We start from the raw sequence: 66,255 nt of genomic DNA, 5'->3' as shown, positions 1-66,255 counted from the left end.
TGAAATGTTGATAGTTTGGGGCATTTTTCAAAAATATGATTCTTTTAAAATTTCATTTTATTCATGTAATCTCTTTAAAATTACATTTCAATAAATTTAAAATTTAAATCGAATATTTATAATTCTTTCACGATGCAATCTCCGTTGTATAAAAAAATATTTATGTTCTTGTGACAAAGCCCAGCAATTACTAGTTTTTAGTTTTTATTTACATGCTATGGTAGCAAAATCCAGCGACAAAATATCGGTCCTGAGGCCTGAGTCTATTGTTCATCACTTGGATCTTTGATAGAATTTTTTAAGGCACGTCCCAACTCAAGATTTTATTATATAAATAAAAATAATTTTAATCTAAAAATATATAATTAAAAACTCTCCAAAATCATCCTCCTAATCGTTTGATCTAATCCAGATACTTGATCTGTGAAAGTTTGTACTGTTTTGCTTTCAAAAATAATTTTTCAAGAGATTTATAGTTATTTCATTTAAAATCAAACAAATGGGAGGCTTTTTTTTTTTTTTTTTTGTAAATGGGGAAATTAAGGGGATTCCAATATAGTTTTTTAATCGAAGAAAACACGATAAATCATTAAATCAAATGTTAAAATGTAAATAAATAGTTTTTAAGTACAAATTAGGGTTGGGATGAAATGAAGGTAAAATAGGAGGTTGACTAAAGAAGGAATTTCATTATGGAGGAACAAAAGCGATGAACCAGAAACTTGTGTTTCCTTGGGGGCCATAAAGTGTTAGTCAGGTCTTCGATATTTTCAAACATAGTTGCATCGCTAATCCCCAGTGTTTCATGCAATGGTGCTTGCGGGAGTTGCGGCAACCTGCTAAAATAAAAGGCTGCTAACATGCCGTTTCCTTTTTTTTCCATTTGGTCAAATTTTTATATTTTTTGTATTGATAGAAATCTGACAGCCTTGAATCTGATTGTAGAAATATCACGAACTCCATGACCAAGAACTCTTTGGGCTAGAAATCAAATTCAAAATTTTAATTTTTAGTTTATTTTTAAATAAAATTTTAATTTTTTAAAAAAGTTTTGAAATTTTTATTTTTTTCAAATTTTTTTCAGATTTTTAAAAGTTTTAATTTCCAATTTTAAAAAATCATATTAATATTTTTTTGAAAATTTTTTAAACATTTGAATGTTTGTTTTTTTATTTTGATCTTTGATTTTTCTGTTTTTATTTTGAAAATTTTATAAAACATTTCAACATATATAATTTTTTTTATTTTTTGGAAAATTTCATTTTAAGATATTTTTATTTCATTCTAATGTGATAGTGTCACATCCCGTGTGAACATTATCAAGGCCAAGGCTTGAGCACTAGTGCAAAGAGACCAAACTCTCGCCTAAGCAGCAGGCCACAAGAATAAGTCCTTACTAGAGTTGCCTGATGAGCTTAAAGACCTTGTGGGAAAAGCTTCTAGAAAGCCCTAGAAGAATGGTGCGGGCATTGGGCATGAGAAGGCTTTAGATAAGCCTCACCCAGGCCACTATTTGGAAAAAAAAAAGGGCAAAAATACTGTAACGCCTAGCAAAGAAGCCTGGAGCCTTTTAGAACCAGTGCACCGCAGAGTGCTTGGAACTAGCCCCCTTCTAGACACTGCCCAATCGACTTTATATATGGCTAAGGGCTTTGAAACCCTCTAAAATGTATATAAGAGCTACACACTTGGCTCTCTAGTGATACATAGGCCATGGGGGTTCATGTATAAATAGGGGTGCCCCTTCTCTTTAGGAACACATATAAGAGTTAGTGATCTTGTAAGCCATTTAAGCTACTCAAGCACAATTGTATAAAGCAACAGTTTTTCATCAATAAAGGATCTTGTATTCTTTCACCAAGTGCCTTCTTAGTGTGTATACCTACTCAACTTTGTTAGAGGCTAACTTATGCATACTTAAACGACATTTTCCTATTGAAGGCCACACGATTGCTAGGCTTAAGAGTAAAGCTCGTGACAATAACAGATCCACTAATGATATAACAATGACAAGGCGACAACTAATATTTTATCATTAGTTAAATAAACCACGTCATAACAAAGTTAACCCTTGAAGTAATGCAAATTTAGGTATTGAATTGTGAATTTTTAATTTTTTTTTTAAGTATCAAACCAATAAAAAATGACATAATAAAAAGGTTAAATAAGTATTTAGCCATTAAAAAAAACCTAGAGGAGCATGATTATGAGAGCCACCTTAATGAGAGAAAAACTTTGTTTAGATTATTGTTATAATTTATTAGTCCGAAGACTTGATTGTTAGATGTAAAAATTTAAAATCATACAGATATAAAAAGTAACCATAAATCATTTTTAAAGTGTGATTGGCCATAAAAAAATTTTATCTTTTTAATAAAATAATAAAACAAGTTTAAAGTTTATTAAAAAAATAATTTTAATTTACGAAATAAGATTGGATTTGGGAGTTGGTTATACGTCGAGAAAGATTAGCACCCCACAATGCCCATAAAATTGGTATCAATTAATCATGCATTATCATTGGTTTTGGATAAAAATGATTTCATTTTAAGATTTAATAATAATTCTCTTTCTTTTTAAGAAATAAAATAAAAAAATTTATTTAGAAATGTTGAAAAAATCTATAAATTAAAGAAATAATTTAAAAATTTCCAACATAAAGATAGAATTTGAAGATAATCTTTTTCGTCTAAGATTTATCACAATATTTTCTTAAAAATAAAATAATATTCTATGACAATAATAATTATTGGCAACTCTCCTATATCTAGATAGAGTATAAAAAATTATATTTCTTAAAATATTATTTTAATTTTATTTATTTATTCATTTTTTAAACTAATTTTTTAGAGAACTTTTCATGTAGTAAAAAATGAAAAAATGATATAATTAATATTAATTATCAATAATTAAAATAAACATACATATATGCATGATAAATGTAAACATTAATCTAAAAATGAGATATACGCAAGTGACAATAAAATGCGAACTTTAGAAATTGGATTTTAAAATATAAATAGGCCACCTGAACTCTCTAACATTTAGCTAAAATTTGGATACGATTATTTATATTTAAAATCTTAATTTATTATTTATTATTCTTTATTTAATATTTTTTAAAAAATAAAATTATATGAAAATTTTTAATGAAATAAAATTTCTTAAATATCTTATCATTTAGGTAGTATTTAAAAATAAATTATTTCACAAAATGATTTCATATAAAACCTTGAATTTTGGGATGGTCTCAGGGTTTTAAGTGGATGAAGATTTCAAGGTTTTATTTAGAGTTTTAACTAAGGCTCAGAGTTTCAAGATTGTATTTTAGGGTCTTGGGTTTTATCTAGGGTTTAGGGTTTTACTTAAAGCTTTGTTTTAGGGTTTAAAAATCTGAGCTTAAACTTGTGTTTCCTTGGGGGCCATAAAGTGTTAGTCAGGTCTTTGATATTTTCAAACATAGTTGCATTGCTAATCCTCAGTGTTTTATGCAATGGTGCTTACGGGAGTTGCGGCAACCTGCTAAAATAAAAGGCTGCTAACATGCTGTTTCCTTTCTTTTCCATTTGGTCAAATTTATATGTTTTTTGTATTGATAGAAATCTGACAGCCTTGAATCTGATTGTAGAAATATCACGAACTCCATGACCAAGAACTCTTTGGGCTAGAAATCAAATTCAAAATTTTAATTTTTAGTTTATTTTTAAATAAAATTTTAATTTTTTAAAAAAGTTTTGAAATTTTTATTTTTTTCAAATTTTTAAAAGTTTTAATTTCCAATTTTAAAAAATCATATTAATATTTTTTTTGAAATTTTTTTAAATATTTGAACGTTTGTTTTTTTATTTTGATATTTGATTTTTTCTGTTTTTATTTTGAAAATTTTATAAAAAATTTCAACATATATAATTTTTTTATTTTTTGGAAAATTTCATTTTAAGACATTTTTATTTCATTCTAATGAGATAGTGTCACATCCCGCGTGAACATTATCAAGGCCAAGACTTGAGCACCAGTGTAAAGAGACCAAACCCTCGCCCAAGCACGAGGCCACAAGAACAAGTCCTTACTAGAGTTGCTTGATGAGCTTAAAGTCCTTGCGAGAGAAGCTTCTAGAAAGCCCTAGAAGAATGGTGTGGGCATTGGGCATGAGAAGGCTCTAGATAAGCCTCACCCAGGCCACTCTCTAGAAAAAAAAAAGGCAGAAGTACTATAACGCCCAACAAAGAAACCCGAAGCCTTTTAGAACCAGTGCACCCTAGAGTGCTTGGAACTAGCCCCTTTCTAGAGACTGCCCAATCGACCTTATATGTGGCTAGGGGCTTTGAAACCCTCTAGAATGTATATAAGAGCTACACACGTGGCTCTCTAGTGATACATAGGCCATGGGGGTTCATGTATAAATAAGGGTGCCCCCTCCCTTTAGGAACACACATGAGAGTTAATGATCTTGTAAGCCATTCAAGCTACTTAAGCACAATTGTATAAAGCCACATTTTTTCATCAATAAAGGATTTTGTATTCTTTCACCAAGTGCTTTTTTAGTGTGTACACCTACTCAACTTTGTTAGAGGCTAACTTATGCATACTTAAACGACAGTTTCCTATTGAAGGCCGCACGATTGCTAGGCTTAAGAGTAAAGCTCGTGACAATAGCAGATCCATTAATGATATAACGATGACAAGGCGACAGCTAACATTTTATCATTAGTTAAATAAACCATGTTATAACAAAGTTAACCCTTGAAGTAATGCAAAATTAGGTATTGAATTGTGAATTTTAATTTTTTTTAAAGTATCAAACCAATAAAAAATGACATAATAAAGAGGTTAAATGAGTATTTAGCCCTTAAAAAAACCTAGAGGAGCATGATTATGAGAGCCACCTTAATGAGAGAAAAACTTTGTTTAGATTATTGTTATAATGTATCAGTCCAAAAATTTAATTGTTAGATGTAAAAATTTAAAATCATATAGATATAAAAAGTAACCATCAATCATTTTTAAAGTGTGATTGGTCATAAAAAAATTTATCTTTTTAATAAAATAATAAAACAGATTTAAAGTTTATTAAAAAAATAATTTTGGTTTATGAAATAGGATTGGATTTAGGAGTTGGTTACACGTTGAAAAAGATAAGCACCCCACAATACCCATAAAATTGGTATCAATTAATCATGCATTATCATTGGTTTTGGATAAAAATGATTTCATTTTAAGATTTAATAATAATTCTCTTTCTTTTTAAGAAATAAAATAAAATAAATTTATTTAGAAATGTTGTAAAAATCGATAAATTAAAGAAACAATTTGAAATTCTTCAACATAAAGATAGAATTTGAAGATAATCTTTTTCGTCTAAGATTTATCATAATATTTTCTTTAAAATAAAATAACATTCTATGACAATAATAATTATTGGTAACTCTCCTATATATAGATAGAGTATAAAAAATTATATTTCTTGAAATATTATTTTAATTTTATTTATTTATTTATTTTTTAAACTAATTTTTTAGAGAACTTTTCATGTAGTAAAAAATGAAAAAATGATATAATTAATATTAATTATCAATAATTAAAATAAACATGTATATATGCATAATAAATGTAAACATTAATCTAAAAATGAGATATACGCAAGTGACAATAAAATGCGAACTTTAGAAATTGAATTTTGAAATATAAATAAACCACATAAACTCTTTAACCTTTAGCTAAAATTTGGATATGACTATTTATATTTAAAATCTTAATTTATTATTTATTATTTTTTATTTTTTAAAAAATAAAGTTATATGAAAATTTTTAATGAAATAAAATTTCTGAAATATCTCATCATCTAGGCAGTATTTAGAAACAAATTATTTCACAAAAGGATTTCATATAAAACCTTGATTTTTGGGATGGTTTCAGGGTTTTAAATGGATGAATATTTCAAGGTTTTATTTAAAGTTTTAATTAAGGCTTAGAGTTTCAAGATTGTATTTTAGGGTCTTGGGTTTTATCTAGGGTTTAGGGTTCTACTTAAAGCTTTGTTTTAGGGTTTTATTTAGGCTTTTGAGGTTTTAAGAATTTACAAACTTCTTTAAAAATTTTTAACATCTAGATAAACTTTCAGAACAAACTCGTATTTTATAATTTTTTAAATAATGAATTTTTATATATTTTCCATTTTTATTAAAATTTTATTATTCTTATTATTTATTATTTTAGGTGGAAATAATAATAATAATAATAATATTATTATTATTATTATATTTTAAGTTTTATGAATTTATCTTGGAATTTTTTCACTACAATTTTTGTTGTGAATTTGGCATTCAAAGTGTAAAGGATTAAAGTTAACAAGTTGAAAGAAAAATAAAACCTACATGAAGATAGAATAAAATAGTAGCTAATTGTAATCACATCTACAAACTATTAAGTTTCAAACAGTAGCTAATTTGCTTAAGGGAAATTTTGCTGAGCTAAATAACTACTAAAACCAATTAAAGAAAGGTTTAAATGAAATTTAAAACAAAAAAATATATATACAAAGAGAAGTAAGCTAAACACCCAAGGATCTAACAACTAAAGAAACTTAAACTAAAAAGTAAGGTTTTAAATTTTATGAGCAAAGGATCAAGATATCAAAACTAAGCACAGAAGATTTAAGCATGACATGCTCGAAAAGGTTCAAAGAGATTACCTTTCCTACGAGCTTCAACCCCCCCTTTTTTTTTGGTTGTTTTTCTGTTGAATATTTCCAGGTTTCCTTTTAGCTATTGCCTTTATACTTTTTCTTCTAATTTTACAATTTTTTTTTGCTACTCTTTTCAAGGTTTTCACTATAAGTTTCTTGATGCTATTATTGGTTCTTTCATTTTTTGTTTTGCTGAAAGTACCTCCTCTGTGTCCACAGTTTTGTTTTGTATTTTCCCACCATAGTTTTTCTTTTTGGCTGCTTCTCCTTTTCAAAAACTCTACCCTTTTTTCTTTTGTCTTCCATTTTTCATTCTGGTCTTTTTCGTGTTCTTCCTCATGCTACTATTGCATGATCACAAATTTTTATGGTTTTTGCATCTTGTCCTACAACTTCTCCTCTCCTATTCTTTTTGTATTTTTTTTAAATTTTCCTGTAATTTTTCCTTTTTGCCATTTTTCCCTTGTTCCCACTGTTGCCTCTATTTTTTTTTAGTTTCTAGCTCTTCGTCTAAGTCACTTACTGCTAGTACCTTCTGGCAACTTTACCATCCGCTTTCTTTTCAAATTTTTTTACCCATTCACCTTTATATTTTACTTTTCCTTTCGCCCCTTCCTTTAACTGCCTTTCATTTTTTGCTTCTTCTCAATTCCTGGTTCACTCGTTTTTGGTCACTCTCTTACTTCCTTTCACCACCCAACTTTTTTTTTTAATTTTTTTTCCATTGCTTTCATTCCCTATTTTCTCCTATATTTTGTGTTTTCTACTCCTTTTCTTTTCTGCATTCTATTTTTTGTTGTTTAGTTTTTGGTTCTTTTTCTCTTCTTTTTCCATTAAACCATGGGTCTTTTTTCTCATTTCTACTTGCCTTTTTGCTTCAACAATTAGCAAAACTACCTAATCCACGTTTCTCCATACCTCCTTGCCATCTTCCTTGCACGTGCTTATGCATTTTTCTTCAAGCATAATGGCTTTTCATGCATTTTTTTTTTTGGTTTGTTGTTTTTGTTTTTTTCACATGAAACTTGCTTCCATTAGTTTTTTTTTGTACTTTCATGTCCCATGCATGTATGTTTTTAAATTGAGTAGGTTAAACTTTTTTATTATATATATTTATTTTTATTTATATTATTTTTTATTATATATGTTTTAATATGTTTTAAATATTTCTTTATATCTATTACATACTTATTTTTTATTTTTAATATTTTACTTTTTATTATTATTATTTTTATATATGTAACGGCCAACAATGAGACATTGATGGGCTTTAAGAATAACTTTTTTATCATGCTTTTTATTGGAATGTTTCGGGTATTATTCAGGCCACTGTAATGGATCTCATTATGGTGCCCACACTGGGCTTCCTTCTCGAGCATCTAAACATGGACTATTAATGAACCCAAAAAATTGATGATCAAGGTACAATTACAAAAACAAACTCAATTTAAAAAATTAAAATATCCCGAATAAAATTAAGTATTTAAAGCTATCCTTTTTTGCATATTTTTGAGAATCATGAATAATGCAAAGACATAAACAACAATTTTATTTGGATATTATTTCCTAAGGTAATTTTCTTTTTTTGGTTTTGGTTGTTATTTTTTGGTTATTTTTTTTTGTTTTTTATTTTTTTCTTAAGATGACTAGAATTAAACTGTAGGTTGAAGGATAAGGATGATTGGGATTAAACCACATGTTGAATAAAGTGACTGGAACTAAACCAAAAGTCGAATCAAGTGACTGTTAATCTGGGCCTACATGCTAACTAATTTGGGCTTTTGTACAGCTAATTCTGAGTTTACGTGCTATTTAAACTAGGTTTAAATTTTATTGGTGTCAACTACACTAGACTTAAATTTTATTGGATATCAGCTAAGTTGAGCTTAAATTTTCATTGAGTGCCAACTAAGCTGGCTTAAATTAAATTGGGCTTAAATTTCATTAGGTGCTAGCTAAGCTAGGTTTATCATTTCATCAAGAGCTAACTAAATCAGGCTTAAATTTCATTGGGCGCTAGATAATTTAGGCCTAAAATTTCATTGAGTGCGAGGTAATATGGCTTTAAATTTTTCATTGAGTGCTAGCTAAACTAGGCTTAAATTTCATTAGAAGCCAGATAATCCAATTTTAAATTTCATTTGGTGCCAGATAATTTAGACTTAAAATTTCATTGAGTGCTAGGTAATCTGGGTTTAAATTTTTTCATCGAGTGCCAGTTAAATTGGGCTTAAATTTCATTGGGTGCCAGATAATCTAGGCTTAAACTTTCATTGAGTACCAAGTAATCTGAGCTTAAAATTTTAATTTTTTAGGGGAATTGACAATCTCTATTAGAAATGAAAAAGATAAAAATTTTCTTTCTTAATGATTGGATAAGTCTGCAGCCAGAGATTTTTGTTGATTCAAAAAGATTTCACCATTTAAAGGGAATAAAGGGGTGTACACTTTTTCAACTAATCTAGCTTACATGTCAGCTAAATTGGGCTTATATGTAATTTAAACTGGGCTGATGTATTAACTAATTTGGGCTTATGATTTCTCAATGCCAACTAACATTGAGCTTATATGTCAGCTAGACTGAGCTTAAATTTCGATTGATGCTAGCTAAACTAACCTTACAACTTCATTGGTGCTAGCTAATATTGGCTTACATACCAACTAAACTAGGCTTAAATTTTGATTGATGCCAATGAAACTGGTTTAAAACTTCATTGGTGCCAACTAATATGGGCTTACATGCTAGTTAAATTGGGTTTAAAACTTAAATGCTAGCTAAACTGAGCTTAAAATTTCACTAATGCTAGAAAAATTAGACATAATTTTTTTAAAAAAAAATTGGCAATCCCTACTAGAAATAAAGGAGGTGAAAAATTTCTTTCCAAATGGATTGAATAGCTTAGTGCATTGAGGTTTTTGTTCATTCAAAAGGGTTTCTCCATATGAAAGGAATAAAATAGGCTTATACTTTTCCATGTAAGCTCATAAATGGAATATAAGTTCTTCTAAAAATATGAATCCCTTGAATACCAAACATGTTCAACACTTTCTTTGACCTTCAAATGTAATATTTTGATATATGTCAAGCTTTAATATTTTCAGATCTTTCAAAAAAGCTTGGCTTATCTCTGTTCAGCATCTACAACATTTACCATTAGGAGTGGCCTTAAAGATTTGCCATAGACTGCCTTTTTTAGGGTTTTCACCCTAGAGTCACATTTTATTTTTTTATGTTTTTTTTTTTTAATTTTTTATTGATTATCACATCATGCACTTAAAAAATCAAAGCTAATCAAAAGGGATTAATGATCCAAAAAGAAAATTAAGTGATAAATAGAGACCAAAAGGTTTATTGATTTCAGAGCCATTTTCTTAAGAGAAGCTTTTCAATTTTTAAGCGTCCATACTTGATCCAATGTGAATTTTTCACAGGACGTAATGTAAGCTAACATTCAGGTTTTCGAAAGGAAATGGTAAATAGGCTTAAAGCAAGTATTTAAGGGTAATTAAAACCAAGAAACATTATTTTTTTTGAAGGATTCATTCTAAAGTATATGTCTTTTCATTTTCTTGTGCTTTTCACCCATTTATTTCATTTCTATTTTACTTTATTTTTTTTTCATTTTTCCTCTTTTTTCTCACATTTTTCTTTTGTATTTTTTCATTGAGTGGATTCAAAAACTTTTAACAATTTTTATATTAGGCTTTTGCCCTAACATACATGATTTCATTTGGATATCACCATTTTTTTAACACCTACATGCATTTTTTTTCCTTAGTGTGAATGGTGATATTTATAGTTAGGATTTATTTTGAAAGAATTCTATCAAGCTCAATGGTGTAGCAAAGGATAAATTTCTACATTAGTTAAAGGATGATGAAATACAACCATTTGTCATTTTAAGCATAGTCACTTAAATTGAAAAGAAAATCCTATTGGAAAAATGAATTTGAAGAAATGTTTTTCACTTCAAAAGTTTTTTTTTTTTTTGAAATTATTGGTTTTCTTGACTTTTTTTTTTTGGCTTTTTGCATTTTAACTTTTAGCTTTTTCCTTGTTTTTTCTCCAAAAATTTTAGATTTGTCAGGACTCTATTTGGATTTATTTGAATTCCTTAAGTGCATGATATCATAACCATTTTTCTTTTTCTTTTCTTCTTTTCTTTTTTTGTGACATGCCTTCTATAAACTCATACCTAAATTCACTTTGCCACTAATGCATTTAATGAAAGATGCTCGAGAGAAAGAGTCATGTGAAATGAATAAGAAAAAATTCAAATGGTCTATGTCACTCCACAAAAATAGAACAAATGGGTTAATCATGACTAAAGTAATCTTAAGAGGCAATGAGGACTTTTTTTTTTCTAATCAATGTGCTCCCAAGAGATTGGACTAGATCAATTTTAAGATAGCAAGTTGATAAGTTGGTAAGTCTGAGGTCATTTTAAAAGATTTGGAATGGCTTTGATTTTGAAATTCTTTTAAGCTACAGCGTAACATTGAAATATCACATTACCACATATGAATTCTTAAAAAAAAAAAATTTGTATGCCTAATCTTATAGGAATCCCAATTTTTCTTTTTCAATTAGCTGTTTCATTGTTCATTGCCTTGAAAAAAAATATCACCTTTTGATATCATACATTATCAGGTGAGAACAAGATTCATGAATTCAAATTCATGGCTTTTATAGGGTCACAGTTGATGAAATGGACTCAACTAAATAATTTAAGGTGCTAAGGTATTTGAGAAATTTCTAATAGTGATCGCCAACTTATTCGAGACTCAAAACTTTCCTTTTTTTCCCTTTTTTCTTCTTTTTTCTTTTTTTTTTTCACTTTTTCCATTTTCCCGTTTTTAAATGCATTTCTCTTTCTATAATCTTAGGATTTAACTATGTGAGATTTTATTCAAATATAATAATTTTCCCTTTTTACTAATTTTCTTTCAAAGTAAACCTATAAATCCAAAACTTAAAAGAAGTAAACAAACCTCAAATGATAATATAAATCTGTGAAACATTATGATGCACAATGTCCATTCATTCAATGCAAACATTCAGACTTGACCGAAAAATTCATATTCCCGATAGTGCTATTGAGATGACATTCAAAGTTATAGAAACAAAAGTTCCCCACTTGGCATTTCAACTTTAGCATCATTATTTTGCAACTCCATCACTATCAATCATTAAAACTACTAACAAGTTCTTTAAACTTCACGGGATCTATGTCAATCAAAGCCTAAATTGTATTTTTTAAGGTAGTACAATTTCTATGAAATGCCTTTCGATCCCATCATGGAATTCACACTTAACATTGGGATTATACCACTCGGGTAAAGAGACCTTTTAGGTTTTGCAAGGATAACTGAAATCCTATGATTTTTATAAGGTAAAGAGCTCAGCATAAGACATTGGGAATGAATGATACATTTTGACTCTATTTCTTTTACGACTTTTTGAATGGTTTAGGTTGATCTTTTGTTCTGTGAATCTTTTTTTTTTTTTTTACCTTTTTTTGCTTTTTTTTCCCCTAACTTTATTTGCATTATTATTACCCTTAAACATAAACTATATCAAAGTGCCTCACATATCCTAATTTGGGTAATTTTTATGAAAGAAATTAGCTTGGCTTTTAGCTTTAAAATAATTTTTACAAAAGGTTAACACCACTGATGGCTCCATGATAACTTCTTTTTATGTATTTTTGCTGATGACTGACTTAAAACAAATGCCTTTTTCTAAAATATGATGCTTATATAATATATACAATAGAATTAAAGAATATAAAAATAAAATGAATCAATAATTCAAAACAAACAAATACTAGAAATAACATAGCAACCATATAATACAAGAAAATAACAGAATATAACAGCATCCTAACTTTTGGTTATTTTCTAAAAAAGCAATCATGGCTCTAACCTAGGCAGGCTTTCTATGGCTGATGCTGGTTAAGATTTATTCATCAAAAGGTTCTTAAATCAACCTTACTTCATCTTTCATTGCAGACTAATAAGGTAAACCAATCCTCACTTATTACAAGCTATAAATGAAAACGGTTCGATCTACGTGAAAATGTTTTGCTAGTAAATACAAATGTTATCACCTCATGAGAGTGTAGTTACTTCACTTCCTCTTAATAAGAACAGAGGTCAGGACAATAACTCATGTATGTAAATGAATATGCAAAAAATGTGCAAAGTGATATATTAATCAAATTAACATAAATAAATCACAAATACAAAATCAAAACAAGATAATAACTAACATGCGATTTATTTTATTTGTTTTTTTATTGCTTTTGAAAAACTTAAAATAAATGGAATTAAATTAAATATTAAATAAAACCAATTAAATCCAAAACTTTCAATAGTGCATGATTAAAAATTTTTGGCATGGCTCTTAAATATCCCAGTTGAGTCGCCAAGCTGTCATAACCTATTAATCCGAAAACTCGATTGTTAGACATAAAAATTCAAAATCGTTCAAACATGGAGAGTCGTCACCAATAAAAGTAAAATAATATTATGAGAAATATAATTTTTGTTACTTTATCTTTTTAATAAAACAATAAAATGAGTTTAAAATTTATTAAAAAGATAATTTTTATGTGCATGATTAAAAATTTTTACTTGACTCTTAAAATATCTGTAGTAGAGTCGTCAAGTTATCATAACGTATTAATTCGAAGACTCAATTGCTAGACGTAAAAATTTAAAATCATTTAAACACGAAGAGTCACCACTAATATTTTTTAGGGTGTGATTGGCTACCTAAAAATTTTATCTTTTTAATAAAACAATAAAATGAGTTTAAAATTTATTAAAAAGATAATTTTTGTCTACAAAACAAAATTGGGTTCAAAAGTCAATTACATATAGGAAAAGATTAGCACCCCCATAGTACCTATAAAATTGGTATTAATTAATCATGCACTATCATTGGTTTTGGATAAAAAAGGCTTCATTTTAAGATTTAATAATAAATCCCTTTCTTTTTAAGAAATAAAATCAATAAAAAAAGTCTTTATTTAGAAATGCTATGAAAATCTATAAATTAAACAATATCTTAAAATTCTCCGACACAAAGCTAGAATTCAAGGATAATCCTTTCTGTCTAAGATCTATCATAACATTTCCTTAAAAATAAAAATAATATTCTTTGACAATGATAATTATTGATGATGCTCCAACATCTAAGCAAAGTACCAAAAATTATATTTCTCGTAATATTATTTTACTTTTATTTATTTATTCATTTTTTAAACTAATTTTTTAGAGAACTTTTCATGAAGTAAAAAAACAAAAAAAAATTAATATTAATATCAATAATTAGAATGAGCATATATATGCATAATGAATGTAAACATTAATCTAAAAATGAGAAATACACAAGCAACAATAAAATGTGAACTTTAGGAATCGAATTTTGAAATATAAAAAGACTACCCAGACTTTTTAACCTCTAGACAGAGTTTGGATGTGATTATTTATATTTAAAATCTCATTTTATTATTTTTTAAAAAATGAAATTATATGAAAATTCTTAATGAAATAAAATTTCTTAAATACCCCATCATTTAGGTAGTATTCAGAAATAGATTATTTTACAAAAGCATTTCATATAAAACCTTGAATTTTGGGATGGTCTTAGGGTTTTAAGTGAATGAAGACTTCAAGGTCTTATTTAGGGTTTTAACTAGGGCTTAGAGTTTCAAGGTTGTATTTTAGGGTCTCGAGTTTTACCTTGGGTTTAAAGTTCCACCTAGGGTTTTATTTTAGAGTTTTATTTAGGCTTTCTTTTTCAAGGTTTTGAGGTTTTAAAAATTTATGAACCTCTCTAAAAATTTTTAATATTTAGGCAAACTTTCGGAGTAAGCTTGTAATTTGTAATTTTCTAAATAATGAATTTTTATATTTTTTATATATTTTTTATTTTTATTAAAATTTTATTATTCTTATTCTTTATTATTTTATTATTTAATAATTCTTTAACTTTTAGGTGAAATTATTATTATTATTATTATTATTATTATTATTATTATTATATTTTGAGTTGCATGAATTTATCTTAAAATTTTTTCACTCTAATTTTTGTAGTGAATTTGGCTTTCAAATTGTAAGGGATTAAAGTTAACAAGATGAAAGAAAAATAAAAACTGTAGGAAGATTGAATAAAATAATAGCTAATTGTAATCACATCTACAAACTATCAAGTTTTAAACAATATCTGATTTGCCTAAAGAAAATTTTGCTATACTAAATAACTACTACAACCAATTAAAGAAAGGTTTAAATGAAATGTAAAACAAAAAAAAAAAAATACAAAGAGATGTGAGCTAAATAGCCAAAGATCTAACAACTAGAGAAACTAAAACTAAAAAGTAGGGTTTTAAATTTTATGAGCAAAGGATCAAGATATCAAAGCTAAGCATGGAAGATTTATGCATGACATGCTCGAAAAGGTCTAAAGAGATTACCTTTCCTGCGAACTTCAATCCTCACTTCTTTTTTGGTTTTTTTTTTTTGTTGAATATCTCTAGTTTTCCTTTCAGCTACTGCCTTTTTACTCTTTCTTTTAATTTTTTTTTGCTACTATTTTCAAGTTTTTCGCTACAGGTTTTCTATTGTTATTATTAGCTTTTTCACTTTTTGTTTTGCTTAAAGAACCTCCTCTACATCCCTAATTTTTTTTTATCTTTTTACGTTGTAGTTTTGTTTTCTTTTCTTCGGCTAGTTCTCCTTCTCCCTGAGAGCTTTGCCTTTTTTTTTTATCTTTTATTTTTCGTTCTGGTCTTTTTCGCATTCTTCCCTATGCTACTGTTATATGATCAATAGTTTTTCTTGTTTCTGCATCTTGTCCTCTAACTTCTCTTTGGCCATTCTTTTGCATTTTTCTTTTATTTTATTTTTTTTTGTAATTTGTTTTACTATATCTCCCTTGTTTCCACTGCTACCTCTATTTTTTTCTAGTTTCTAGCTCTTCGTTTATGTTGTCTGCTGTTAGTAGCTTTTGGCAGCTTCATCATCCCCTCTTTTTTTAAAATTTTTTTACCTAGTATCTATTCTGTTTTCCTTTTCCTTTTACCTTCTCTTTCAACTGCCTTTCATTTTTTGCTTTTTCCCCTTTCCTAGTTCACTCGTTTTTGGTCGCTATTCTGCTTCATTTCGCCAACCAACTTTTTTTTTGTTGCTTCATTCTCTATTTTCTTCTGTATTTTGCATTTTGCATTTTTTGTTCCTTTTCTTTTTTACATTTTGCTTTTTTTTTTTGGTTTGGATTTTTTCTTCATTTATTGGCACCTTTTTTTTTTGTCTCTTTTTTTTTTTTGTTTTTGGTTCTTTTTCTCCCTTTTTTTCATTGAATCGTGCCTCTTTTTTTCTCATTTCTAGTTTTTTTTTTCTTTGGTAGTTAGCAAAATTGCTCATCCCACGTTGCACCATACCTTCTTGCCATTTACCATGTACGCCCTTATGCATTTTTCTTCATGCATAATGGCTTTTCATGCAGTTTTGTTTTTCTTCTATTTTGTTGTTTTTGTTTTTCCATGTGAAGCTTACTTCCATCAGCTTTTTTTTTTTTTATATACTTTTATGTCCCATGCATGCATGTTTTTAAACCCAATAGGCCAAGCTTTTTTATTATATATATTTATTTATTATCATTTTTATTTATATTATTTTTTATTATATATATTTTAATATTTCTTTATATCTATTATATACATATTCTTTATTTTTAATATTTTAGTTTTTATTTTTTTATATTTAATGACCAACAATAAGCCATTGATGGGTTTTAAGAATAACTCTTTTATCAAACTTTTTATATGGTTATTTCGAGCATTATTTGAGCTAATGTAACGGACCTCATTATGGGATCAACATTGGGCTTCATCCTTGATCATCTAAAAATGAATCGTTAATGAATCTAAAAAATTGATGATAAAAACCTAATTATAAAAGCAAACCTGATTTAAAAAATATATATCTTGGACAAAATTAAGTATTTACAACTACCTTAATGTGAATGAGAGGTATATAAATTCCAATTTTTTTCTTTGTTTCACATCTTGTTGCTCCCAGGGGGCATGATCCTCAGAGCTAACTCAATATGAGAAAAATTTTGTTTACTTATTTCTTTTTTCAGGAATTTATTCAATTTTTCTTCCTTCATTAAGGCCCATTCGCATTAATAAACTATAAAATTGTCAACATCTAACAACTAAACAATTTGGCAAGAAATAATAACAAAAATAAAAAGAAAATGACTTTTATATGGTCTCTGATTCAATATACATGTTTATTATTATTGTTATTATTGTTATTGTTGTTATTATTATTAATGTAATACATTTATTTATTAATATGAATAAAATTATTTGATTGTGAGTTGTGACCTTATATGATCGGTTTTTAATTGTGAAGAATAAATTTAAAGAAATGGAATTTTTTCTTTATTTTTTTTAAATGAAAATATTACGAAATTTTGTTTGTCAAAGTCCTAGTCATTGGACCTTCCTATATGGTCTTCGAAGATCAAGCCATTTTTCTTTTCATTTTTAGCCAAAGAAAAAAAAATCAATCCACATGAATGCTTTATGAGGGAAAGGAAAAAAAAATTAATATGGGTTTATATCCTTCTACATTATTGTTGCTTGTGTTATTAAATATATTATTAAATATTTTTATTGTATATAGGGAAAAAAATTACCATTATTTTAAAATTTGATTTTCCTGCATTATTGATATGATTGTAAGAAAATTGGATAAGTTATTATTTGATTATCTTTTTACATTTAATCAAATGTATTTTTTTTTTTTGGCTTTTTTCTCTCCAGAACCATTTCCTTTTAACTCAGAAATTTTGTTTTGTTGTAACTAAGGTAGTCAGATATTAAATTTTGAATATTAAAATTCCAAAAGACAACATGACTGTTAATTAACTATAAGCTTACCGATAAGTGACATTATTGCTTGGAGCATATTTCGCATTGCAAGCTTTTATTCATTTTGATTTGAAATTCGTTTGACAATATCAATGAACCGTGCTTAAATGTAATTGTCATATATTTAATAAAATTCCGATTAAAAGATCTCATTTAATAGCAAAAACATCATCAAACATTATACAAAATTCCAATTAAAAATAACAATTATGGCGGACTTGTTTTCAATCATAGAAGCAAGTAGCCACCTGCAGTTGCTTTCAATGTAATTTTTTAATAGAAATCGCAATGTCAGTTTGATTCTTAATAGATCTCATAGATTTGTTTATAAAATAAAAAAAGCGTCATCCAAGTGTAAATTCAAGTCTTTATAAACATAATACAACAAATTCTCATAAATTTAAGATATGAATTGAAATTGTCACATTAATGAAACACCCCAAAGATCGAACTGTTCCGTTATTGTTTACATTAGGAAGAAAACAGAGATGAGCTCGGAAACTGCAGTTAGGCTTTCCGGTGATAGATTTCTCAAAAAAAAAAAAAAAAAGACCTGAAGCCAGGCATCCCTGAGTGGAATTTGGTGAAAGCCCAAGTCCGGAGAGCACTCCAGGAGCACAGGTGTTTCGAGGCTTTGTTCGACAAAGTCCTGGACGTTCGGAAGGCAGTATTTGGAGACCTGGAAGAGCTATTTGACCTGCCTTTACAAACTAAAAAGCGCATTGTTTTCAAGAATCTGTTTATTGGCTATTATGGGTCTACGATACCACTGTATGAAAGCATGATCATTGATGATGCAAACATTGCTGAAAACTTTGAACAACGCCTGACTAGCATCTTGTGGCCTGAAGGAAACACACGATTCAGGTCCAGAAGAATAACTCTTTCATTTTACTTCCTGATTAAAATTCTTTTAACAAAATGTTATTTTTGGAAGACAACTTCCCAATTTTCTTGTTTTAGATTACTAGAAATTGAATTTTAATCACTGAAATTTTTTATTTTTATATTTAAAATTGTCAAAAATTAAATTTTAATCACTAAAATTAAAAATAAAATACTATATCAACTGACTATTGGGAAAACTTGCTAATTTTCACCCTTTCTTTTGACAGCAAAAGTATGCACTCATTCCATTTAAAATACTTAGTTTTTATGAATATAGTATATATAATTAACAGCTCTGCCTTTGGCAGCAAAAGTCTGCTATCTTTCTCAGAGCTAGCGTCAGGATTAGAGAAGACAATTAGAATCATGATTTTGGAGAGTTTTGGTGTGGAGAAATACATGGATGAGCACATGGATTCCGCCAATTATATTCTTTGGGTCATGAAATATGAAGGCCCCCAAACCAGCGAGGCAACTCTTGGGTCACGTGCTCACTCTGACCAGAACATGGTTACCCTATTGTATCAAAATGAGGTTAATGGATTGGAGATTCACACCCAAGATGGCGACTGGATTAGTGTAAAACCTTCATCGGACACTTCCATAGTCATGATTGGAGAGTCTTTCAGCGTTAGTCACTTTAATATGAACATATCGTTTTTAGAAAGCACAAATGGAGGAGAAAATTACTGTTTTTAATATAATGCGCTTATAGTTTAACTTTTGAACACACTTCAATCTCTAGTTAAACTATTGTGTTATATTAAGCCTTCTATTGGGATTGAAAGTTGTTTTAAACTAAAACTCCATTTGTTCCGCAATAAATAATTTTTGGAAAATAATTTTTGAAAAATATTAACATTTTTTGAATTGAAAATTTTTTTTGTTGTTTGGATTAGTTAATAAAAAATATTTTTTTTTGCTTAATTGTTTTCTAGAAAATCTATTTTTTTCAAATAATATTAATATAACTATTAAAATATTAAAATTTGTTTATTATTAAAATATATTGAAATTATTTATTATAAAAATTATTTGTATTAAAAAATAATTATATTTTAATAATAATATTTAATATTAAAATATTATGTTAATATAAAAATACTTAAAATAAAACTATTTATTATTTTGTATATTATTTATTAATATATTATAATATTATTTATTAATAATATTTATTAATATATTATATTAATAGTATATTATTTATTAATAATATATTATTTATTAATATAGTATAATATTATTTATTAATATAATATTATTTATTAATATTATATTATTTGTTAATATTGTAAAAAATTGATTCATAACTAGATTTGATTAAGTGTCATTCATTTAGTATTTTGGTTGTTTCCTAAATAAAAGGGATTTGATTCATTGATCAAATTCGTACTTGGTAGTTTTCATTTATTGTTAGGGCATTTTTAGGTGATTTGTTATTATTTTTTGGATATTATGGGATTTGTCAGATTTGATGCTTTAGATATATATATTCTTGTACTCTAGAAAGTTTCTTAAGAATTCATAAATAAAATTCTCCTGAATTTTTTCATGGTATCAAAGCATTCAGCATGAACTATCAAAACCTATATATATTTTTTTCTTTTTATCTTTCTAATTATGCCATGGCCAGTAGCACAAGTGTGTTCGAGCCCTCTATTTTGCCTATCATTGATCATAAACTCAATGACCAAAACTTCATCCAGTAGTCTCAATCAATGATGTTGTTTGTCTATTGAAAAGGTAAGAAAGATTATTTAATGGAAATGGCTATTTCACCCAGCAAGAATCACTCGAAGTATCGAACCTGAAAGTTGGAAAATAGCATGGTAGCTGGTTGATCAATTCTATGACCAACGAGATTGGTGAAAATTTCATGTACTACAAAACTACCAAGAAAATTTAGGATGCTATGAAAGAAACCTACTCCAACGTAGACAATACGTCTACAATATTCGAGATAAAAGCACTCTACATGACTTATAGCAAAGAGACTCCTCTATCATGAAATATTTTAATTCTATAACTCATTATTAGTAGTAATTAGATATCTTTGAAGAAATAGCATGGAAGTGCCCTGATGATAGCCAACAATATAAGAAAATAGTAGAGAAGGATTGAGTTTTTAAGTTTCTACTTGGTCTAAACAAGAGCTTTGATGATATTCGTGGGAGAATTCTTAGCATCAAGCCATTACCCAGCATCTAAGAAGTTTTCTCTGAGGTCCGTCGAGAAGAAAGTAGAAAGAAAGTGATGTTAAGGACATCATACAATCCACAAGAGACAAAAAATTCAGCCTCTACTATATGAGGACCAAAATCCTACCAAGATGGTAAAAATCGATAAAAGAAAAGTAATAGACCTTGGTGTGACCACTATTAAAAAGCAAAACACACAAGAAAAAATTGTTGGCAAATCTATAGGAAACTTATTGACTACAAACCACATTTTACTCGAAATCGAGAGAGTTATGAAAATTTTGCTACCACTAAGACAACTCCAACACCTTCGAAATCAAGCATGTTCAGTAAAAAGCAGTTGGAACTCTTTCAAAAAATTGTTCAATAATCTCTTAAAAAAACTGGGTTAGTTGTAAGCATAATATTTATTGCCTAAAAAGATAACTCTCTCAATGTTATACTTGTGCAAAGTGAAAAATTAAGATCTTGACTTTGTTTTTCATATCCCTAATTTAAATTGCAACCTTCTCTCTATTGGTAAAATTACAAGATCTTAATTGTGTTATTAAATTTCTTTTTAACATGTGTGAATTTCAAGGCTTGGATTCAACGAAAAAGATTGGCAATGCTATGATATGTGTTAGACCTATGTCTTTAGAGATGAAGAGTCTAAGAGACAATCATTGAAGTGTGCTTGTTCGGTTTCATCTTCTAGTAAGAGTAAAATAAAATACAATTATGTTATGTCACTATCGTTTAGGACATCTAAATTTTTTGTACCTTAAAAAATTATTCTCTGGTTTATTCAATAAAGATTTCAAGTCTTATCAATGTGAAATTTGTCAAATTTTCAAACACACTCGCAATTCTTATCCAAGTCAACCATACTAATCAACTCATCTTTTTTCTATGATCTATAATGATGTTTGGGGATCATCGAGGTTAGCAATATTACAGGCTTTAAATGGTTTGTTACCTTCATTGATGATCACACAAGAGTTACATGGTTGTTCCTCATATGGCTGTTCCTTATGAAAGAAAAGTTAAAGGTTAGTTCAATATTTCAAAATTTTAATAAGATGGTTCAAACTTAATTTTAAATAAAAATTTAGGTACTTGAAATAGATAATGGGCGAGAATACTATCACTCAGTTCTTGGATCTTACTTGTTAGATCAAGAAATTATTCATAAGAGCTCATATACTGAAACTCTTCAACAAAATGAAGCTGTCAAGTAGAAAAATAGACATATGATAAATTATGCTAGCCTTTCATGTCCCGCAACATTTCTAAGGAGAGGCAATCCTAACAACGGCCTTTCTTATCAATAAGATGCTTTCTAGAGTGCTAAAATTTCAAATCCCTTGTCAAACACTTCTCAAAACCTACCCTTATGTCTAACTTATTTCCTTCATACCAGTCAAAATGTTTGGATGTACTACCTTTGTTTATATACACCAACAACAATGTAATAAACTAGACACCAGATCATTCGGGTGTATATTTCTTGACTATTCACCTAACTAAAAGGCTACAGATATTATTCACCAACTACCAAAGAGTTTTACACTTTTATGGATGTCACCTTTTTTTAGAATCAACTATTCTATCCTAAAGCCAATATTCAGGGGGAGAGTTTTAGGGAATATTAACTTTGGGAGAATGAATCATCATCTGATCCTTTCTTTACTTGTCTGTCAATTTAAATTCCAATTTAAAATAATTATTATTCTTCTTCTGACTCAACTAGTCATCTTGAGTCTCTAAAATCTCTTGAAACCATGTAAGAGACAAAAGCTAAGGAAATGATTGTATACTTAAAGAGACTGAAATCTTAAAAGGAGATAGGGACTTGTACATCTCCAACACAGAACCAAGATTCTGAACCAAATTTAGAGACTTTTAAAATTCATACAAGTAACACAATTACTAAACCTATCTCTAATGATTTTCCTAGTGATCTTGATAAGTCCATTGCTGTAAGAAAATGAGTAAGATCATGTACTTAGCACCCTATTAGTAACTTTGTTTCTTATAAAGGGTTGTTTTCTACTTATCGAGTACTGGTTACATCATTAACTAATGTTCATATACCGAATACCATTCATGAAATGCTTGAACAACCAAAGTGAAAGGCTATGGTATTGGAAGAAATGTAAGCACTAGAAATGGCATATAAAAAATTATTGATCTTTTAAAAAAAAAGAGTCCAGTAGGATGTAAGTAGATTTTTACTATCAAACACAATAGAGATGGAAGTGTGAACAAATTCAAAGCTTGTCTTATGGCTAAAAGGTTCTCTTAGTCCTATGGAATTGATTATAAGGATATGTTTGCTATTGTAACAAAACTAAATTCTGTCCGTGTGTTACTATCACTTGCTGTAAACCTAGATTGGCCTCTTCACCAACTCGATATCAAAATGCATTTATGAATGGTGATCTAGTGGAAAAGGTTTACCTGATGATTTTTCCAAAGTTTGACAATCAGGACAACATTGACAAGGTGTGTAAGCTTCAAAAATTCTTATATGGTCTCAAATAATCTCCTTACGCCTGGTTTGATCATTTGACTAAGGTTGTTAAAAAAATGGGTTCTTACAATGCCAATCTGAGCACACTATGTTTGTCAAACATTCACCAAATAGCAAGATTGCTATTTTGATTGTTTATGTTAACGGTATTGTCCTCACAGGAGATTATGAAGAGGAAATAGTTGGATTGAAGACTCTTCTAACTAAAAAGCTTGAAATAAAGGACTTGAGATAGCTTTGATATTTTCTTAGCATGAAAGTAGCTCGATCAAGAAATGGTATTTTTGTTTCACAACAAAAATATGTATTTGATCTTTTCAAAGAGATAGGGATGCTCGAGTGTAAACAATGGATACTCCAATGGACCAAAATGTCAAGATAGGAATCGAAAATGGAAATCCTCTTGTAGACCAAAATAGATACCAGAGACTTGTGGGAAAAATAATTTATTTGGTGCATAATAGACCTGACATTGGCTTCTTTATAAGTATGGTGAGTAGATTTATGAACAATCCTATAAAGACACACATGGAGGCAATATATTGGATCTTTCAATACTTGAAAAAGAAATCCAGGCAAAGGGTTGCACTTAATAAAAATACTAAATAGAGATGTGAAGATTTTCTCATATGTAGAATGGGCTAGTTTTGTGACAAACCAAACGTCAACTACAAGGTATTATACATATGTGTGGGGCAACTTGGTCACCTAAAAGAGCAAGAAACAAGTAGTGGTAACTTGAATTAGTGCTAAAGCTGAATTTAGGGCTATGTCTCATGGAATTTGTGAAGAAATTTGGCTTAAGAGAATGCCATAAGAATTAAAGAAGTTAGTTGAGAATTTAATGAAACTATTTTGTGATAATAAAGTAGCTATTAACATTGCGAATAACCCTATTCATCATGGTTGAATGAAACATGTAGAGATTGATAGCCACTTCATCACAGAGAAGATTGAAAAATGTGCAGTCAAATTGGTCTACACTTCAATAGAACATCAGATAGTTGACATCTTCACCAAAGCTCTTTATCATGGCAATTTCGAGAATTTGAAGTCCAAGTTGGATATAATTGATATCTACCACCCAACTTGAGGGAGAGTATAGAAAACCGATTCCTAACTGGATTTGATTAGGTGTCGTTCATTTGGTATTTTGGTTGTTTCATAAATAAAAGGGATTTGGTTCATTGATTAAATTTCTACCTGATAGTTTTCATTTATTGTTAAAGGATTTTTAGGTAATTTGTTGTTATCTTTAGGATATCATGGGATTTGCCAAATTTGATATTTTAGCCATATATATACTTTTGTACTCTAAAAAGTTTATTAAGAATTCATAAATAAAATTCTCATGAATTTCTTCAAATATAATATTATTTATTTATTAATATAATATTATTTATAAGTAAATTATGCATAAAAGTATTAATAAATAGTTATACTCAAACATTTATTTTTTGAAAAATATATTTTTTTTCAAATTCATAAGATAATTTCCAAAAAAATGATCTCATTTTCCATTGACTAGTAAGTTATTTTTTGTTGACCAGTTAGTTTTCTACCAAACAAACACTTGAAAATGCAAAAATTATTTTTCGAAAGTCATTTTTCATGAAACAAATGGAGTCACTACAAAAATTTTTTCATATACTGATGCTTGATTATACTGACTGTCAAATTGCATTAGTACAAGAGATTTTTACTAGTGGATTTTTAATATCGTCAGAATATACTACCATCACTTTATACAACCATCGGTATAAATAAACTTTTTTTGATAGTATATAACTATTCGTCAGTATAAGTATGCTAGATGCTGACACTTATCTATACTAAAGGTCAAATTATGTAACTAAAAAGTATCTATACTAAAGAATTTTTGTTACTGTCAGTATAGACAGAGTGCCTATATCAACACTTTGTAAATTCGTAAATATAGGTAAACTTTTTTTGACAGCATATAAATATCTATTAGTATAAATATATTATATATTGACGGTTATAATAACCGTTAGTATAAGCTAAAAAAATATTTATTCCTAATTTTAAAAAAATATTAATTCATAATATTTTCCTCTAATAAAAATTTTCAAAAGCTATAATTATTAATAAATAAATTTTGTAACTTAATAATTTTAAATGATAATAAGTTTTAAAGAAAATTTGTAAGTATTATATTAATTAATAAATTTATAATTAAAAATTAGACTAAAAATTTTTTTAATTTAAATATTATATTAATTTGGTTTCAATTAATATTTCAGTTTTAATATGGTTTCATAAAATTTTAAAATCATTCTAGATCGAAAGTCAAATTATAAATAATCTACATATATAGTGGTATTTATATTCACATAAATATTTTTCTATATTATTTGTAAAAGTTTTTTTATAAAATAGTATTTATTATTTACTGTATTAGCAGTTTGGGACTCCAAAAATTAAGAAAGGGGAATGAATTTTAAAAATAATCACAAGGCGTTTGACAAAAAAAAAAGCCTTTAATTTTTTGTAAGGAAATATTCAAGGTGTTTTTTAGGCAAAAATGCTTTGAATATTCCAAAAAAAAAAACGTAAGAATTATTGAATGCATTTTTAATAGAAAACACCTTGAATAATCCCCTCTAAATGAATAATTCATGGATTATTGAAGGCATTTTTGGCAAAAAAATGCCTTGAATAGTCTATGAATTATTGAATGTGTTTTTAGCCAAAAACACCTTCAATTATCCTATTTAATATTTTGTAAGGGATTATTCAAGGTATTTTTGGTCATAAACGCCTTGGCTAACCTCATTCAATTGTTTCTATGGGATTATTCGAGGCATTTTCTCACAAAAAAAACACCATCAATAATGCAAAAAAAATGGAAGGGGATTATTGAAGGCATTTTTGGCTAGAAATGCCTTCAATTTAAGCCATTTGACTTGACTAAAAAATAGGGAAATAGCCATTACCATTTTGAAAAGCAAGTTTGGAAATGAATGCAAGTTAGATGTAGGTTTATGCCCAGAAAACATTCGCTTTATATATATGATACTACGAATTACATTTTGTAATTTACATTATGAACATTGTAGTATTTCAATAAATTGATCACACATCTGAATTTATAATTGATAATGTTGCCATATAAATATACCTTTTTCAAATAATCATACTCAATATATATGTATTCATATAAGCTGCCAATTGATATAAAATAAATATATACCAATAATATTAAACCAACACACCAATCTAGAAACTTAAATTATCCATTCAACATGGCATGTTAAAAACATCCCATATAAAATGAAATGCAAATATTTACACCCAACCAACAATCTCCAACCTTAAAGTGCAATGAATGATAATACATATTTAGCCCACTCTTTACGAACTTCTTCAAGTTCTTTTATTGTGAAGCTTCCTTTACTCTTCCACTATATAAAAAAAATCAGAAGTAAATGTAAATAAACGAGAACATAATTTAGCTTTTTTTTTTAAAGATATTACGATTGTATGAAATTAATACTAACCTTAAATGGTGTAGTCATAAAATCATATAAAACCATCTCCCTCATAAAACGAAGGACATAATATTCACATTCAGTATATCCTGGTTAATGAGGTACCTAAAAAATAAATTTAATGGGTTTAAGAAACATTTATCTAAACAAACTCAGCATAAAAGAATAAATCTCACATTGACCGGTAGTGACACCCGATTTATCTTCGCTTTTTTATCAACTGCAGATATTCTCTTAAATTGAACAAAAAAAAGTACTTAATACAAAAATAAAAGTAATTAGGAAGAAACACAAGATAATATAATAACATGCAATACCTTTTTATAAAATTCTGAATATCAAGGTTAGACTTCGTCATTGGTTAAGCAAAATTAAATAAGTATGACGTTAAGAAATTGATATCAATCACAATAAGCTATCAATGATGACTGCAAAATAATAAGAATGATATACTTATATTAGGCATCATCTTAGATTCGGGTAAGGTTGAAATAATTATTTGCATGAATATAACTTACCCAGCATTATATGGGATCAAAAAATAATCAACCTATTTTTGCAAGCATTGACCCATATAACGACCACGAAAAATGACAGTGCCATTCTGATCACTAATGAAATTCGGGTCAATGAATCTGAATCTATAGATCATTTGCTTCGCCTTGATCTCTTTATATAGGAAGCTACACGATAACAATCAATAATACTAGTTAGTAACACACCATAATATAGATTAATACATATTGACTTTGTATATTTAAATTTATAAGCTAACCTCATACAGACAACAATATCAGTAGTTGATATTTCATCTAGGGTACAAAATGCCTTAATCTTAAGCTCCTCAATGTAAGAAACTGATGTATGATCAAATAAACCATCCTCGGACTCAACAGTAATGCAGTTTCCTTCAAATAAATGATCAAGTGCATAATTAGATAACACATCAATGGTAGCTTGAACAAATGTCATCTTCTGAGTCCCAACATCTTGCTACAATATATAATGAAATATAAATGTTAAAACCAAATCAATAAATATAATAAACAAATAAAAATTAAATGAATAAACAAAAGCATACTTAATGGCTAGTACCAGAGGTCGGGTTTCTTGCCTGACTTGCAGTGGAAGCTTATCCTAGATAGATGATGCTATCTGACTAGCCTAGGCTACATTGCTACCAACATTGCCTCCAAAGTTACAAGTTGTTACTGTTGATCATTCAGGCATTACTCTTGGTTATCAAGTCTTTGCTGTTATTGTGTAATGATTGCTTCATATGGTTCATTCATCATTTGAGGGGTTTTGAGTTGATTACCAAAAAACTTTGATGATAACAAAAATCTACCAACCTCACGAACTCAACCATGTATTTCTTTCACTCCTAATGATAAAGACAAGGGATCTTTGTTATAGTGGGTTGCCAGTTCACGAGATTTAATTTTAGTAGCAAAATCATCCTAAAAGACAATAATACGATGGGCCATAATAACAAATCTATACAAGTATAAAGTCATGCATACAAGCACAAAGTCAATCATACGTGATATAATGAATAGTTATACATACAATCTTTTTAGCTATTTTTTTGGTTGCTTCATCTACAAATGATCCATCTTTTCGCATATGTCTTTCTTTCCACACATCCCATTTAGAAACTTTACTACCAAAGCTAAATGATTCCTAATAAATTAATGCTATATAAGAATTAGAATTTATTAAACAAATGTTTAGAAATATTCATTTATGAGTATAAAACAAATGTGCTCATACTTGACATTTGCATAACCGTTTTTGATGTCCAATGGTGATATACTTGTTTGGCACAAATGTTCTTTTATTGTTCTTTGATTTTCTAGAAAAAAAAATTACATAAATCACATATTAAGATATCAAATATATTCCATAAAATCTTATAAATAATTTTTTGTAATGGGTATGTGTACCGAGAATTCTTCTGATAGTCGATCTTGAACAAAATTCATCCAATCTTAATAACTTATAACATCTACATATGACGAAGGTGGAACAGCCAAGACATCACAATGATCAGCGAATGGTAAAATATATTAAGTGTTCAATTTATTTTTAAAGTCTCTGAATGCTTTCCCAATCGATTGCAACATAAGCTTTTTACACTCAATTGGGATGTCGAATCGTTCATAATAAATTTAACACAATTTGTATGACAACATTGAATTTTAATTAAATGATCATTTAACAAATTTTATGAATAATTGAATAAACATACCATAACCGATTCCATATATGATCCTTTAGATCATTAGGGATACATCTCCAATTATGGTATGCAATATAAATGCTACTACGGATGATCGCTCCAATATGACTAGCCAACTTGGCAGCTTCATCAAACATAAACTGCCTATTTTGATTGACGTCAATATGAATTTTTGTGTCAGTCACTTGAATTTGTTTAGTTTGTTCCCTTGCATTTCTTTTTTCAACTATAGGTGTGTCATCTTCATGTTTAGTAGCATGAGAAGTATGTTGTTCGAATTTCATAATACTTACAATTTTAATCATAATTATATGAAATAAACCAAACTGTCTCTCTAAATTTCACATAATACGTAATAATCATACTATAGTTATTACACCAATATATGTAAAACATCCTCAAACCAATAATATTTTACGAATACAAGTCATACTCTGATTCTTACCTTAAATAAGAGTTCCACGCAAAATAAATGATGAGTAAAAAACATATACGCAATTTCCATAATACCATTCAACAAACCACAATATTTAAACCAAACTACAAAGAAATACTATACATGCAATGAAGGAAAATTAAAGGACTAAGGTGACGATGCAATCAATAAAAAATATATATAGTAAGGAATGAAAAAATACCTATATTGAAGAATATAAATAATACAAAAAATAAATAAACTAAAGATATATCGATAAAAAAAAGGTACGACAGTGTTCAGTTGTTGAAGATTGACGGTGACAAGAGAGATAAAGAAACCAAAAAGTAAACTAAATGGGTTTTGGGGTTTTAGTTTGGCTGCAATACAGCTTTTAATCATTTTCTATAATAGCAGTTTGGGATTCCAAAGTTTAAGATAGGGGAATGAATTTTAAAAATGATTAGTAAAGGTGCTTTACCAAAAAAATGCCTTCAATTTTTTGTAAAGGAATATTTAAGGCTTTTTCTGGGCAAAAATGCCTTGAATAATCCCAATAAAAAATCACAGATTATTTAAGGTATTTTTGGTAAAAAATGCCTCGAATAAGCCCCTCTAAAATTTGAAAAGGATTATTGAAGGCGCTTTTGGTCAAAAATGGTTTCAATAATTCAAGAATTATGAAAGGTGTTTATGGTCAGAAATACCTTCAATAACCCATTCAATATTTTGTTAACGATTATTCAAGGTGTTTTTTTGGCCAAAACGTCTTCAATAATCTCCTTATAAATGCCTAAAGGAAATTATTCAAGGTGTTTTATTTTAAAAATGCCTTGATGATCACAAAAAAAAATGAGAAAGGATTATTAAAGGTATTTTTGGTAGAAAACGCCTCAAATAATCAATTCCAAGAAATTAAGGGATTATTAAAGGTGTTTTTGGGAAAAAACGCTTTCAATAATCCAGGATTTATTCAAGGCATTTTTTGCCAGAAATGCCTTCAATAACCTAATTCAATATTTTGTTAGGGATTATTCAAGGCATTTTCTGGGCAAAAACACCTTCAATAATCTCCTCATAAATGCTTGAAGGGGATTATTCAAGGTGTTTTATCAAAAAACTACATTGAATGATCTAAAAAAAATGAGAGGGGATTATTGAAGGTATTTTTATAAAAAATGCTTCGAATAATCCCTTCCAAAAAATTGGATGGGATTATTAAAGGCATTTTTGGCCAAATACACCTTCAATAATCCAAGATTTATTCAAGACGTTTTTGACCAGAAATGCCTTCAATAACCTCGTTCAATATTTTGATAGAGATTATTCAAGGCATTTTCTAGGAAAAAACACCTTTAATAATCTCCTTATAAACGCCTGAAGGGGATTATTCAAAGCCTTTTTTACCATAAATGCCTTGATTAACCACAAGGGATTATTCAAGGCGTTTTATCACAAAAACACCTTAATTATCCCATAAAAAGGAAGGGATTTTCGAAGGCATTTTTGGTAGAAATTACTTTAAATAATCTCCTTTAAAAAATTGGAGGAGATTATTAAAGGCATTTTTGGCAAAAAATGCCTTCAATAACCCCATTTAATATTTTCTTAAAGATTATTCAAGGCGTTTTCTAGCAAAAATGCCTTCAATAATCTCTTTATAAATGCTTGAAATAGATTATTCAAGGCATTTTTATGCCTTGAATGATCCCAAAAAAAAAAATGGAAAGGGATTATTAAAGGTATTTTTTTAAAAAAAAACACCTCGAATAATCCCCTTCAAAAAATTAAAAGAGATTACTAAAGCCGTTTTTGGTTAAAAATGCCTTCAACAATCCAATATTTATTTAAGGTATTTTTTGCTAAAAATACCTTTAATAACCCCATTTAATATTTTGTTAGGGATTATTCAAGGCATTTTCAATGCCTTCAACAATCTCCTCATAAATGCCTGAAGGGGATTATTTAAGGTGTTTTATCGCAAAAAATATCTTAAATGATCCCAAAAAAATGGGAGAGGATTATTAAAGGCTTTTTTGATAGAAAACATCTCGAATAATCTCCTCTAAAAATTAGAAGGGATTATTAAAGGTGTTTTTGACCAAAAATGCTTTCAATAATCCAAGATTTATTCAAGGCATTTTTGGCAAAAAACGCCTTCAATAATCCTTTCAATATTTTGTTAGAGATTATTCAAGGCATTTTCTGGAGAAAAATGCCTTAAATAATCTCCTCATAAATGCCTGAAGGAGATTATTCAAGGTGTTTTATCACAAAAACTCCTAGAATGATCCCAAAAAAATAGGAAGAGATTATTGGAGGTATTTTTGATAGAAATCACCTTGAATAATCCCTTCCAAAAAATTGGAAGGGATTATTCAAGGCATTTTTGGCTAAAAACACCTTGATTAATCCACTCAAAAAAAATATTAGTGGATTATTCTAACAAAAAACACTTTCAATAACCCTATTCAATTTTTTTGTAAGGGATTATTCAAGGTGCTTTTCGAGCTAAAATGCCTTGTTTAATCTTCTCATAAAAAAAAATAGAGGGGATTATTGCCAAAAATGTCTTCAATAATCCCTTATAAAAAAGTTTTAAAGATTATTCAAGGCATTGCAAAAAACGCCTTGAATAATCCTCTCATAAAAATTGAAGGGGATTGATTATTCAAGGCATTTTTTTGCCACAAATGCCATGAATAATCAGATGCCAAGATTTTGTAGAGATTATTTAAGTTTTTTTGACAAAAAATATCTTCAATAATCTATCGTCCTTACCTTATGTTCCCACGTCTTGGGAATGAAAACCTTTTAAAAAAATCTAAAATTATTAAAACAAAACTAGTGAAAATTTTGTTTTCATTGTCCTTACCTTGCCTTTCAGTCTTTACCTCACCTAAAGCTTATCTCGTCTCACTCTTCCTCGCCTTTGATCTTTTTAACTTTTAAGCTAAAATCTTTGTTTAAATTTCAAGCTTTAAAATTTTGTTCTTTTGCAATTATGAGTTATTTCAAATATTTTTGTTTTTTTTTTTTAGCTACTTTCCTTCTATCTTCTACCTCTCTCTTGCTTATTCAACCGAAACTACTCTTGGTTATGCTTCTCCTAAAAATACATAAGTTTAATTATAGAAGTATGTCTGAAATATTATTCTTAATGAAAATGTGACATTATGCTTACCTAGTCAAATTTTATTTAGTGTTTAAATTAAATGCTATTGTTTTAATTTAAGTTTTTAAATTAAATATAATTTTATTACTAGGGCAAATCATTTTATATTCTATGGATAAGGCATAGATAAATCTCACGTCAAGAGCCAGTGAAGAATATATAAAAGGAGTCACTAGTTTTTTAGACTTTGCCTTTGCAATATCATCTGAAGATGGAAAATTTTGGCATCTTTGTATTAAATGTGTCAACACATTTTAAATTTGTAGGAGATATGCATTTGAACACATAATATGTAATGGTTTTCTTAAAAGATATGTTCGATGGGTATTTCATGGAGAGGTCTTGGATGCATGTTTACCTATTGGAACAACTAATGATAAAAAAAGAGAGCTAGGTCCTAACATTCATATTTTATTACATGATAAGATGGTTGAAAGAGTTATGAATGTTAGTGTAGGTAACATATAAGCTTGAGATAATAGTGGAGAGCAACACCATGGTCATAGAATTAATAGTAACAAGTTTTATGGTTTACTTAAAGATGTAGAAGAGAAACTATATCCAAATTGTAAAAACTTCACAAAGTTTTTCTTTGTAATCTATCACAAAGTTTTTCTTTGTAATTTATTTATTTCACATTAAGTGTTTTAATGGTTGGACAAATAAATCTTTCAATACATTGTTAGAGGTTTTGAAGCTTGCTCTGCCAGAAGGTAATACATTACCAAGGTCTTATCAAGAATTGAAAAAGATGATTTTTGCCTTAGGTTTGAGATATGAAAAAATCCATGCTTGTCCTAATGATTGTATGGTGTTTTAGAAGGATAAGGTAAATAAAGAAATATGTTCAAAATGTGGCATTTCTAGGTAGAAAGAGAGCTTGAATGATGTAGAAAATGATCCCCAAGATATAATGTTAGAAAAAAATTTTGTTAAGATTTTACATTGGTTTCTTTTAATTCCAAGACTACAAAGGTTATTCATGTCTTAAAAAATTGCTCTCTTAATGACTTGACATAAATATGAGCGTACTAAGGAAGGACATGTAAGACATCTTGTAGATTCTCTAGCTTGGAAAAAATTAGATTCTTAATATCCTTTGTTTTCCTTTGACCCTCATAATATTAGCTTGGGATTGGCTTCTGATGGCTTTAACCTTTTTAAAACTATAAGTGTGACACATAGCACTTGACTTGTTAAATTGATACCTTATAACTTACCTTTATGGATGTGTATGAAATAGCCAAACGTTATTCTTTCCCTACTTATTCCTAGTCCAAAAGGTCTTGGAAACAATATAGATATATACCTATAACCTTTGGTAGAAGAGTTGTAGAAACTTTGGAAAATTGGCATTTAGACTTTTGATACCTAAAAAAATTAAACTTTCAACTACGTGCAGTGTTAATTTGGACCATTAACAACTTCCCTGCATATGCCAATTTGTTTGGATGAAGTACTAAGAGAGAGTATGCTTGTCCTTGCTATGGATTTGATACTGCATCTAAGTGGTTACAACATGGTAGAAAGTATTATTACATGTGCCATCGTAGGTGGTTGCAACTAATCATAGGTTTTGGAACGATAAAAACTTATTTGATGGGACTCGAGAATTTAGAAGTGTTCTTTCACCACTATCTGACAGTGAAGTGTTGAGATAGTTGGAATAATGAAATGGTAATGAAGATGGGCCATGGAAGAAAAAGAGTATTTTATTTATATTACCTTATTAGAGATATCTTTTATTGCATCACAATCTTGATGTGATGCATATAAAAAAGAATGTTTGTGATAACATTCTTGATACATTGATTACGCAAGAAGAAAAGTCAAAGGATAACTACAAAGCACTACTTGACCTTATATAAATGGGTATAAGGAGTGTTCTTTATCCAAAGACTCATCCTAGCACTAACACTCAATATTTGCCTCAAGCTTTATATCAAATGAGCTTAATTGAAAAAAATTCTTTTTCAAAGATTCTTAAGGAAATGAAAACTCCAGATGAATACTCTTCAAATATCTCATGTTGTGTGCAACTTAAACAATGAAAACTAATAGGGCTCAAAAGTTATGATGGTCATGTCTTAATGCAAAAGTTTTTTTCTATAGCAATATGATGGTCTTTACTTGATAAGGGGTGCTTGGTTCTTATTGATTTGTGTAACTTTTTTAAATAACTTTGTTCTAAGGTTCTTGAAGAACATAAGCTTGAATTACTTAAGTCTCAGGCTGCATCAATTTTATGTCAAATGGAAAAGATTTTTCCTTCATTTTTCTTTTCACAATAATGATACATTTAGTTATCCATTTGGCAAATGAAGCAAAAATTATAGGTCCAATCATTTATTGATTGATGTATCCTATTGAGAGGTATATCTTAAAGTATTATAGATTTTTTTACTTAAATTTCAACCAAGATGTTTGCTAATGATCTTTTTTATTGAACTTCCATTTATATAGGTTTCTTCTTACTCTTAAATCACATGTGAGCAATAAAGCTTGTCCTAAAGGTTTAATTGTAGAAGCGTACTTAGCAAATGAATGCATAACTTTTTGTTTAAGATACTTAGATGGGATGAAAACTATTTTTAATCGACCTATCCAAAATAAAGACAAGAATCCTTTTAAAAAGGAAGAAATAGCCATTCTTTCTACTATAGGAAGACCGTTGGAAACATTAAAACATAAGGTTTTAATGTTAACAAGCGTAAAAAGGTCTAATGAATTATACTTGATGCTATAACTTTAATTTAAACATACCGATATGTGCTATTTAATTCTACTAAGGTTGCTCATTTTATAAAGAAAGATCACTAATCTACATGCATATTATACTTGATAATTTTCTTTTGTAGTATATTTGTATAGTCTTTTATGAATTTTTTTCATGTAAAAAGTATGAGCAATTTATTAAGAGGCATAATCGGTCTTCTTGGCTTACGCCATATGAGATACAAAAGTTGCAAAGTGAAACATTTCATTATTGGTTTCATGATCATGTAAGTCACACATCATGGTTTGGAATATGTAAATAAAATTTTTATAGTTAGATTATTATTTTAACCAAATATGAAATTGGATAGGTTGCCAATTTGGATTGACAAAGAGATTCAAACATCATAGATCAACTTAGATGGCTTGCTTGTAGTCTAACTGATATGTTAAGAAATACACTGGTTATATCAATAATGGTTTTAGATTTTATACCAAGGCACATGAGAGATACTTGAAAACTTAAAATAGTAGGGTTGTTGTAATAACCAAGATGATGAGTTATACAAGTACAAGTGATCCACAACCTATTGAGGGAGAAGTTAACTATTATGAGATTTTAAAAGACGTCATTCCGTTGAATTATACTAGTAGAATGAAAGTTGTGTTATTTAAATATGATTAGATTGATATAAATAGAGGTTGCAAGAAAGATAAATTTGGTTTCACTCCCATGAATTTTTCACATCTAGCTCATAGTGAAACTAATTTAGTTCATGATCCTTTTATCTTAGCATCACAAGTTAAAAAAGTTTTTTATGTGAAGGATGAAAAACATAATGGTTGGGTTTTTATCAAGCATGCAAAACTTAAAGATGTATTGGATATGGGTGATGAATCATCCTTATATAGAGAGCAAGAAAATGGAGAAATCCATATTGAATTTGATGACATACATGGTACTTTAAATTGGGTTAGAAGTGAAGTTGATGATAATGGAATGGAGGTCACATCGGAGATGAAAAATGAGCATGTGGAAAAAGATCCCATAGATAAACATAATGGGGATGACTTTTTTAATTTTATGTAATAGTTTAAATTGTTGTTAAGGTTTTACAATGTAAGACATAGTTCACTAATTTTTGTTTTTGTGTTACTAGCTTGAATTACTTAAATTTGTGTGATCATGTAATATATTAAATTCACTATATGCTTTATAGTTTGCCACTATCAAGTTCTCTGTCATATTGTACTTAGTATATTTTGTGTATTATTAGACTTGAGATGGTAAAGCATAGATGATTGAATATGCTAGGGCAAATCGTACCTCTAGTTCTCAACTACAAACACAATCTGAAGAGCAACATGTGCTTGTAGATCCAAAACTTCACAACATGAGCCTTTGCAAGAATCTCAAAAACCAATTTCTCAATCTACAAATAATGAAAATCAAGATGAACAAGTTGAACATAATTTAGGTATAAAAACACTATATTCTATTAGTACAATTATTTATGTGTTATAATATTATATAATTATAATTTTTAATAAATTTAATTGCTTTGTTTACATGTAATTTTTCTATGTAGAAAATGTTCAACATAAAAAAGCTCGAGGTCTTATACGTATGGCTGATATTTAGGATTTGGAAGAAGGGGAGCGTGTTGTTATTAAGGTCAATGATGATGCTACACCAATCGGTGATGAATCTTGCTCTTTAACTTGATTCATTGGTAGCATGGTGAGAATGCCTAGCTTTGCACCAATTAATTATACAAATTGGCATGAAATGTCGAATGATAAGAATGAAGAAATATAGAAAACATTAGAGGTATCAATATGATAATGTTTTAGTTGCTAGCTAATGTCATGACAATAATCTTTTAGTTTCTAGTTAATAGTAGCAATTCATATAATATATATCAACATTTTCTTTCCAATTACTTTTTTCAAATTGTAGTCAAAGTTTGCATTTTACAAATCTGATTCTAATGAGCTCATTGATAAAGAAATATTTCAAAAAATTAAGTCTTGGGCACTAAAAAACATAGGTATTAAGTGGAGGTAATGAAAGAATGAATTGAAGTTTAAATTTTATGATCAATACAAGACACTGGAGGAAATGGCTGCAAAGGTTGATAATTCTCGAGTAGACAAAAGTCAATTCCTGTTTCTTGCTGCACATTAGTTGACTAATAAAGTGAATGTAAATGTTAACAAAATATAATATTTACTTTGTTTGAACACTATGATAATAATTACAAAGTTATTATAATATATATTTTTTTATTCATTTGTTTAAAGGAACAAAGTGAGACAAACAAAATAAATCGTTCAAAATTTGATGAGCCTTATTGCATAAGAACAAAATCATTTTTGAGAATCATTCAAACTTTGGTACATATATCAATTTTCGTTGTTGCACTCAATTAAGTGACTATGAAGTTTACTTTTTATATGTGCAATTTTTTCATTACAATAATTAATATTGTACCTTTATAGAAACAAGAAACTAATGGAATTTCACCATCACGTGTTGAGATGTATATTCTTTCTTATACATGTAAAGATGAAAGTGTTGTGAATAACAAAACAGCTAAAATTATGGTATTTAATTTAGCTATTACTTGCTTTTACTTATGTTTAGTTTCTCTATACTAAAATGTTTGTTTACAATTTTAGGAACTCATGAAACAAGGTTTGAGCGAAACTAGTGCTTAGAATTCTGAAAAGAGTTCATGAAAAGATAATGTTTATTCAAATGTTAAAGGACTAGAGAGAAAATGGCATGTTCATTGCATAGGTATTGTATCTACTTCATCTAAACAATATGGTCCTTCATCTTTTGAATTGGTTCAACATAAGGATTAGGTATAAGAGTTGAAGGCAAAAATTAAAGACTTGAAAGAAACTTTAAGTACTGTCTTATCGATACTTAAAAGATAATTTTCTAATGAGAATATAGATATCTTGAATATTGTTACTCACATGGTGAATAGAGAGGTATATATAACATCTATTTTAGTTTATATATATGCAAATTGTCATCTTGCTCATGAATCTTAAACCTTATTAAAATTTCTTTTGAATTAATTTTAGGTTCCTAATGCTAGTAGTGCTCCAGAAATCACATGTGAAAATAATCGTTCTTTAAATTCAAGTCATCAACCTAATGAAAATGAAAATGAAACTCGTCATCGCACGATATATATGCGGAAATGTTTTTCTTGATATTGTTTCTTAGATAAAATACCAAAGTCAATTTTAAATATAAGTTTTGAATCATGTAATTATGATCTTGAAACATTACCTATCGTCTTTGCTATAATCATTAAATTACACTATAATTTAAAGCTTGTTCTTTTTCCTTGATAAGGCTTTCTTACCTTTTTTTTTTTTTTCATTTGGAAAAGCTTCCTTATGATGTAAGCATGCTTTGTAGTTGTATACTTGAATGTTATAGTGAAAATATTTGTTTAATGATAGTTTTGTTGACTAAAATAATCTTAGGTTGGTTTCATTAAGTTATTATTTGGAATTAAACTAAAAGAATGAGATTACACATGCAAATTACGTTATTTCTTGTTCATTCATGCACTACACTAATGAATATGATGTTTATAAAATTATTTTTGTTGGTATATAAATGGATGATTACCTTCTATATATATGAAGGAATAAGATGTTTATAAAATTATTTCTACTAGTCTATGAATGGATGATTACTTTTTTACCTTCTATGTATATAAGATAATTTACAAGAATTCTAATTGAATTTTTTTATGCTATACAGAAACTTCTTTGTAGAAATTTATGATGGGATCATTTATTTTAGGAAGTTGTTTATTTACTTTGAGCATTATGTTTGTAAGGAGATTTGGCTTTGTTTTGAATGTTATGCATTTTGTTGAAATAAGGCTATTGTGTTTTGTGATGCTTGATTGGTATATTGAATAATGTTGGTGAGCTGGGTTCATTGAGCTTGTTAGTTATATGATGTAGCTACACTTGTTAACTTTTTCAAGACTTATGATATTTTGTATGAATTAAAATATTTTGGTTTTGGAAAGGGCTTGTAATAGGTGCATGTATATTTTTTCTTATTAAGGTGGTTTTGCAATTGTTTGTTCATTTATAGATTTATTAAGGTTATTTTGTTTAGAGTTTTATTGAAGTTTTAAAGTAATCAAAAGGTCTTTAGGTGTTTGATGGTGCAAACTTATGATTATGTTTTTTAGGGTGAGGTGGTGTAACTCTTTATTTATATTTGTTTTATCGATGTTTGTTTTATCAGACTTAGTACAAAGACTTTAGTTTTTCACTTATACTAAGTTTGTGGATTATAAATAATTTACTTGTAGTTTTAATGGTATTAAATATTTTTTACTTTATTGTGTTTTATTTATTTATTTATATGAAAACATATCATATTATAATTATAAATAAATTAATATTAATAATTGAAAATATAATTTTTAAAAAAATTTACCAACGTTTTAATATTTATACTAACGCATTTGATCATTGGAATATTTAAGGGGATACTAATAGTGACTAAAATATAATAAAAAAAATTAAAACATATAAGTCTATACTGACACTCTCTAACCATCGATAAAAGTAAGAAAATTAAAGCATACAATTCTATACGACAGTTTCTAACTGTCGGTATAGATAAAAAAAAAATTAAAAAATATAAGTTTATATTGATGGATGCTAAGTGTCGGTATGGGTAAAAAAAATTACAAGTCTATATTGATAGGTGTTAATTGTCGGTATAGATCAAAAAAATTAAAACGTATAAGTTTATACTGATGGGTGCTAGCCGTCGGTATAAGTGAGAAAATTAAAAACTACAAATCTATACTGATAGGCTTTAAGCATCAGTATAGGTATAAAAAATACAAGTCTATATTGACGACCATTAACCATCAATATAGGCAAGAAAAATTAAAACATATAAGTCTATACTGATAGGTGTTACTCATTGGTAAAAAGTATAATGGTGAAACATACAACATATGATATACTAATAGATACACATTTATTAACGATCTTGAATTGTAGGTATATATCTAGAAGCTATTTTGACACCTTAAAAACCATCAGTAACACCTTAAAAACCATCAGTATAAGTCTATACCAACAAATGATATATTGACGGTTAAAAATTTATCGGAATACACATTTTGACCGTTAATATATGGTTTATGGTACTATATTGACTGATTTTGCGGTTTCACTAATGCTTTTTTTTAGCATCACTATATGTCAGATTTCTTGTAATGAGTCTAATTTTACAAATATGTTGAACTTGTAAAATCCTGATGTAGCCAATGGAAATAATTGAATTGATAAAAATTGAATACTTCAATTATAAAGCTTAGGTTTGATTTTTACTGTCAGCAATTCCCTTCCTTGAACGATTTGTAGATTGTAAGTTTTCCATAAAACTTACGGTCTGTCCTGAATCTAGAACGAAGATGATTCCCTCACCCTAAACTTTCTATTAAAAAAATACCCTGATGGCCTGACCTAAACACAAGTTTAAGGCAGAGATCTTAGCTTCATGCCATATTTTTTATTTCCTCTTATCAGAACTAATTAATTAGGTTGTCGGGGTCAAAACTGAAGTAGTTGAAATTGTAATAGTTGTTAGTGAAACGATTACTAGGTGTAAATCAAAGAAAAAAAAATTTCATATTGGAAGCTCTGTCATAATGTTGCAGGTATGGTTAAATGGTGGATTGTCTTCTCCATGTCATCGCGTCATTATGACGGGAACAAGACAAGGTACTATGCCAACCGGGTTGTTTGCAACCCCGAGAGGAGGCTACCAAGTAAAGGTTCCAAAAGAGCTTGTGGATGAAGAAAATCCCTTGCTCTTCAATCCTTTCGACCACGAGGAATTCTTGGGATTCTACGACGTTACTCGACGAGCTGTTGGATCCAGTCTAAAGGCTTACTGCAGTGCGTAAGATTTGGCTATAAATAATTTGTAACGAATTGTGTGATGAAACTCTGCGTAATATATATATATATATATAGGTAAAAATAATTATCGCTTTGCAGTTTCTGCTCTGTAGGCTGCAAATGAATGCTCAAGTGGCTACACACACTTGGTCTTCAAATTACTGTTGGAAATGCTGAAAGTGGAAGAAAAGAGAACAAAAAAGGGTTAAGTAGTCGCAATTGCCGGGGGTTAAACCTGGGTCACCCGTGTGACAGGCAAGCATGCTTACCTTCATACTACTTCGTTGCTAATAATTGTTATTTATATTACAAATCTATAAAAAAAAGCACTGGGGGTATTTCATTTCCCTCTTTCTAGGTGTATCCGCGGCGGTCAAATTTGCAGACGGGAGATTCAAAAGGAAATCTTGCATTAGGCAGAGCTATAATTGGCTGCTTGGCTATTTGTGTTGGTTACAATACGGAGATGTGAAACGAACCGCGGACACCAATCCTTTTCAAATTTTCCTTAATTTTGTTTAATTTTGTTCATACAACAAGTGAGAATTTGGTCTCTCCTTAATACTCTCTACTCTCTAGTTTAATGTAAGAAATCAGAATAAAGTTTGAGTTTATTAGTTATTTTCATGCCTCTTGAAAATCAATAGTAATATTTTATGTGGCATGTGCGGAGGAAATGATTTTCTCGAGGATATTTCCTCAAATTATGTGGCAGATGCTTATTCCCAATCCTCAAGTCTTCCCTGAAAGTCTAATGCAGGAACATATGTAATGAGTTAACATCGATCCTGTGGAACATGCACAGCGGCGGAGGCCACAAAATCATCCATGTCCCATGATAACAATGTTGTAAGAAGAATATGTGTTGAATTGGTAGGTAAGGAATATCTTCAAACTTAGCACCATTTAAGGTCATTCAGTGGTTGTTGATCTTGCCTCCCAGTTGGGCTATCATATCCATTTGTAGACACATTTCTCTTCAATCTTGTTTACAGTGATGTTTTGACTTTTGTGCAATTCATATCAGCAAAATCTTATTTCCACCTTCTGCCGTACCTGGGACCTGCCCTTGTTGTTAATATCAAAAGTCGTCAACCTACTCCAGCCTTGTCTGTCTTATTACATCTTTTTATGTAGTTTCTATCAAAATAATTCATTCCCTTGATTATTGCAGTGATATTTGCTTCTCTTGCCTGCAATGGTACAAGCATCACAAATTTCTATGAATATTCTTGCAACTGTCTGAAGATTCATTGCAAATTTCCATAGATTTTTGTTTGATATGTTTATGTTTTTCACTCTTGGTTCTTTTTGTTGCAGAATCCTGCTTTTAATCTAAAATGATGATGTTTTGCAAATTAACTGTTCAGCATTCAAACCAATATGAATTTCTAGTCCTAAAACAATTTGAGAAATTCGGATAGAATGATGTCCTATCTCTAGTACCTACATATCAATTAGATGAATACATGACAGCTGGAATGATTGCAGGTATTAAGAACAGGACTACCAGTGGGTTGTTTACCACGAATATATTCCTTGTCCTTTGTCTTGTAATTGAGAATTTTAACCAAAAGTAATGCTCATGAAGAACGACTAGAAATGTCAAAGAGAATACTCCTCTTACTATAGGATACACCAGATGATGAGTCAAAATTCAAGAATTTTGATTCGAAGTTACGCTTGTAGATAAAGGTACAATAATGGAGCTACTCCCCAAAAGACAAGAACTCATTTATTTCTTCTCTCATGATGTAGTCATGGATAAATCTTTCAAACTGCTACAGGGGCCTGTTGTTTATTCAATGAGCAGAGGCCCATGGTACTTTTGGAAGTTCAAGCTCTTGCTTGTAAAAATAACCATAGAATAGATGACGCTTAAGTCTTAAACAGAGAAAAACTGGGAGATTCTAGCATAAGATGGTGATTGATGATTGATCCAATGCATTCTTTCAGGGGCCAATACCATTGAAACCGGATTTTGTTCATTTTACTATAGCAGATGCTCTTGGGTTGAATGAGTCCTCAATGGAAAACAGACACTTGTTTTGTGATGAATTGTTGCTCCTTCTGTATTACAATGAATTTCGGTGGTTAAGTGATGGTTAGTCAAACTCGGGCGTAGAGATTTCAGTCCTTGAAAAGACTTTGGCCTCGAGGGAGAATCCATTATAAGGCTATTTTTAAGCATGAATGTTTGCCACCGCCAGAAGCTGTATACTCTTGCTGTGAAAATGAAATCGACAGATTGCTTTTCGAAGAAAACGAATATGAATAGAAAAATCACATGATTAGCTGATGAATACACATCGCTAAAAGTAGGATCCGATCCCGCAAAATATGCCCATTCTGAATAAAATGGTTCGATCAGTTTTAATCCAATTTGGATTGTGTGGTGAAGTGATTTATGGAATTTGAAAGTTGAATCAGAATTGAAAATCACAATATGTTTGATGAAATGGGATCTAGATTTTACACCTAAAAGAACGTCATATCTATTAAATCACGGGACCTGGCTTCCAATTGATGTGACATGGATTGATTCTGATATCACCTGCAACTTAAGAAGTTGGATTCTGATTTGATAAAATCACCTGTTTTTGTAAGTTGCTGCTAGATTGTGGAGGCAGTGGACGATCAAGTGCACATTCATAGCATGAAGAAGAATCACAAACTTTGGCTACAATTGGAAGTTGGCTCTTGTCTCTAAACATCATTGCAAATCACATAATTCAGCTAGATTTAGCTGAAAACTTGGAGTTTAGCTGTTTTTTCTTTTTTCTTTTTTTTTTTTTTTCTAATTATAGCTGTCAATAAATTGCTTTTAATGATACTCGAAGAGAAACATACAAAGAAATGTGCTCTCTGAAGCAATATTTTTAATGTTATTGGAGGTTACTTCAATCATGTTTCTGATGAGACCACTCAACCATATACTTTCTTCAATTATGTACTGAGCAATGTTATGGAAATTATCTGAAATTTGAATCTAAAACATAGCTTAGTGGGTTGGTGCAACCATGAAGTTGCATTTAATAGATATGAGATTCGAATCTCAATATCCGCAAGCCACAATTATTTTCCTTATTTTCATACTGCAGCCTCTTTTGTAGCAATCAATTATATGAGATTTAGAATGAAGCAGACTCATGTTTGGGAACTTGGAAATTCTCTCTCCATTTTTCCTCCCTTTGCTGATGTCCTATAATCTATTGTAAGAAAGTTCAGTGAAGATCAGAGACAGGAAAAAGGGATGTGTTTCTTTGGTTTCCTTTCGGATGCCGCTTCACTTAATCGGTTAACCTTCCAAAGAAGCAAATGAAGAAGCAAACAAATCGAAATGGTAAAAACGCCACATTCCCCCAAGATAAGGTAGGGTTCTCAATCTGACTAGCCAATGTGGAATTTCACGTAGTTGCAGAGGCAATATCATCTTCGGTTTGCAGAACATTTTCGTGAACCGAAATGACTGACACCTCTGGCTCTGCAATAATGCTAAAAAATCCAAGAAAAAGAATCTTTAAAAAGATTGATTATTCATGTAACAATATTTGCCGTATTTTCTTGTTTTATTATATACATATATATATAGTAGTATATACGTTCACAGGAAAAATTGTCCTGGTTCAGAATATAATAGTTTTGCATCATTTTCTATGTTTCACCCAATGATTTAACTCTTTTTTATCTTATTGTTTGGATGGGGATCTTCCCCCATATCCGGGGCTAGAAGATGTCGGTACTGATGTCTTTTTACATGAATATTCAAATAAGAATTTTCCCCTCTATCTCTTTCGGCATAAGGACAAAAGACAGAATAGAGACCCTTTGTCTGAATCCCTATATGTGATTTGATATAAGTTATCCACTTGGGCCTTTTCATGGGAGCTAACCTCAATGTTCTTCCCTTTAGTTTAACCCTACCAACACTATCCTCCAAAATGTTTGGGTCCCGATGAAATATTCAAACCAATCAAGATATGGGAAGGAATAATATAAGAGAAAGAAAACAAAAAGGAGATTAACAACAAAAATGACTGTCTTTTAGCCAACTGTTACGCTATTATTGTGTTCGTTTACATCAACCAATCCATTTAGAGGAACACAAACTCGAACTGATGAGAGTGCCTTGTTGAAATGCTTTGCTTTGGTGTCAAGGTATTCATTCCAAGTAACTGGTCGGTAGAGGGGTGGGTTAGTTGGGCCTACTAGTTTCGGATGGGGTGAGATTTTGACACTAGTTGGTGGACCATATAAATAGGCTATCGATAGCCGGTGATGGGTGCGGTTCACTATGGCCCTGTGAAGAACACTCGGGTATGACCCGTTGGATAGGATATGCATAAGATCCCCTACGTTGATGACAAGCCCGCCCGGTACTGGAGGAACTGTGACCCACCCAACTCCCTCTTTTAGGACCTGCAACCCACTGGTGCTGCTTTGGTAGAGGATGGTGAGGAGGGTCGAGTCCGTGTGAGCGGCTAGACCCATGGCCCTGTCTGGGTCCGGACAAGCCGGGTAGTAATTCAACTGTAATGCTGCTGAAGACTCTTTGAATTCACCTTTTGTGCCAGCCCATTTGATATCTTGCTTGGCTACTATGCCTAGGGAACCCAGCATCAACCACATCAATCTCCCTGCTAGCTTTTTCATTTCTTTCTTGTATTCTTTAATCACATCACTGAGGAAGAAACAAATACACGAATCAAATAAAATTTCAGTACAACAAAAATAAAAAAAAATCAAAACACTGTATGGAACAGTGAAGCTGCTATTATTCTGGGTATAAAACAAAACAAACAGTTCACAAGTGGGTTTTTTTTTTTTTTTTTGTTTATTGGTTCCTTTACTCCAAATCTACTTCGTGGGTCCATAGCTTTCATTGGCATCTTTGCTAATTGCATTAACTATAGCAAATGGGTTTTGTGTTTTGCCAGAAAAGAAAAGATCAAAACAAAGATAATCAATCATAATACTAATAAAAAACGGTGAATTATAACAATCTGATTTTACACGTGCATGAGCACGTGTACAATTTTTTTTTTTTGAAGTTATTGATTGCTAAATTAAGAATTTAATATTATACCATCGACTGTTGGCGCATTCTTACAATTAGTGCTCACCAGTGCTTGCTGTAATTTTGGGGCCAAAGTTGGCGAAAATGCTCATCGGGTGACCCAACAATAGTGAAGCCCTCAGACCACATACGCTTAGAAAAGAAGGAGGAAATCCTTGCAAAGCCAAAGCCGGAGACACCATCATGTGATCTAGCAGCTTTGAGTTTTTGGTGGACAGGTAAAGAGAAAAGGTTTCGGCTAGTGAACTCCACCATATCAAGGAGGCTAGCAGGGATACCATGGTTGGTGACTTGGAAAACGCCCCAAGTTTTGCATGCATGGCCAATACCTTGAAGAGCATTAGGGTCATTAAGATCGATACTTGGCACAGATTCAGTGGTGAAGGAGTCACCGGAAGGGTAGTCGTCATCGCGTTGATTCCATGCGTACGACTCTGGTAGTTCTTGGAGTGAGGTAAAGTCAGGGTGTTTGAGTTGTTGTGGGTGCACAGGGTGGGCTCTATAGTCGTCCGAGAGCCTCGAAGGCATAGCTTCAAGTTCAATTTGTGCCTGAAAAGAAGAGAGAAAATTGAGAGTTTAGAGGAAAAATTAAAAAGATGTGTTGGGTTTCTATGGGTTGAAAGAGTTAGAAACAAGCTTAGTGGGAGCAGTGGGAGCAGTGGGAGAGGTGTACTTTGCTGTGAAGAAAACAGAGAAAATGAGCGAAGAGATATGATGGCTTCTAGTGAGTATATATAGAGAGGGGGGCAAAGGAGTGGGAAAGAGAGAGAATTTTTGTAAGTTTTTTTAAAGAAAAAAGATTGATGGGAGAGAATTTGATTTTATAGGTTAAAAGGTTGTGAATTGTGATATTTATGGAATGATGGAGTTAAAAGAGAGATTCATTATTAAGTTTTAAATTTTAAATAAAATTAAAAATAGTAATTTTCATCTCCCATATATAGTTATCATATCAATTAAATCTATAATTATATAGACAAAAAATCTTAATTATTAAGAGAAACAATTGCAGAAAGAGAGAACATCAAAATAGAAGTCGAGTGACATCAATAAAATCATTTTTTGGTCTTTACGAGTTATAATTATTTTTTACAATAATTTTCATCTGAAAAAGTATTTTGAAAATAAAATTTTGAACGTATCATATTTATAAAAAATATATATTTTAAAAATCCTTTAAAAAAATTTAAATCCAAACATAATCTAAAAATATTCTAAGTCGTATTTTTCAAAAGAATCTTCATTGTCTGTTTACTTATTTTATCTCAATCATCAGAATTTTAAATTGAGAATATTAGGTCTTGAGAAATATAACTCAACGGTTATAATTTGAAGCCTTAATTAACTTAAATTACTTAAATTCGAGTTTGGGATTGAATTTCAAAATTAAAAAAAAATAAAATAAAATTAAAGATCATGTGATTATTTATGACAGGAAATTTTTAAAGATATCATCCAAGATTATACTTGATTATTTTGATATGAAATCAACTCTTAATAACTAAATAAGGTATCCATATATATATATATATATATATGCAACAAAATTTTCTATAAAGAATTAGAAGTGCTGACCCCATGTTACTTTTTAAATGAGCAAAAACCTTCTGATATTATACATCGATGTTAGCTAAATTTAGTCAGTAGGGTCAATCTAGGAGAGAAAAACACAAATATAGTAGCTTTTTCCAATACAGTCAAGTGGTGGCTGTTTTCTTCAATATACATGCGGTGGCTCAGTGTGGAGGACAACTCAAGTGATAACAGTTGTGGCTGTACTGGTGTTTAGAAAATTTACAAAAGTGAGAAGACGATAATATATAAGAAGATATTTAAAAAAAAAATCCATCTTATACGACATCGTAGATTTTATCAGTAAAATTAAAAGAATAATATGTTCATTATTAATTTTTATAATCGCATTTTCTCTTCATGAAAATAAGTATTAAAAAATCAATAATATGTTTGTTTAATAAAATTAAAATCAGTTTGAGAAAGATGATATTTAGTAAGTTTAAAATTTAAATACCAATAGTTATAGTTTTTTTTTTTATCTTTAGATTATAACTTTAAAAAAAAAAGTTAATTCCAAAACTGAGTGTCTCATGTTGTAATCTCGATTTTAACACCAAAAAAAAAAAAAAAAAAGAAGAAGAAAATAGTTATAAAAAATAAAAAGAGGAGGAAGAAAATGATGACATAGTGAATGAGATTAGAATGAATGAGTGTTGAGGGAGTAATGGTCAAGATTTTTTTTTCTTTTTTTTGGTTGCCATTTTGGAGTATGTTGAGTGGTGTTGGAGGAGGCGTAGATAGAAGGGGACAGGAACTGATAGAAGAGTGAGTGTTCTGTATTGGACAAGAGAAAGAACAAAAACAGAAAGGACCATCTTGTCCTCTACAAAAACCCAATCTAAACTGAAAGAAAGGAAAAGCATCTCAGCCTCCGAAAAACCAAAGAGTGTTCCATGTAGGAATAGGGAAGGGGCCTCTCTCTCCATGTGCATGTGTCTTGTCCTCGAGTAGAAAAACATCCATCTCGACAATTCCACCCCCCCCCCCCAAATCTCTTTCCACTACTTGACAGTACTACCCACCTTCACTTGCCCATTGTGACCCAATCCCCCTCCCACTTGGATGGACTTCTCTCAATATTCATGGTGGGCTAGGGGAGGAACAAGACAACTTCTTTTGGGAACATATGCAAGGGCATTTCTGTCCAAATATTTTTAAAAAATGTGGGATGAGTGCTCCTATGCTTTTCACTTGAATATATATTCTCATTATGTTTGTTTTTATTAATCTTTTCAATTAAATGAATTTAATTTTGATTATTATTTTAATATAATTATAAATTTTAAACAATTTAAAACAATATTTTTAAATTTTAAAGATTTCAAAATATGTTTTTTAAAATTTTAATTTAATATAAATTTTAAAAAATAATAATCAAAATTAAATTTATTTGAGAAAAAATCAAATATAAACATACAAAATGAGATAGAGACTATATATTTGGTCATATCCTTTAAAAGTTATAAACTTCCTTTTGGTAGTAGCGGTTAGATTTGTGTTCATTTGTCCTACATGACACAAGTGGGGCGCCTAAAAAAACATCACTCTTTAAAACACTACAACATTATGGGGATGTCCCAAAGCATCATCTAATTGATTTTTGTTTGTTCTTCGACTCATATGGACCTCTCTCTTTCTCCTTGGACAAAGAGTTTCGAATGCTCTATTTTTCCTTTTGCTTTGGTCTCATTTTGCTTTTTTCTTGTGCTTGCCATGGGCACATACAACATAATAGCAACAATATTGTGATGTCATCGTGGGATGGGATTGCCCATATACCATGAACATGAAGTGACCATCATATATATATATATATATATATTATTGTTATTATTATTAGACATAACATTGTGAGCTCCAAAGCGCGCGCACATACGTTTGCCCAATAGTCATTCCACGTACACATGTAGTTCACGTGACACAAACGTGATGAGGTCCGGTCGTTACACAAAATCCAAGATAATGATTTATGATAAAAAGTAGGTTTGCTCTAAGTTTATAATTTACCATAGATGTTACCTTTAGTCATAAAATATAAATTAATATAAATTTTTTAAACTTTCACAATTTCTTTCAACAAAATCTAATAAGATAAGTCCATACCATATGATTTGTATTCAAATAACTATTTAAATTGATAAGGAAAAGTATCATGTGTATCACATGATCATAACAACCGTTAGGCACATGATCTCGTAGACTAATGTCATTAATTTGCCATGAGTGTGTTGGACATGATGAGCATACTGGTTATTAAATTCACGTGTGTCATATACCATTAACATAAGAGTTTTATATGGGTAAAAATTATAAAATCAGAGTTAAATTTTTTATTTAAAACTGTTAGAATTGGTTGTTAATTATTAAAATTAAAAATTTAGTATTTTATTAACAGATTATGTGATTGTTGACAAAAAAAGTTAATTTGGATATAATAAATTTTTAACGTAATTAAGAACAAAAGGCTATACTTAATCACTTGGCTTAATTTGCGGGCATGTAGAAACAAAACCCATGCTTAGTGCACCAAAAAAGTACTCAATGGACCATCTGACCATCGGATCATCTATAATATTGGCCAAAAGGCTTATGAAATAGATAATATACACAAATCAAATAATCAAATAGAGTCCACGGCTCACAACTTAATGTTAGCCTTAATGTTAATTTGTTAAGTACTTAATTTTAACACCAATAATTCAGCATTGAAAAATAGTTGAAAAATGCTTTTGAAATTACTACAACAAACTTATATATTACACGATAAAATTTTTAAATTTCATATGAAAATTTATATATTTATTATATATTTATTTAATTGGAACTTTAAAAAATAATATAATTATTAAATAAATATTTACCAAATTATGTGAATGCATTATGTAAGTCTATTAATGAAGTTAAATTCAAATTTTAATTCAATTAATTCATATAATTATATTTAAGATTTGTAATTCCTTTTTATCCGAAAGCTGCAATCTCCATCATATATATAAAAAAAAATTATTTTTGAAGTTCATTAAAAACTCCCTCATCTAATATATTTTATGATGATAATAGATATATACATATATGCAATTTTTTTATCACTAATGTGGTACATGATAACGACGCATTTATCGAAAAAATGACACATATTACATATATGATTAAGGAACAAACAAGTACCGGCTTTCGGACAAATTGATCAAGTCAATTTATACTCGGTTTGAGCAACATCTTCATTCATTCATAACGTTGTGGACTAAACTCAGTCTCACACACTATTTGGTCCAAAATGATTTCTATTTCTGGTAAACCAGTACGTGACACCCTCCCTTAAGGAATTTCTCATCACCACAGCACGTCTCCAATATTCAATGCTATTGGCTTTCCCAAATTTGTACAACCTAATAATTATTTTTTTTTACTTTAGTGAGTGCCCATATACTTTGATTAATTATATTTAACTCATGATAGGAGTTTATAGTCTGTTCGGGTAGGTAATGAGATAAATTTTTATTTAGATTAAAAATAATGATAAATGTGGAATTAATTATTATACTAATAAATTATAATTAATAATAAAATATGTTTTTGAATGTAAAAATAATGGTGGTGGTGTGATGAGAATCTAAATGATCATTAAGGACTTTATTCTTAAAATTTATTGATAATTTATTTTTATTATATTTTAATGTTATTTATAGCATTTTAAACCTTAAAATTTTATTTTCAATTAAAAAATCAATACATATTATTTATTAATTTATTATATAATAATAAATTTTGTCTATTTATTTATTATTTAATAATAAATTTTATTTATTATATTAAATCACCAAAGTTATTTCAATGTTTTTAAATTAAAAAATAAAAATGAAAGACAAAATCATGGATATTTTTATCCGATAGCTATAATTATAAAGGCAAAAGTGGAAAAAAAAAAAAAAAAAAACGCTGGATAAAATTGACAAATAGAGTTGACATTGGTGCAATTATTCTCACCGGACCTAAAAGGTTTGGTGCAAAACTGAAGGCAAACGTGCCTCAGCTGTGACTTCCAAATACCAAAATGGTGAGATTGAACCAAAAAAGAGTTCCAATCGCAATTAATCGGTATGCCAGTGGTATTTAAATCAAGGTTGTTAAAATCGTACCAAAAAATATTTAAATTTTTTTTTAAAATATGATAAATATTGGTATAAGTTGTTTTGATATATTATTTCAGATTTTTTTATTTAATATAAATATATTTATAAATATACATGAATTTATACGTTATAATCCTCTTAATAATTTACAAAACATATATGTAATATTTTCAAAAATCAAATAAATAAGTTTAAAAGTATAAAAAATAATATCATAAAATTTTCATAATATTTTTAAATGCTTAATTTGATTATATGATATTTAAATAAGTATTATTTTTCATACAAATATTAAGATAAAAACAAAAAGATAAAAAAAATTAACTTTAGTTTCATTATTATTGAACTTTAGAAAGGGAGCACAATTACCTTCTTGAAAGAAATTGAAATAATTATGAATTTTTCTTTGAAAAAATAAAGTATAAAAAAAACAAGTTACAATAAAAAAATAGAAACACTTAACTTTTAAGGACTATTTTGTCAATTAATTTTATTTTTATTAGGTTAAAAATAATCAAAGAACAAAAGATAAATTAAAAATTACAAAATATATTTCATATTCACATATCGACCGAAACAAGCTAATCTACCAAAATTCACCAAAACTAGCCAAAACCAACAAAAACAATCGGTATTATCTGATATCAAATTCGAAACAAAAAATCATCTTTAGATGTATCATGTTTGATGGTATAGAATAACCTCAAACAGTATTCAAATTAAATATGTCATATAGCAAAAAATTAAATTATCTCTCTCTTGTGTGAATCTAGTAAGAATCAAACAAATGAAGCTAACAAATAAATCTCCGAACCACAAACACAATGACATAAGCAATTCACATAGAAATCTTCCCCAAAACGAGGAGTAAAAATCACAAGTAGCAACAAATAATCTCCACTATTAAAATAATAGAAATATAAAGTTCTTTATAGTTAAAACTAGAAGTATACAAGCACAATATCTTAAGATTAAATAATTTTGGTAAAGAAATAATCTTGTAAGAAAAAATTGGAGAAATCTCAACAAATTTAAAAATTAACAAATACCTACAAAATCAATAGGTAAAAAACTTGAAACCTAATCTTCATCATTCAGACTAAAGAACAATGAGTCGTGAACACATTGATAAAATTTCAGCTTAATCGGATAACAGATTGACATCGATTAAACTACTTGACTGAAACTGCACAAAATTCTCTTTATCTTTTTTTTTTTCTCTATTGCCGCCACACCATTCTTGTTTATTTTTCAGCCATATAAGGGTTTAAAACCCTATAACTAAGCATAAAAGGACTAAAAAGTTATTGCTGAATGGGGCTTTGGTTTTAGGCCACCTCCACATGGAGGAAACCAAGCCTAACAAATCTCCCCATTTCTGATTATGTGGAGGGAATCACCATTTCAACAATTGAATGACAAACTTCAAGTTTCTCCCTTGATAATTTTACCAGCTTAAAATTATTATTCTCATGCAAAGACTTCATCTCATTTTGCATGGCATCAACCCACTTTTTCTTGTGTTCATCTTTCATGGCCTCTACATAGCATTCGAGTTTTTCCCTATCAGTTATGCCACATACTCATTAACAAAATACCACGTGAAAGGCCATCGATCTCTGGTAGACATTTCGAGTATAACTTCTAATGAAACCTTTGGTTGAAACTCTAATGTAGGTGACTATTCAATGGTATTATCACCCATCTCAACCTGTGTAGGATTGGTATTAACATCACCTATATTATGTTGGTTATCTTTAACATTTTCAATCTATATAGGTATATGTGTTAGAGGAACTAGATCCAAGTTAATCAAACCACCATTGAATTGTGAAACTAATGTATCAGTCTTTTGAATATCTTATATGGTTTGGTCTTCAATAAAAACAATATCCCTGCTTCTCACTAGTTTTTTCTACACCGGATCATTAAATTTATAGCCAAACTCATTTTGGCCATAATGAAGGAACACACACTATCTAGTCTTGACACCAAACTTAGACCTCTTATCTTTGAGAATATACACAAAAGCCCTGTATTCAAAGGTACATAAGTGATCATAGAACACATCTTTGCTTGATCAAACTTTATTTGAAACATCAAAATCAAGAGAAACACATGATGAGAGATTCAAAACATGTACAATTATACTCAAAGCCTCACCCTAAAAAGATTTTGATAGCTATGCTTGTGAAAGCAAACATCTCACTCTTTCCATTAGTGTCTTGTTTATCATCTCAGCTAATTCATTCAATTGAGGAGTTTTAGGAAGTGACCTTTAATATCTAATACCTTGCTGTCTATAATACTTATCAAAAGGTCTAGTGTACTCACCCCAATTATCAGTCTTTATGCATTTCAATTTCAACCCGTTTGTCTTTCAACTAAAACATGAATTTATTTAAACACATCTAACACTTGGCCTTTTGATTTCAAAATTTAAGCTCATATATTTCTTCAATGGTCATCTATAAAAGTTATAAAATAGATGGAACCACCAAGTGTTTTTGTTCTCATAGGACTACAAACATCAAAATATACTAAATCAAGTTTATTTGGCTTTCTTGATGGATGGGATGTCTTGAATGCAACTCTAGTTTGTTTCCTTGCCATGCAATAAGCACACTTCTTCAAAGATTCATTATTCACCCTAGAAGAAAGATTTTTCTTAACCAAAATCTTTATTCCCTTTTTGCTCATGTGACTAAATTGCTTATTCCAAAACTCAGTTGTATCATCATTATTTACTACATTGATAATGGAATTAGATACATTTGCCTGCATCAAATACAATGAGAAGCGTTTTGAACCCCTAGCTATAACCATAGAATCTTTAGTGAGCTTCCACTGACTATCACAAAAGGTATTGCAAAACCCTTTATCATCGAGCTTTCCTTCAAAAATCAAATTCATGCAAATATCATGAATATGTTTAACATTTTTCAAGACCAACATAATGCCATTATTGGTCTCTAAGAACATATCTCCCATACCAATCGCTTTAGCTGATTACTCATTCGAACACTTCCAAAATCACCAGGTGTGTAAGATGTAAAGTAATCTTTTTGAGATATAGCATGAATTGTGGCACCAGTATCAATCACCCAACTAGTCTTATGGCGTGCAAGATTAACAACATCATTATCACATAAAATAAAAAAGTTATATGTGATAATAGCAACTTTATTATCGTCATTACCATCATCATTCTTCTTTTTTTATTCTTGTCATTATTGTTGTCTCTTTCAACTTTCGATAATATTTTTCTTATATGCCCTTTCAGACCATAATAATAACACTCAACTTCGACAAATCTATGAGATGTATTATTATTTCTGTCTTTATTCTTCAGGCCTTTGCTTTTATTTTTTCTTTTATTTTCGGTGACTAAGACCTCAAACTGTGAAGAGGAACTTTATGACTTTTTTCTCATCTTTTCATTCAAAACATCATTCTTAGCTAAATTTATAATAATAATACCATTTGAAGCTGAGTTAGATAACATTGTTGTAAACGTCTCCCATAAGTCTGGCAATGTACCAAGAAACCATAAGCCTTGTATTTCATCTTCAAACTTGAGATTTATGCTAGCTAACTGATTAATAATACTTTGATATGCATTCAAGTGATCTGTTATAGGAGTTTTATCTTAATATTTCAAACTCATCAACTACTTAATTAAAATAGTTTATTATTTCTAGTTTTTCGAGCATATAACTCCTTAAACTTGCTCTAAAAAGTGCATACATGTGTCTCTCCACTAACATGGTTTAAAACATTATCATCTACCTACTATCTAATATAACCATATCCTTATCAATGAAATAACTTATATTCTACATTTATTTCATTTTCAAGCTTTTTAGTAGCAAACATAGGCGAATAATAATCCTTCATGTAAAGTAAGTCTTCTATCTTCTTTTCTCACACATGGCAATTTGAAGCATTAAAATTAATCATTCTACTTATATTGGCTTCCATTATTCAATACAAGGCATAAATCAAATAGCTTGAGCTCTGATATCACTTTGATGTGATAAAATAACCTCAAAAAATATTCAAACTAAATATGTCACGTAGCAAAAAAATCAAATTATCCTTCTTTTATGTGAATCTAGCAATAATCAAACAAATGGAGTTAATGAATAAATCTCCAAACCATATACACAATGACACAAGCAATTCACATAGAAAACCTCTCTAAAATAAAGACTAAAAACCATGGGCAGCAACAAATAATTTTCACTATCAAAATAATGAGAATACAAAGTTTTCTCTAGCTAAAACTAGAGGTATAAAATCATAATATCTTAAGATTAAACAATGTTGGTTAAGAAACAATCTTGCAAAAGAAAATTAGAGAAGTTTCAACAAATTTAAGGATTAACAAATACCCATAAAATTAGCATATAGAAAACTCAAAATCCGATCTCCACTGTTAGACTAAAGAATAATGAGTCGAGAATACACTAATAAAATTTTAACTTAATTGGACAACGGATTGATCTCGATCAAACTACTTGACCATAATTGCACAAAATCCCCTTTTTCTCCCTTTTTTCTATATTGCTGCCACACCACTCTTGTTTCTTTTTTAGCCATACAAGGGTTTAAAACCTTATAACCAAGTATGAAAGGATTAAAAAGTTCATGGTGAATGGGCTTTGGTTTTACATCATTTCCACATGGAGAAAACCAAGCCTAATAGCGTTTTGGTATAATTGAAATGTACTAACCGATACAACTGATACTGAAACGAAATTAACAACTATAATCCAAATTCTTTATACATGTTTTGATTTGTTGGTAATGAAGAAGTTAAGAAGGAAAAAGGTTTCGAACTTTAGACATCCTTAATAAAAATTTTTATTAAAGGATAAAATTAATTAGGTCAAAACAATGTTCTAATCCAAAGAGTTTTGACAAGGAAGATCAAATCGAATTTTAATCAATTCATTTTAAATTTAGCTCCATTGTGTTTGATTGTATATTGCAGTCTTATTGTTGTTTTTTAAGTCAATTTAAATTAAATTTAAAAAAAAGGATAAAAATTAATTAAAGTTAATTAGTTATATATTTTTTACAAGAAAGTCATAATCAAGGAATAAGAAAAAAGATTGCAGGCACTAATATCTAAACTTTCGAACTTATTGGATATTACATTTTAAAATAGTTATATAAACTAACTAAATTAAACTCTAAATTTATTTATTACCTTAATTAATCACATTCAGTCAAACTCATATATAGAAATTATCATGTTCAATCTAACTCATGTATAAAATCTATCACTACTAACAATAAAATTTTTAAACTTCATTTTAAGTATTTGTAGAATATTAGATGCCTTTTATAATGTAGTAAAACAATTTGTAAAATTAAAGGATAAAATATATGATAATTTTTTGATTACGTTTGTGGAATTGATAAATTCATTAATTTTTTAATTACGTTTGTGGAGTTAATAAATTCATTATCAATATATTAAAAACAAACTCACAAATCATAAGAATTTGAATACAAAACCCCAAAACTTAATTAACGTCCCCAGACTACTCTTTGTAGGAATTCAGTGTCAGAACAATGCGACCAAAATGAAAGGCTCTAATTTCGAAGGAAGCTAACCAGCCACTTTTAACAATGAAGGCTTGAGTTAGTGATTGTCACTATTCTTTTAGGTTCATGAGTCGCGGATCGGTTGAAATCACTTTTGATTAATTCTTTTAAAATTTTGTTCAAAACACGATTTGGCTTATCTATTAAATTTTGTTTAATTTAAATGAATAATTAAACTATAAAAATATTTTAAATGTATTTTTAATTAAAATTGAATAAAAATAATTTATTTAATAATAAATTATTTTCACGGACTAAACCAAGAAATGCTTAAACTTGAAAAATCTTGCTCAGATCGTATCAAGCCCTTGGACATGTAGGTCTAGACTAAGGTCCAAGGATTAAATTAATTAATTTAACCATATTACAATTTGCTTTTCATAAAATTAATTAATAGTTGTTCAATATAATTATTTAACAATAAAACTATGCAATTAGTTTTTTTTTCCTTATAAATTTAGTTATAAAATTTAAGTTAATCTAATTATCATACTTGAGCATCTGGCTAAATAACCTAATTAGGTTCGAGACTTTCTTCGCATCAGAAAATTAACAAATTAATTTAATTATCTATTTGTCTATATATATATATATATATCTTATAATGCATATCAAATTTCAATTGATCAAATGCATGTTGATCTTGTCTTGGTTTTTCCTCTTACTTCCAAATTATAATTAAAATTTGGTTAATTATAAGTATTTTCAATATGAATTATATATATACATATACATATATATATATGTACGTATATGTATACTAATATATATATATATATTAATGTAGGTAAGTTCACATGAAGGTGTGAAGAGTGCATATGGATTTGTTTCCCTCCCCCCTAATGATTGAGGGTTTTAGTATTGATGGTGGTAGATACGAGGCAATTGTGTAAATACGGAATTTACCTGCTTATTTTAACTTTCTTTTTAGAGTTAAATCATTCTAACATGGAGCCATAATGAAAAAAAGAAATGAAAGATGCGTTTGGTTTGGACCTAATTGGTTAGCATCGTTTTCATTCACCAGCTGCCGATGGTCTATATAGATTGTGGATGTTGACACAAATACTCGTTTGTATATATTTTGCTAAATATAAGGCGTATTGATGGGTCCTGTCCTATTTGAAACGATTGACAAATAAGAAAACGAATAGGACATCAACCAGTTAAAAGTTGAAAATAATGAACAGCTTAAATTTTTTTTCTTTAACTATTTTAAGTTAATTAAGTTGGTGTAATTCTTGGTCCGGTCATAAAGTACGTAGTTTATTAGAGGTTGAATGAAAGAACATGCCACACCTGTCTAGATAAAAAATACCATAAAGCCTCGAAGTTAGTACTCTTAGGTGGGTTCTTATCCTTAAGTCAATTAAACATATGAAACCAAAAAAAAAAAAAAAAAAAAAAGTGAAAGAGGGAAAAAAAAATTGAGAAAGAAAACATAGAAGGTTCATAATAGAGAATCTTATATCTCTGATTTGATTCTCGCTTATTTCTCGTGAATGATTATGTGATTGATTGAATATGTTGTCACAATATATCGGTTTGAAAATTTAATTGTTAAATGTAAAATATTAAAAATTTTTATCAATTTTTTTTGTTAAGATAGACACTAAAGTTTATTCGAATTTATAACATAAAATTTTGTTTTTAGCTTTTATTTATTAATATTAAAATTAAATAATAATAATAATATTGGTTTAATTAAAAAGATGAAAAAAAGGGTTTTTTTTTAAAAAAGAGTTGGGACAAGAACAGGCATGGTGTCACGGGTCGAGACTTAAGCTTCGAACCCACGCGGTTTCAGGATCCGAGCATTCACCCTTTCGGCGTCTCAGATCAACCTTCTTGTTATGGTTCACACCCTTGTGAAGTATTATCCGTTCTGGCCCCCTTAGCCTCATGGTTTTGTCCTACAAAAGTCACCTCACAAGGCAGAGATAGTGTAAACCCTTTTATACCCTAGTGACCCTCCTATTATGTTCGATGTGGGATTCAGGACTCTTTCTTAGGTTCGTGACATTCTCCCGCACCCAACCTCATGACCCCTCATCACGGAGGCTGGCCACCCTGCCTACCTCCCTCGAGGTGCTTGGCGTGGATCGAACGGTATAGGGCTGGCTTTGATACCACTAGTCACGGGTCGAGACTTAAGCTCCGAACCCGCGCGATTTCAGGACCTGGACATTCACCCTTCCAGCGTCCCAGATCAGCCTTCCTGCTATGGTTCACACCCTTGTGAGGTACTGTCTGCTTTGGCTCCTCTGGCCTCACGGTTTTGTCTTACAAAAGGTGCCTCGCAAGGCGAAGGTGGTGTGAACCCTTATATACCCCAGTGACCCTCTTATTATGTTCGATGTGGGATTGAAGACTCTTTCTTAGGTCCGTGCACATAGTGCCATGCACGGCACCAGCCTGTTCACTTGCCCCTGTCATCACCATTCCCAGCCCCATCAGAGCCTTTGTATCTCACCTGTCCAAACTACCAAAATCCACCCACCTTACCTTGCCAACTCTCATGTTGAGCCAGGCACTTGCTCCACCCATCATCCTAGGCGCCCTACCCTATAAAGCACCCGGGTTTTTACTTTTTCAAGCTCTCTTTGACAAAGAAAAAAAGCACCAGAACTATTTCCTACACCCAGAAACCCAAGCTCTCCCATACTCAAAAATCCCAAACTACCATACCTAAAAACCCCAAGCTCTCATACCTAGAAACCCAAGCTCTGCCACACCTCCACTAAACTCTCCACCCATTAGAAAACCACAAAACACCAAAAAAACCCAAATAACAAATAAAAAAAAAAAGTCATCCCCGTAGAGGGGAACCATCAGCGCCAAAGAGTTAACTGTAAAAGAAACAAAAAAAAGAAAGAAAAGTCATCAATTTTGGTTTTAAAAAAAGAAAAAAAAAAGAGACAAAAAAATTTAAGCCTCGATCTACACTAATTGAGGTTATTCCTAGCAAAAGAGAGATTGGATCTGAAATGATTGTGTTAAAGAGAGCTTTTGAAGTAAAACGGTGCCATTTGAAGGGGGAAGGATCCGCACTTGCCCGTGACCCAACCCGAAATCCGTGCAAACCAACGCACTAACTCGTTTTCTTCAATAACCCTAAACTAGTTCAACCAAACTAGATCGAATCTCCAAATTCTTGAATCGACTAAATCGATGTTGGTCGGACTGTTGACCTGTCCGGTTCAGGTAAAAAAAAATTTTTATTTTTATTTTTTATGTATATTATTTATATCATTTTTGACTTCATTATTGCTATTTATGCATGTTTAAAAACTTTAAGAATTTATTGTTTTATAATAAGTAATAATAATATTAATCATTAATAATAATAATAATAATAGTAATAATGATAATAACAACAATAATAAAAAATTAATTTTTAAAACTTTTGATTCTTTTTAATTTTTCTAAAAATAACAACCCAAGTGTTAAAAAATAATAATAAAATATATAAAATGATTATAAAATAAACTAGTAATAATGAAATTTTTTTTGCCTAGATATTGGAGGAAATATAATCGTGTTTTAAAAAATGATAATTTCGCCTAAATATTAAAAAATTATTATAAAAACCAATAAATATTAATAATATTATTAATAATAAATTGTTATAAAACAAAACTACACAAAATATTTTAAATTAATTTTAAAAATCGAACTTGCTTCAAAAGTCTGCTTAGATGTTAGAGATTTTTAGAGATGTTCGTATTTTAAAAAAAAATCAAAACTATAAAACCCTAAAATCCTTAAAACGCTTGAAACCATAAGATTTCTAAACCTTAAACCTTCAAATCCTGGACCCTCAAAACCCTAAAATCTGTCAAACCCTAAAATCCAAGCCCTAAAACCCCTTAAAACCTAAACCAAACCCTAAATCCTTAAAACTCAAATCAAAACCCTAAAATCCAAAACTCCAAAATCTCGAAACCTTAACTTTTAAAACTCAAAACCATTGTAAAATCTTAAGGATATGTGTGAAAGTCTTACTTAAAATAATTTGTTCTCAAATGCCGTTTAAATGATAGGGTATTTAAGAAATTTTATTTCATTAAGTTTTTCATATGAGTCCTTAATTCGCACTATAACTTATTATTGTAGACACTCATTTGTATCTGGGATCAATCGAAGTCTACTATTTTTATATTATCATATTGTTATCATACTATACTATATTATATCATACATATTATTATATTATATTATTATTACTATTATATTATAATATATTATATTAGTATATTACATTACTACTATTATCATATTATTATATTATACTATATTATTATTATTTTCCATTTGCCTTTCTTTTTGACCGGTGATCCAGGAAACTGAAAATTAGGATTGAATTCACATAATCAAAGGTTTTAATTTATTTTTAGTTTTAATCCAAATAAATTAGCAAGGAATTAGCTAGAAATCATGCTTGGATAGCACCAACCTAGGCTTGAATCCTGGGATTAGATTTTGCCCAATCCTTACATTGATTGAAGATTGCCTATAACTTGAACGAGAAAATTTCAAGGAAGACAGGGTTGATTTTTGGGGCAAACAGTTGATTTCTAGGGAAACAGTGGATTTTGATAACATGGTGCAAGTTGGGAAAATTTTGGTTGACATTTGGTAGTAAGGCTTTGGATTTTGATATGACAAAATTTTTGGGAATACTAGGGATTTTGGATTTAGATTTGGCTTTATGAGGTTTAGTTTTATGTTTCTGGAGTTGGGATTGAAGTTCTAGAAAGGTTTGGAAGAAATCTGGAAAATTTTGGAAGCTTATGGGACTTTTTAGAAAAAAACTGGATTTTGGGAAAAACACTTAAAGTTTTCGATTGAATTTTCAGCGAAGTTAAGTTTTTCAATACGATTCCAGTAGGATTTTCTAAAAACTTATGGGTTTTTAGTTTTTGATTAAATTTTTTGGTGACTTTCCCAGAAACTGGTGGTTTTCCCAGTTTCTGATTGAATTTCTAATAAGTTCTTAGGGAATTTCTAGAGAGAAGTCAGAGCTTTTTGGTCTAGAAAGAGGGAGGGCGAAGGCTTCTAAAGCAAAAAAAGCTAAGAAACGCCTTTTATAGTAGCCTAAAATGATGTCATTTTATATAGCCCAAGATCCACACGTTGACGCGCTGACCTGTATGCTGACCTACACTTTAACTTGACCCAATCCTAGGTTTTCCTTTTTTCATTTTATTTTTATTTTTATTTTATTTTATTTTAAGTTTATCGTATTTATTTTTAGTTTTTTTATTATTTTACTGATTTTATTTTATTTGAGAAAGTTACTGTTTTGTAAAAATTCATTTTGTTGCTTTATTTTTGAAAAAAATAAGTTTCTAAAACATATATAAATAAATAAAATAAAAAACTTTTCTAATAAGTTTAAAAGACAAATAAATAAAAACAATAAATAAAAATTCTTACAAAATAAATTCATGAATTTTACCAAATTATTGAAAACTTTTCATGGATTTAATTTTTAAAATGGAATCCACCAAACTATAGGGAAATTCCATAAATCATTTTTCTTTCGAAAAAAATAATAATGAGAGAAAAATAAAAAATAATTTTTATCCTCTAAACTATTGGAGGATTGCTTTAAATTAAGTCCTATAAAACTATTGGGAAACTTGATGAAATTCTCAAATTTTTTTTTACAAAATCTTTTTATAATAAAATCTCATCAAACTATTGGGAGATTTGCTTCAAAGTAAGTGCTACCAAACTGTTAGGAGACTTTACTAATTTTTTAGAATAAAATAAATAAATCCGACGACAGAGCCTCTTTAGAGTGGGACATAAGTCTTCATGAATACTCTTGAGGTGAGAAAATTATCTTAAATTGCTATCAAACTATTAGGACAATCTTAAGATTAATTTTTAATATTAAACATTTAGGTAAAGCATAAACATTTTTTGGCTTGGATAATTTGAAATCTAACTGTTACCATCTTTAGGATGGGCGCTGTGGGGGTGCTATAACCTTTCCCACACGTAACCATACTCAACCTAAATTTTGGTTTCATAGATTAGAATCTACTATTTAAAGATACCTAAGTCAATCTTAAGACTCCTCTTTTAATAAGATAGATTTAGTCGGTGGCCAATTACACCTAAACAAAAAAGATTGGTGACGACTCCTCTAATCCATGTCTGATGATAGGTCATAGATCTATACGTTATGACAATTTGGTGACTCCCCTGGGGATATCAAGAGTCAGGCCAGTAAATGATTTCTTATTATCTAAACCTTGTTTAATAAATTTAGGATTATTTTTTTTATTTACTTTTTCTTTATACCTGCTTAGTTATTCATTTATTTATTGTATATATCTATCATTCATTTGCATGAGCATAACATAAGCTCTCCACCCGAGCTCTACCTTTAGGAAGGAGTGAAGTACCTACGCTCTTGTGAGATTTCATGTTTTCGTATAGGCTTGCGAAACACTCCTAGTCAAATTGAACCCTTTTCGCTTGTAGCTTATGATAGGCGAGGATGAAGGTGCCTTACTAGCCTGTGATAGACTATGATGTAAAGAACAATTTGGAAACCTTTTAAAGGTAATCCAAACTGCATATAATTAACTTTAAGAGCCTAACCATAGATAGGGCCATGTCCACCCACCATTTATAGCTAACTGAAATCTAGGGTCATGTTGTTTTACTTGCTTTATAGTGTTTATTCTTTATTTTTTATTGAGGTGACTAACCAATTTTCTTGTCTTCTTTTTATTTATTTTCTTCTTCTGCATATTCATAAACATATATGCAGATTGTATATTATGCTTACTAACTTTTTTTTATGCATGCATTTATTCTCGTGCATAATCTGAAGGCTTTATAAACATCATTTTAAATTGGCACATTATGGGAAATCAAGGTTCAAGGATAGCTCAACACCACTACTACACTTGAGCTAGAGCCAAAATAATGGAGCAAGATAATGCAAGTCATCTCGAAATGATAAAAAAGGCCCATGAGATACTTGAAGGAAAATTAAGCAAGATTTTGAAAGCTTTGAAAAAAATAAATAGAAGAAAAGCAGTAGAAGAAGACATCTCACATAAAGATACTGAACCACTATATCCTTCGGGTTTTGCTTAGCATCAGGCCCAAACCATTCTCAGCTTTCAGCAACAACAAACCATATTCCCAAATTACAATTAAGGGAATATTCAGAGCTATACCAATCTTGTCTTCATTGAAAAAGCAGATAGGCCCACCCAATTTCCCAAAATGGATGAGACCAAAAAAGAAGTGAAGTTACAGACAGCTATATCCCCTAAAGACTTTAAGATCGATCAAGCTACAAGCATGATTGAAAAAAGATTATGGACTATAAAAGGCATTGATTTTTATGGATCTATGGATGCTGCCAATCTTTGTTTAGTTTCAGATGTTATGATTCTTCCAAAATTTAAAGTACTAGAATTCAAGCAATGTAACGATACTAAGTGCCCCATTACACATATCATAATGTATTATTGTAAGATGACAGTTCACACTAGCAATGAGAAGTTGTTCAAGCATGTGTTTCAAGATAGCTTGATCAGGTTTGCTGCAAGATGGTATATCCAATTAGATAGGACTCGCATTAAGTCATGAAAAGATTTGACTAAATCTTTCATCAACCAATACCATCACATCATAGATATGGCTTTTGATCACCTTTCGCTGCAAAGAATGGAGAAGAAAACATTTGAATCTTTTAAAGAGTATGCCCAAAGGTGGTGAGATATTGCTATTCAAGTACAACCTCTCTTAATAGAAAAAAATGATACTGCTATTTGTAAGCATTCTAAAGTCGCCATACTATGAGAAGATAACAGGGAATGCAACTAAAACTTTTGTCGACATGGTGAGGGGAAATCATAAAAAATGCAATCAAGAGTGGTAAACTAAAAGAAAAAAGATCATCTGCTATTAAAAAAATGCCCAAGAAAAAAAAAAGTGAGACTTAAGTTGTGAGTTTTAATAGGCAGCAATCCAGAAACTACTCTCAGCCAATCTATCTTATATATCATTGTCCTGCAAGTAATGCTTATGCTATACTCTACTAGTCAACTCTAGGATTTTCTTATCCATCTACATCTAGGCCCTCTGTTCGTCTAACTATCCTAACAAGTGGTGTGCGAGAATCACAAAATCAAAAATAGCCCACATTTGATCCTATTCCTATAAGCTATATAGATTTGTACTAAAAGCTTTACAAGAACCATTTGATTGCTCTCGTTCTTGGCAAACAACTTAAACTTCCTTATCCCAAATGGTATAACTCCACTGCTCACTGTGACTACCATTTTGGGGTGATGGGCCATTCTACTAAAAATTGTATCCCTTTGAAACATATGGTGCAAAGATTGATTAAGAAAGGGCTAATAAATTTTGATACTAGTGAAAACACAGCATCTAATGTCAATGGTAACCTGTCACCTAATCGGCAAAGGGCATAATTTTAGGAAGGATGATTGGAACTGTTTATCATCTTAGACTTTTTGAGAATGTGGATCTTTTTTTATGTACTTGAATTTCATCTTATTTGTTATTATTTTAATAAAGTGAC

General features: G+C 29.4%; 2 protein-coding genes and 1 pseudogene across 2 annotated transcripts; 2 read left to right on the top strand and 1 right to left on the bottom strand.

Annotated features, from left to right (window-relative positions):
• The first annotated feature begins 17,925 nt into the window (after nucleotides 1-17,925).
• On the top strand, nucleotides 17,926-41,303 carry LOC149510696 (putative 2-oxoglutarate-dependent dioxygenase AOP1.2). Its single transcript, XM_089757064.1, has 4 exons — nucleotides 17,926-17,931; nucleotides 18,164-18,504; nucleotides 18,834-19,155; nucleotides 41,030-41,303. Exons 1-4 carry the CDS (start codon nucleotides 17,926-17,928, stop codon nucleotides 41,276-41,278), a joined length of 918 nt encoding a protein of 305 aa, XP_089613190.1. The 3' UTR covers nucleotides 41,279-41,303.
• On the top strand, nucleotides 28,768-33,900 carry LOC149510697 (uncharacterized; annotated as a pseudogene).
• A 3,474-nt stretch (nucleotides 41,304-44,777) lies between the features above and the next one.
• Nucleotides 44,778-47,143, bottom strand: LOC111281136 (gibberellin 3-beta-dioxygenase 1-like). The gene is made up of 2 exons (XM_022868770.2): nucleotides 46,397-47,143; nucleotides 44,778-45,954 (listed from the first exon to the last, which is right to left on the bottom strand). The coding sequence occupies exons 1-2, from the start codon at nucleotides 46,876-46,878 to the stop codon at nucleotides 45,318-45,320; spliced, it is 1,119 nt and encodes a 372-aa protein (XP_022724505.1). The 5' UTR covers nucleotides 46,879-47,143; the 3' UTR covers nucleotides 44,778-45,317.
• Between the last annotated feature and the right edge of the window lie 19,112 nt (nucleotides 47,144-66,255).

This window comes from Durio zibethinus, chromosome 28 (assembly GCF_047325235.1).
Source record: "Durio zibethinus cultivar Kanyao isolate XHJ-2024 chromosome 28, ASM4732523v1, whole genome shotgun sequence".
Taxonomy (NCBI): Eukaryota; Viridiplantae; Streptophyta; class Magnoliopsida; order Malvales; family Malvaceae; genus Durio; species Durio zibethinus.
The sequence above is the reverse complement of the archived record's forward strand: the minus strand, read 5'-3'. Positions and strand labels throughout refer to the sequence as shown.

Excerpts from the sequence above, each read along its gene's own strand:
- LOC149510696 (XM_089757064.1), top strand. Across the intron at positions 18,505-18,833 it reads GAAGGAAACACACGATTCAG|CAAAAGTCTGCTATCTTTCT; the intron begins GTCCAGAAGAAT and ends TGCCTTTGGCAG. Across the intron at positions 19,156-41,029 it reads TGATTGGAGAGTCTTTCAGC|GTATGGTTAAATGGTGGATT; the intron begins GTTAGTCACTTT and ends ATAATGTTGCAG.
- LOC111281136 (XM_022868770.2), bottom strand. The coding sequence starts at position 46,878 with ATGCCTTCGAGGCTCTCGGACGACTATAGAGCCCACCCTGTGCACCCA. Across the intron at positions 45,955-46,396 it reads CAAAATTACAGCAAGCACTG|TGATGTGATTAAAGAATACA; the intron begins GTGAGCACTAAT and ends TTTCTTCCTCAG.